The following is a 72089-nucleotide window of genomic DNA, read 5'->3' as shown; positions in this document are numbered from 1 at the left end:
GAAAGCTAAGTGTGGCATATTTGGTAGTACCAACAAGTTAGGAAGTGTCCATAAAACAATGTGGGCAATGTCAAAGGGACACGAGAGCTAAACTAATGGAAGTTCCAATGACAAAGCTGGAATAATTTACACAATAAAACAATAGCAGGGTATTGGTTCATAACATAAGATATAAACTAAATATACATGATGCCTCAGCCTGTGTGGTATGCTACAACAAAATACCATAGGCTGGGCAGCGTATAAGCAAGAGGAACTTATTTCTAGAACTTGGAGAGCCTGGAAGACTAAGATCAAGACAACAGCACAGTCATGCTTTTGTGAGGACTCCCTTTCTAGTTTATAGCCCGCACCTTCTTGCTGTATCTTCAAATGGTAGAAGGGGCTGGGAATCTCCCTGGAGTCTCTTTTTAAGGCACTAATCCCATTCATGAAAACTCCATTCTCATGACCTAAGCACCTCCCACCACACTTCATAATACCATCATTTTGGGGGGTTACAATTTCGACATATGAATTAGGGGAAATACAAACATTTAGATCACAACACATAAATTCATATTGACATAAATACGTGATTGCACAAATAAATAAATGGGACAAAAGAGACAAATCTTCCTTATAGAATAATTCCAAAGATACGTAGAAATAATTCCTCCAGAAGGCAGCGCTTTATCTACCCCACCTTTTGAGTGTGGACTGAACTTAGTGACTGTAGGTGAAAGGGAAAAATAGTAACTTTGCAGTGGAGAAATCTGGCAGACACTTCATAACCAATTGATCAGGGTTAATATCAATGATATCATGCACATCTGATATGATATAATAAGAAGAGCACTTCACCCCTGTAGTATCCTTTTCAAAACCTAGAACCCATGCCTAATCGTGAGAGAAAGATGAGGTAAACTCCATTTGAGGGATATTCTACAAAACACCAGTACTCCACAAATCTGCCAAGATCATGAGGAATACAGAAAGACTGTCAAATTGTCACAGACTGGGGAAACTAAGGACACACAACAACTAAATGTGGTATCCTGGATTGATTCTTGGAACAGAAGAAGGACGTTACTGGAAAAGTTGGTGAAATCTAAATAAAGTTCACAGTTTAGTTAATAGCAGTGTGCTACTGTTGGTTTCTTAGTTTTGACAAATATATCAAGATAATGTAAGATGATAACATTAAGGAAAATTTAAACAGGTGAGGGACTATGGGAACTCCCTGTACTCTCTTTGCAACTTTTCAGTATATCTAAAATCATTTCAAAATAAAGTTAATTTTTTAAATGTCACACTCAAATGTCAACTTTTTGCCCCCAAAAAGTTAAAAATTGTCACATTTTAGAGTACCTCCCTGGCAATCATATATTTATTAAGGTGGTGATAGGAGGGGGGTACTTACATGTTCCCAGAAAAATAGAGGAGAGATCTTGGGTTTTTAGTCCATTGGAACTGCCATTACATTGCTCATTTAAATGTGGGTGCATCATGTCATGTTCACTTAGATACCTCCCACCCAACCCAGTTTACACCCTCTGTAGGGATCCCATCACTTCCCCAGGTGCTATGAGAAAAGACAGTAGCACAATTTAGACACACATGGCTCCATTGCCCTATCAATCCATTCTAGGAAAAGCCAAACAGACGTCTTTCCTTTGGGACAAGTCAGTTCCACTCTATGCCTGGCAACTTTCATTAGAGTCCTGAAAAACAAGTTTTTATCAAACCCTTGACAAAAGGAAGGGTGGACTCGAAGGCTTCTATGCATGTGGGAAGGGGCCACATTATCCCTCCACCCCCTTAGACACACACACACACACACACACACACACACACACACCCTCTCGTTTTTTGTTTCTTGTAGCTGGAAGATCATAATAAGAGAATGTTTCAAGACATTGATCTGACATTCTTTTTTAAACCCATTATATTACTTGTTTATTTCTCCCCGTAAACCCAGAACCTAGTACAGTGCCCAACAAATAGTAAGTCATCAGAAAAAAAATTGTCAAATATGTAAGTATGAGCTTAATGGCTCCAAGACCTCAGTCTCTCTAATTTGGCTTTATCAACGGAGCCACATGTTAGAAACACTGGGCAAATTCTGGGGCTCACTGATTACCATTGAACTAAAAGCCAGCTGAATTTCTGCAGGTAATAGGGTACCAAAGTACTGGAGTCTCTCTATGTCTTCCTGACTAGCACTATCTTCATAATACCAGTGATGCTGACTAGATCAGGATCCCAGAGGCCAACATCCTTTTGGTAGAGATGGTCATCTCCCTCATGCCCAGCACGATGCAAATTTTCTTTCCAAGATACATTTATGGATGACTGCATGAGATTCACTCTGCTAACTCATGCCAAGAGTTCTCTCTGGAAACCTCAGTGAGCCAGCTTGGAGTTGCCGGCAGAAAGTTATGCTGCATCTGATAAAAACTGTCAGCACTGTGGCTGAGGTTTTCCATTCGGCTGAGGGTGCAGTATGAGCGTAACTTTGCTAGAGCCTGATAATCTCTCAGCAGCCAGCAGCTAAGATTCTCAAATTGAACACTAAGGTTAATGTAATTTAGTATATTTGCTCAGTGTGCCATTTTACCCCTGGGTTAACACGGGAAAATGAAGAAAGAGCTAATTGCACTATTATCACTTCAACATAATGGGCCAGTGCCCCAGAGCAGCTGCTGTTCTTATTACATGGTGTCACCAGGGGGAAATACTATTTTCTCTCTCCCAGGGTTCAACTTCTTTTGTTCAGTAACTGTGTTTACAGGCACACTTGTCTGGCTTGCCACTTTACGTCTGGTGATATAGTTATACCCTCTCTCTAGCTTTCTTTCTCCCAAACCCTTGATATCAAGTTTGTATCTCTAAATAAACAACTTTGATTTTGAAGGTAATGCATCTCTGGAAATCATTTAGAAGGGAGGGAATAAAGAATACTTCTATGGGTTCTGAGCCCTATTCCTGCCAATTACTAACTGCAGGTCCCTGGGCAAGTTACAGAATTCTCCCTGAACCTCAGTTTCTTTACCTGTAAATTGGGGATGCTACCCCTGAGGGTTGTGAAGAACAAATGGAACAAGTGAGTTGCTTAGGCCTGTGTATATGGTGAGCATGCCATTGCTACATGTAATTATGATTATTAATTTTAAATACATTCTATATGTCATGCAAAATGATTGAAAACAATGGCAAAAGGCGTTAAAGGAAAATTACGAAACATAAAGTAGGGGTGCCTTAGCAGCATTCTCTAAGTAAAGCAATAAAATGAGAAGTAGCAAAGAATATGGGTGATCTCTTTATTTCCCTTCTCATTTATGTTATAGCAGATTGCGTTTTTATTGTCTTTGCTCTATGTGTGGGGATGATGGTAGCCACAAAGACAATCAAGAGAAACAAGATACTCTGGTGTAATAAAATGACTAATATTTGGATGGTATAACAGAGTTTTCAATTATTTCCTCAAGTAATTCACCGAGAGTTAGATAATGCATGAAGTATGAATAAAGGAACACAAGATTTGGGGTTGGAAGACACGTCTTCAAGGCTCAGCTGTGCCCTATATGAATTATATAAACTGAGGCAAGAAACTCATCTTTTCTGTCTTTCCCAATATGAAACACAGGTATGATGTGACTTTATTTACCCTCAAACATTTTGAAAATGAAAATAAAAAAAATTAATAGAAATGTTTCTAATCCTTAAATGCCACACAAACACTTACATGTGAGTGTTTACAGTGGCTTCATTCTAAATCTCAAAAAACCAGAATCAACCAATGTGTCCTTTAATAAGTGAATGGATTAAAAAAACTGGTACAGATCTTGTTTTCTGATACCACCTCCAATCAAAAGAAGGAGGGCTCACTGAAGAAATGCCAAATCCTAAGACTGAGGCAGGAAATATACAAGGTAAGTGTGGAGCATCTTGTACTGCCAGAAAGTAAGAAAATGTTAAAAGAAGGGAAGACCCAAACAGACAAGTCCAGAATGATTGGGATATACCAACGGATCATAACAGCCAACCTATGACCGAGGCTGAGACAATCTGAGTATCAAAATAAAATGGTATTGGATTATAATTCAAAATATAAAATAAATATCCATGAGACCATACAGACATAAATAAACGACTGAATAAATAAATACAAGAGAAGAGACAAACCTCCCATGCAGAAAAATTTCAAATGCCTTATGTAAATATTCTGTCTTCAAGGAGGCGGGGAGGGGGCGGGTATCTTTATAGAGAAGAAACCTGACAAACACCCTCCGCCAGGTGATCAGGGGCAAAACCAACCATCATAAATCATGTTGCTGGTATGTAGCCTGAATACGATGTGATAAAAATGCCATTTTATGTCTGTCACCTTTCTCCAAAAATCTCACAGCCATTGCCTAATCATGAGAAAAGCAACAGACAAATTCCAGTAGATGGGCACCCTATCATACATCTGACCGTACTCTTCAAAACTCTCAAGGTTATAGTAAATGCGGAAAGTCTGAGAAATGTTCACAGCCAAGAGGAGCCTGTGAACACATGACATACTAAATGTCATGTGACATCCTACGTGGAATTCTGGAGCAGATAAAAGACATTAGGTAAAACCTAAGAAAATGTGAATAAAGTATGAACTTTAGTTAACAATAATCCACAAATATTCATTCATTAATTCTAACGAATCTACCATACTAAAAAAACAAATGAACAAACAAACTAAAAACAGACTCTTAGGGGCACCTGGGTGGCGCAGTCGGTTAAGCGCCCAACTCTTGGTTTCAGCTCAGGTCATGATCTCAGGGTCATGAGATGAAGCCCAGAGTTGGCTCCATGGTCAGCGGGCAGTCTGCTTGAGATCCTCTCTCTCTCCCTCTGCTCCTCCCGCTCATGCTCATTTGCTCACTTGCTCTCTCTCTCTCTCTCTCTCAAATAAATAAATAAATATTTTTAAAAATAAAGAAATAAAACCAAACTCTTAAATACAGAGAACAAACTGGTGGTTGCCAGAGGGGAGGTGGGTGGGAGATAGGTGAAATAGGTGAAGGGGATTCAGAGTACACATATCATGATGAGCGCTGACTGTTCAATCATTATATTGTACACCTGAAACTAATATAACACTGTATGTTCATTATACATCAACAGATATATCTATGGTCTTGGAGTAAAGTCACTGTGATAGCTTTTCTCAACTCTCCCAGTCATCAAGGTGAAACCTTACTTTCTTCTGTCCCCTTCCCAGACAGAAGGAAGAGGGAGAAGAGGTTGTAGTGGCTAAGGCACTGGCAGATATAGGATCCGCCTGAGAAAATGTCACTGCAGGTACTTACTGCTTTCTACGTCAAAAGGACTACACGTTTGCAGAGTATACAGCTGTAGAAAGTACCTTCTCTCTCAGACCATCTCACTTGCCAGCTTAAAATGCTCCTGTAGCTTCCTGTCATACTAACAAAACCCAACTTCATCAGCATAGCCTCTGTGATCTTATAGGATTTGGTCCCTGTGTCCCTCTTTGAACGTCTTTCCTAATACTCCTTGGCTCTCTCACCCCATCCCAGCTACGTGTCCTCCTCCCTGTTTTCTGAATATGCCAAGCATATCCCTGCCTTATAGCCTTTGCACTTGATGTTCTCCCTTCCTGAAATGCTCTTCCTCTAGATCTCAGCTCAGCTCTCTCCTCCTTTAACCGGCATTGTTTGACACACGCTGAAATTACCAATTGCTCCCCTGAGTTAGCCCCTTGGTCCTCCAAGAAACAAGCCCCAAGAGATATGAGCCATGCATGGGATGTACTGGGAGGCATGCCTGTGGGGCGCTGGGGGAGCTGTCACACTGTGATATTAAGTCTGACCCCTGTAAAAGGAAAGAAAAGAGGGTTGGCTAAGAATCATCTCTGACTGTGGAACAGTTCTGATAAAGTTTTGGCAAAGCTGATGCCAAGTACTCAAGCCAGACTCACCACTGGAGGAATCCTGCATCCCACAGCAGTGAGCTGGCCTTAGCAGCCCCACCAGGCTGAGTCACTGGCTGGGAGCTGCCCTTGCTAAAGGTGATCTCAGCATGGGCATGGCAATGTGGTCAGGGCACAACTGCTGAGGCCATCAGTCAATGATTTCCCATAGTAGGAGATGTTCATGGCCGCACCCCCCCCCACTACAGCCATGCTTTATCACATCCCTTTGTTTGTTTCTTCATAGCACTTATCAATATTTGATAGCATCCTATTAATGTGTTTATTGTCTCCTCCACTCCTACATCATGACTGGTTAAGAATACAGTTTAAGCTGTTTCATTCATCTCTGGAACCTAGTACCCAGAACACTTCCTGGCATATAGTAGGTGCCCAAGAAAAGGTATGAAATGAATCTCTAGGTTTTTGGCAAGGGAAAAAGGAAAGGAGGACTATTCCATATTTCTTCTTTTTACTGGTACATTCTAATAGATGCGACTCTGCTGTAAAAATCAATCAACTTCATATACATTAAAAAAGAAACCTGCTGAACTCTAGGTCTGTCTTCTCTGATTCCTACTTAACTAGGTTATCCATTATCACCATACCTTTCCCTGATCTTGTCTACATTTTCCTAGGAGGAGATATTCTATTTAATCCATATTCAAATGAGAAAATTATAATAATACAGTATGGTTGATAGTATTTTATATTCTTAGTTTACAAAGCACATCCATGTTCATCATCTCATTAAATTCTCTCAGTAGCCCTACATGGTACTTGTTATTATCCTCATATTCTAGAGGGAAAAACTGAACATAAACACAAAGGAAACCGAAAGAAGCAAAGTGGACACATTAGGATGCCCCCATGAATCCTCTCAATAGAAGGAAGCAGTAGTACATCCAGTCCAGGTGGAATCGTTCAATTATTCTTCCAGAGGTCCAGTCTAAGTCAATGCAGCAATTCTTCGTAAGATCAGAAAAGGAGTTTGAAAACAAAATTGTTTGACCCATTTCCCTTTGAAGTATTTTTTGCTTTCCTGACTCTAGTTTCTTAACAAATTGATGCACAATTCTAATTTTCTGGGCATCCACTCATCTGTGCTAAGAGATTCCTGCCCTGATCTCTCAAAGGTATGTTGGCTAACAAGCAAACTCTTGGTATCAACATTTCCTGATGAGGCTCAGCAAAGAACTCATTTATTTCTCTCGTAAGGTTATTTTTCTCTTTTACAGTCTATAGTATATGTTTTATATGTGTATATATATTTATGTTTATATATGTCTATGTATACACACACACACACACACACACACACACTATTTATTTCCTATGTTATAGCTAGTGATTCATCTATTGGTTGATCCAATTATTATTTGTTGATGACCAACCATGTGTATATTTCCATGTAAGACGCCATGGGACCTATAAAGGAAAGCTAACTATGGTCTCTAAGAGATTCATGGAAAGGCTGGGACATGAACTAGATCATGAAAAAGAGAGATCAAGAAAAAGGTTTCAAATATAAGAAAGAGAAGACAAAAAATCTTAGAATAAGAAAAAGAAGAAGATTCAAGCCAGGTGTTTAATTCTATCATGGTATACACGTTTCTAACAGATACCAATTTCAGCTAGGCTCTTTTTCACAGTTTTGGCCCGAGGACCTTCCAATTGCTCCAAAGACACACACAACAAACAAAATACCATAAGCTCTGTATCCAGCCCCACTCTGTACATGTATCCTCTCAAATAGGTGGGTGTCATGTTCAGGTCAGGCTGCTTGTGGGCCACGTGCTGCTATCCCCGTTCCCAGCTGCATGCCAGGCATAGCTAACAGATCCCAGCACTTATAGTTAGACCCTGAGATTTCTTCACATTGGACAACCCCTACAATGGACTGGAATTGGTCCTACAGATGAAACCAACCTTCCAGGCCAGACCTGGCCCTGCTCAGGGAAGAAGATGGTTAAGTGAATCTTGTCACTTTCCTCTTTTTGATTCAACCCCAACTGACCATCTGAATAATAATTCACAATAAAAGTTAAAGTGACTTAAAGTCACATTTATTTGCAATCTCTTTGTACATGGCTACTAAAAATAACATCACTAAGATAGCTCATAAGTGTACAAACCTCATTTGACTTCTATGAGAGCCACAAGACATTCCTGGAGTACTTGACATATGAAAAAACTGAGACCAGAAATGAGTTAAAATGACACTTAAAAGGTTACACAGTGATTTTCTGCAAACCTAGGTCTCCTCGTTCCTATCGTTCCTACTTTAGTCCCTTGATTAGCTACCAAATAACAAGCTTTTGAATACATGTGTTCTATGATTTGGGAGATTACAGATTTTCTAAATATTAATCCTGGAATGATTCATGCATGCAATTAGTTTTAGGTATTCTAGTTGTGTTCTGGGAAACACTGCTTTGGAAACACTGGTCTCATTCAGCCTCCTCCCATTTTATTGATGAGAAAGCTGAGACCCAAGAGGTTATGACTTCATTATAATGAAATATAGAGAAAGACAGAATCAGAACTAAAAGTCAGTTCTCTTCATAACTACTCTTCTTTTACACTTCACTTTTAGGCTTCCTAATAGTGTCTTAAAAAGCAGCATGGGGATCTATTAAGACATCTGACATAGGATACACTGAACAAAGGGTTAATAATATAGCCCTTGGGTAAAGTGATTAGAAAATTGGACTCTCAATCTAAGTAAGGCTTTATCACAAATATGTACGAATTTGTTTATAAGCATGGCAGACTCTAGGATTCCAGAGCCTTCTTCAGAAACTGTAGTATCACTCTGCATCCCATTTTTACAGGTATGCAGCATAAATTGAAAATAAATTCCAAAGAAGCTCTAAGGGGAAGACTGCGGTAATTTCAGCCTAGATGAGTTGAAAAAAACCACCTTTGAGCTAGACCATAAATCCCGGCTATTTTATAGCTTCCCCTGTTCTATTCTTGTACTTGTTCAAAAAAAAAAAAATTCAATTTCTTCAGTGAAACTGTATTAAAAAAAAGTACAGACTGCAAAGTAGATCTTAAAGTCAGAGCTTCTATCAAGACAAAGCTATCTATATGGATAAAAACCTGTATGGATAACTCTTGAGCTTTTAGATAACCTGCCAGGAGTACCCCAGGTGGTCATGCAGCATAAAACTTGGGCAAATCTTGAGGCCACTACTTTCCTAAAGAAAGCCGCAGTGCTGGAGCCACGGATGGTGGCCTTGGCCCAGGTATTTTGCTTACTGCCATCACATAAGGAATATTTCACCTCAACCAAGCCAACAGCCTCTTACGGGGGACTAGGAAATGGTTTAGCTAGGGTTCTGCTCACCACTTTGAGGTACAAAGAGAGGTCATCCCACTAGACAGTAACTGAGGGATTATAGAAACCTAGTCAAGAGATGATGAAAGTATAGATTTAATATTCACTTTCTGTGTATGAGCAAACTAGATGTTTTAAATCTTATAGTACAGGCCTTGCATTTACATGAAACACTGGCCCAACTTCATTTTGCTTTTTTCCAGCTGCAGAGATTTTTCCTTTGTTCAGCCATGCATCTAAATCTTCCTGCCTGAGTCCCCATCCGGTTATTACACACACTCAACATTACAGAATTTTCTTAAAATGCTGGTGAGTCAAGCCTAAAGCAGACTACAAAATTTCCAGTCAGGTGGCCGTTTACTTTCATCCATGTGTCCTAAGACTATTTAGAGCTGCCAAGGACCCTTGTAGAGGTGGTTTTCTAAAGAGATTTTTGAGCAAATAGAGGCAAAGACCAGGACAGTTTGGGTGCAAAAATACATTTTTTTAAAATTGTGTTTATACAATTATGATGTATAAAGCACTTTTCCAAATTATTTAGTGGTTCTTAAGCCAAAATGCACATTAGAAGCACTTGAAACATGTTGACTCTGATATCCCACTGCCAGAAATTCTGAATAGAAAGATCTAGAGCACGGCCCAGGAACCTGCATTTCTATCAAACACCTGCAGGGGAGCCTGATGCAGGTGGCCTACAGACCAAGCTTATAAAAACTCTGACTTATATAAGCTTGACCGTGGCTGGGTCAGCTAAGTATTACATTTTGATCATTTTAGAGATGCCAAAGATAAAGAAACTAATCCTCAGAGAGGTGTAGATATTTGCCTAAGATCTTACACATTATGTGAGAGCTAGATTTCAAATACCACACGTTTGATCCCAAATTCAAAGACATTCCCATTAAAAGCTCATTATGCATGAATTAAAACATGAGTATAAAAGAAAACATGGCTGTATTAGAGAAAGCAACTGTGTGTATGGGTGAAACCAAAGGGATAAAGAAAGCATTTGTGAGAAAGAAGGATGAAAAAGAAGTTTTATTCCTTAGCAGCACAATTTCCAATGGTCCCTCCTCAGACTTTCTCAAGGGGTCACAGTCTCTATCCCTGCCCTCTTGGCTGTGACCTGGCCAGTCTAGAAATACTGTATCCTCACTGCCATCAGAAGACAAACTGATCCTGTGTGAAGAGCAAATGAGAATTTTTACTTCATGTTTAACTCTATACATTCTCTTTCCATTGTTTCCTTCTCAAATTCCCAGTTCCTCTCTTTATTTCACTATAGGATTACAACTGTAAACAAGAGAGAAAAAAATCTTTATTCACTAATCTTTTGGATCATTCATAAACTGGAGTCAGACAGAATGCTAATGTTAAATCGAACCTCTATCACTAATTTAATGCATAATCTTGGGCAAGTTGCTTAACCTGCCTGGGCTTTGCAAAATAAAGTGGTCAGCTTAGACTTCCTCTAAGGGCACTTTCAACTGTGAAATGGTGAGATGCAAATTCTTTATAATGAGCACTGAATACGTGTAAGGCTCTGTGCTGGACTCAGAGGATAATAATCAGTCATGGACCCTCAGCATAGAGCTCACCACTTAACCAGGCAGGATGCAATAGGTAGGGAATTTAATGAATTATAGGAATAAATATTAAGATGAGAGGGGATTCATGAGATGAAGAGTAAATATGAAGCTGAGGGACAGAGTATTTCTATCATGTCTTGCCTGTTAGCATAAAATCATCTACTACTGTCCCTTCCAATTTATCTATACACTGCAGTCTGAGTGATCTCAAAATGCAAATCTGATCACCATCCCAACATCAAACCCTTTGAGGTCTTTCCCTTGAACTACAATCCAAATTCCTCCATGTGACCAAAAAGGAAGGGCCCATGCTTGTTTTGTTCGGTCTTGTATCTGCTCTCAGGGCCTAATACAGAGTAGGTAACACTTGTTGAAGAAATAAATGAGAGTGAATGAAATGAGTGAAAATATGACTTGGAACTTGGCTGGCCCTTAAAAGAAAACACAACAGGCTGGAACAGGACTGTAAAGGGAGAGGGACGATGTTACATGGATGACACAGAGAAGCAGGATGAGGGTTCACACTCCCTGCAAGCCAGCAGAACAGCAGACCATGTTTTAATGCACAGAAAATCCTCCTTTTCCACCCCAAAAAGACAACTGAGATGCAGAGCGGGAGCCTGTAAACATGGGGTACGTGTGTCCTCTCTTCAAGGGATTAAAATTCTCAGAGCTGTTAGTATGGTTGGCCCAAGAAGGCACTGAATAGTTTAGTCACTGACACTGATGGACAATTCTGCTGCTTTCAGAGTCAAGGGACTTGTGTGGAAGACCTAGGAATCAACTCTATTATCTTGCAGACAGTTTTCACATCAGAAGCTCATTTCCCCTCATTAGATTCCATGCCTTCCTCCTTCTTTTAATTATTTCTTTATTTCTGTTACTTTGTCAGTCTGGCCACTTAGAGCTGGTATAGGTCTGGGCTTCAGGCTCATTTGAGCAAGAAAATTGATAAGCAGTGTTTCCTGTTCACAAAGCTTCTCTTATCTGATGAGATCTCCTAGGAAAAGTGGGGCACACCAATTCAGAGTGGTCACGAACCTGTATTAGCCAAACAGAGACACTGTGAATTGAGCGCCGTGCTGAGTGCTTTGCAGCTGTTACCTACTGGCAATTACAGCCAGGTTGTTGGGAGTGTAGGCTGCAGATTCAGACACTGAGCTTTCTCTCCTGGGTCCACCTACCAGCTAGGTGACACTGGGCATGTTCATTTAACCTCTATGTGCTGTTGAGGGAAGAGAAGGCAAGCAGAGGACAAAGCAGAAGCTGACACCCCCGCCCCCCCATGGGATACATGTGACAGTCCTCAGGCACTCCTGGCTGCCTTAAAGCTAAAGAAAGGAAAAACAAATAGTTAACTAATAGAGATCACAATCCTGCAAAACCCGAGTCTCCCTCGGTTTACACACACCCTGGTGATTTCCTGAAGCCCTAACATCACCCTCCCCTCCATAAAATTGAGGGAGGCTGAGGCAGAAGGAAACATAAACCTGCAGCCCATTGATAAGGAAGTGTGATAGGCGGAATATAACATTCCTCCAGGAAGCTCCCAACTGTCTTACTGTTAATGCCTTACTGGAGGGTAAACAACCTTAACTTGACAATGGCAAGGCCTCTGGTATCCTGTGAGTCTTCTTTACCATATGAAGTTCTTTCTTGAAACCTCCCTTTTTCCTTACCTCCCCCAAGCCCATAATATATAATCAGCCACCCCTTCACAACCCTGGGACAGCAGCTCTTTCTGCCCATGGGTCCTGTCCCCGTGCTTTAGTAAACCACCATTTTGCACCAAAGACATCTCAAGAATTCTTTCTTGGTCGTCGGCTCCGGACTCCACCCCACTGAAGCTCATCGCTCTTCCAAAACTACATCACGTGCCTCTTTTACCTTGCTTGCAAAATAGAAATAATACCAGCATCTACCTCAGAAGTTGGATTAAATGAGTTTATATATGTCAAGTCCTTGGAACAACTCTTGGCTTATAATAAGTATATCACATAACTGTTAGATGCTGCTGCTCTAACAGAGAACAGATGATGCTCTATTTCTCATTTGGGGCTAAAAGGATGGGGAATGAATGAATGAATGAATGATGTCACTGACGTCGTCCAACTGTGCAGGTATCAGCTGAACTGCCCAGCCACAGTTTTTTAATCTGCAAAATGAGGACAAGTGCAGTTCATAAACTAAATCAAGACAGTGAACACATATCTGAACCACCACTCTGAACCAAATTATACTTAGAAAAAACACTATATAGAGGAATCACACAGCAAAATTCTTTTATCACCCATTGCTACAAGAGATAAAAGTTGAGAAAAAAAAGAATGAAAAATTCTACTAGACTAAGTTCTATGAGGTGAGGGGTTGAATCCTTTGTTCACAAGTACAATGGTTGGTACCCAGGAGGTAATCCATAAAGGCTCTGAACGGAATGAGTAAGCACAGTGCCTGGAATACAGATACGAACGGTACCAACAAGTTCTAGATTTTATATCTTGTGGGAAATTCGAGCATTCAGTAGATTATATAATTGTAAGCATATGCTGTGTTATGAAAGAGAATTTAGGGTGCTGTGGATGCACAGAACAGGGGGGACCTGACCTTGTCTGGGCATGAGGGAAGGTCTTTTCAGGAAAGTGATATGTGACCTAAAACCCGAAGAATACGTAGGAGTAACCGGGTTAATGGATGTCAGCAAGACTGAGTCTGATTTATAATGGTCGCTCCCAAAAAGGTTACACAATAATAGCATGGAAAAATGAGAACATTTGTTCTTTGCTGATCAAGAGAAAAGAACAAAGCAAGGAAAAGTTGAGGTTGAGATAAGGAAAAGACTTTGAAACACAGAGCTGACCTGAAGGATGTCTGTTGTGATTTCATGTTCAACAAGACCTTACCGCAGACAAAGGGGAAAGAGCCCAATGGCTCCTATTGTTACAGAGAGGGTGCCTTCATCAAACAAGGGTTGAAGGCTACACTCCAAATTCTTTCCAGCCCTGAGCCTCTGTAATTCTAATTAGAATTAGGGTTGCCTTGTTTCTCAGCAGCAATCCCAGCATGGGCTCAAAACCAAACCAGAAAAGGCATATTAGTCTCCATAACCAGCCCTCCCAGCCCAGGGAAGTTGGTTTTTCAAGGCTTTTCTCTCTTTTCTAATTGGCCACACCTCCCACATGGCTGTGTTCTTCATGCTGTTCTGATTGCTCCTCTTGTGGGGAGAATGATAGGAGAAACAAAGGAATTCATATTTATGTAATAATGACTCTGTGTAATTCTTCCAGGCATATCTGATGGTGACGGAGTGGCAGAATGGTTGAGAGCATAATTCTAGTATCAGAGAGATCTGGATTGAATCCCAGTCCCACCAGTCATCAGCTGTGTGATCTCGGCCATCACTTGGAGCCTCATTTTCCCATGCGTAATGTGGGAATAATTGTACATATGCTGTGTGGACATACCTCATACGCTTGTCACGAGGGATAAGGGAGACGATGAGCAGAAAGTGCTGTTTGTTTTGCCTGGCAGAGTACAATCCCTCAATCCTAGTGCTTAGTACGGCAATGAAATCCTAGTCCAAAATTTGTTATTAATGCACTGATAGTCTGAAATCAAGGCTCAGAGGGATTAAGTAATTTGCCCAAAGACATTCAGTTAGAAAGTAATGGAGCTTTAATTTGAACATAGGCAATTCTGACATCAGAGTCCAGGCCCTTATGCGTTTTCTATTAGTTCTAGCCACACCAGCTGTAAAACAAACCCACCGGCTTCAAACAAGGCAATATTTTACAGCAGCTACGTGTGGAGTCAGGCCTCCTGGTTCACGTTCTATGCCTTCCACCTACTAGCTCTCTGAGCTATCGTCCACAGTTTATTTAACCTTATTTAGCCCTGGTTTCCTCATCTGTAAAATGGGAGACATAACAACTGCTCTTGCTTCTTGGATTTTCATGAGAATGAAATTGCTTTCTTAGCTGAAGACCTAGCCCATGATAACTAGTAACATTTAAAAGCTGATACTTTGAGAGCTAGGAAAACCTAAGAAAAAAAAAAAAACCTCTCATTCCTGATTTTTAAATTAAGATAAAGCTAGAGACCAGGAAGTAAAGAGACTTGCCCAAAGTCACTAAATCATTAGGAGTTGCTGTGCGAACTCCTCCGTTGCTCCTTAGTGGCAGGAACTGACTCTACCTCATCTTGCAATCTCTCACGTGCCTCCTGCTCTAGGGGTGCAGGAAGGAATGAAGGAAAGGCTGAAAGGAGGGAGTAAAGGAGGGAGAACCCAAGGCAAGAAGAGAGGCTACCGCAGAGGATCCCGTGGTCTACTTGGAGCAACTGCAATCACACTGAAGGCCCAGTCTTGCTCTAACCTCAGGATTAATGATTCTCTCTGATAGCACTCTCCTCTGGGCCGCAGCCAATTTCTTTCCTACTCTTTCCTCTTGTCTGCTGCCATCTAGCCTCCCAGCAGAAGTTTGGAGATGGGGAGAATCAGATGCAGGAAGCTTCAGTTGGGATCTGGCAAACAAGGGAAGGCTGTAACTGCAGTCAAAACCTGCTGCATAGAACAGTCTACCTCCTTCACTTCACTGCCCTTGTTCAAACTTTGTCACTAAAATACCTCTGCACACAGATGCCCTATGTGCCATTAAGTGTGCAGGGATAACACCGCCAATGAATCCATGTGCCAAAAGGATAATCTGCATGGTGACACAAGGTCTGTTCTGGCTCTGTGCTCATCAGGAGGAACAGTGATTTTCCATTATCCTTCAATTTCTTAAGCATTGAATGTTCTACGTGACGGCTTTAAAAGCATCACCATTGCACTCTGGGTAATGTCTCTGACTATAAGCCCTTTACATATTTCATTTTCTTTAAGTGATCAACCAAGTTAATATGTTTCCAGAGAATGAATAATACTGGTTCAGTCACTTTTTTCTGTATCCAAATTTCTATCAGATCCTAAGTTTTATGATAAGAATGAGCTAACAAAGAGAGTGAAAACGATGACTACACACAGCTGTGTTTCAATCTGTCACACACCACAGCTCTCATGGCCTTCTCCACCATGACAGTCATTTCGCACTTCCCAACAGGGTCTCACAATATTCACTGCTACCTGGTCTAGAACTAAATATGGCAGGGGCCAACACATCTCAATTAAATTGACATTTTAGCATTCAGATTGATGTTGCTTGTGGTCCAGCTTTTCTGTCTGCATAATTATGATCTAATAAGCATGGCGAGTTGTCCTGAAGCAGAATCTTTTTCAGCTTGCTTTACTCGCCTGTGGTCTGGGTGAGTTTTGACTTTCTAAATTCCTGATTTGCCTCTTATTCTAAGGTTCCAAACTGTGTGTATTGTGGTCTCATCTGCTTGGTCCTCTGAACTTTTGGTGTGTGATAATGTCATCTATACAAGAACATTTTTCCTCAGTGATCTAAGGATCCCCCAAGGCGCTGGATCAGTGCTGCTTTCCAGTGAGGATGAGCTGACCATGTTTGCCTAGGGTGCTATTTATATCTGTATCAAACCACCTTAGTAAGTCAGAATAATGCAATGGCTAACATTTATTGAGCTTCTTTATATGCCAAGCACTGTGCAGAGCATTTAACTTGGATTATCCCATAGAAACTTACAACAACCATATGGGGGCAGACACTATTATTTTGCCCAAGAAGCTAAAACTAAGAGAGGTTGAATAGACCAGCAAGTGATAGAGGTGGATGTTTAAGTCATGAGGATAGAGACCTCATGATTGGGACTAGTGCTCTTATAAAAGAGACCCCACAGAGCTCCCTAGCCAGCAATATGCAACTTGGAAGAGAGCCTTCACCAGAAACTAACCATACCATGATTTTGAACTTCAGTCTTCAGAACTGTGAGAAATAAATTTCTATAGTTTGCAAGCCACTCAGTCTATGGTATTTTATTATAACAGCCTGAAAAGACTTAGACAGTAGTTATCTAGAGAAAGCTAGAGAACAAGGATCTAAAAATAGGCAAGAGGCACCATGACCCCCACAGGCATGGTCTCTTTGGGACACCGACACTGTCAAAAACCCGTACTGGACACTTGCCAAATTGTACTTGTGTCTCTGCTTTACTCTTTCAAAATTTCTAAGTAGCAATCAGGAGCATTAAGCTAGCAATCCTAAATTATACGCCTGTACTTGGAGAGTAGGGAGCAATTCCAACACCTTTAGGAAGAAATGCGTCCTGCTTCTCACCAACAAACCCCACTGGGGAATTCCCCTATAATATGAAGAGTATTCAAAGGCTGAGTAGCATAAATGTATGCATAACTGTACATCAGTTGAGTGTTTGTGTCTCTGAGTGGATTGTGAACCTCATGAGAACATGAACTGGGGCTCTCTTGGTCCCCGAAGAGACCTAACTCCTAGCCTAAGGTTTGCAGCACAAAAAGTACCCTATAAATGCATGTTTAATGAACAAATGAAAGAAATGTTTTGGAGGTAGTTCCTAGAAAGGGGTAGAATTATCAGGATAGGATAAGGGAAGGCCTTCCACCTAGGGGGATTACCATGAAGAGAGAGACAGGGAGGCAGGAACCATCTGACCTTACAGGGAAGAGGATGAACAAAATGGTCTCAGTGGAGAAGGTTCAGTAATAGATGAGACTGGTCAATAGGATGGGGACAAATTATGAAAAGCCTTTAGGCTCAGAGGATAGGGAAGGCAATGAAGGTGGGAGTCACCACGTTCTTTTTTTGTTGACAGCTTATTTGTGGTACAATTGACCTACGATAAATTCCACAGCTTAAAGTGTACAATTTGATAAGATTGACAAATGTGTACACCTATGAAACCATTACTATGATCAGTGCAATCAAGATAATGAACATATACATTCCCCTAAAAATTTCCCCATGTCCCTTTGTAATTTCTCTTTTCTGCCTTTCCCCACTGTCTTTCCACCCATCCCCAGGCAACCACTGATTTGCTTCTGGTCACTACAGTTCAGATTTTCTCAGTTTTTATGTAAATGGAATATACGGTGAGTGCTTTTTTGGTTGGTTCATTCATTCAGCATGATTATGTTGCAATTCATCTCTATTGTTGTGTGTGACGGTAATTAAACTGTTTTTGCTGCCGAGTGATATTTCATGGTATGAATGCACCACAATTTGTCCATTTAACGTTGATGGAAATTTGGGTTTGTTTCCAGCATTTGGTTGTTATAAATGAACATATGAATATCTTTACATGAAGCACTATATGGACATATGCTTTATTTCTCTTGGGTAAACATCAAGGAGAAGCATGGTTAGGTCATGTGGTAGTGTGGTTTGTTTAGCTTTCTAAGTAACTCGTGTGATAGTGGTATATTTAGCTTTTTAAGAAACTGTCAAATTCTTTTCTAAAGTGGTTTTACAATTTTCCAGTGCCACCAGCAGTGTATGGGGAACTCCAGTTCCTCCACGTCCTCAGCAACATTCGCTACAGTCAATAGTGTTGGTGTGGGTACTACAATTTTAGCCATTCTTTTTTTTTAATTTATCAAATCTTTGATTTCTAAATATTTTCACCCATCCATGACTTGATGTCTCATTCCCGCAATGGTATCTGTCAAAGAGCAAAAGTTCTTATTTTTAATGAAGTTGAATTTATCATATTTTTCCTAGATAGATCATGCTTTGGTGTTGTATTTGAGAAATTTTTGGCTATCCTTAAGTTCACTTAAATTTTCTTACGTTGTCTTTTGGAAATCTTACAGAGTTAGGTTTTACATTTTAGTTTCTAATCAATTTGCTTTGATATCTGAACATTTTACAAGGTCCAGGTTGTAGTTTAGTTATTTGTGTATGTGTATCCAAGTAGTCTTGCACTTTTTATTGAAGACATTATCCTTTGTCCATTGAAAGGACTGCACATTTGGCAATTCTGATAGATGTAAAGCGATAGCTCTCTGTGGTTTTGATTTGCATTTCCCTAGTGAATAATAATGCTGAACATCTTTTCACATGCTTGTTTTTCATCAGCATACCTTACTTAAAAAAGTGTGTGTTCTCATCTTTTGCCCGCTTTAATTGGTTGTCTGTTTTTTTTTACAGTTAAATTTAGAGTTCTTGATTCTGAATTCAGGCCCTTTATCCAGATGTTTATACAGTAGTAATACCAACAGCAACAAACACTAACACTTACTTGGGGCTAACTGTGTGCTGCTTGCTTCATGCACCATGTCTCAATACTTAGAGCAATCCTATAAACAAGATACTATAATTATCTCAGTCCTATAGGTTAGAAACCTTACAGGTGAGGCTTACAGAGATTAAGTAGCTTGGTTAGGATCTCAAGGCTGATAGGAGGTGGTGCCAGAACTTGAACTGGAAAATCCATTCTTTTTTATGTCCTCTCCAGAGACCTAGGAAAATCAGTCCTCACTAAATAAAGCAAACCCTCCAAGAATTTTTTTACATAGAACTATTTTTACTGTCAGAGAATAAACTGTCTTTGTAAAAATATTTCCCCATATAGGAACTCACCTAAGAAGTCTTTGAAGAAGTTTTGACCTGAGTCCCATAACACATTTTGGAACAGCGAGTTCTGTCCCAGAACAAAATAAATGGGGAAGGTTAATCATAGCCTGGCCGTGCGTAATGCTCTCCTCTTGGCTGAGTGCACCAGCATGAATCTACCATCAATCAACAGCAACGTGAAAGGTATAATCTCAAAAGGAAGATGGCGTAAGGAATCATGGTGAGGGCACTTTAAAATTTGTTAAGGGAACAAGAATGGACACCTTAACATTTCCTGGTAAAAGTGACAGAATCATCATTAGAAAGAATTCATTCCACAGAGTTTGGAAATTACTTTCACTTTTCATTCACTGTGCCCCAGGGCAGATGTTCAGATATTCTACCCACCTCGTTATATCAAATCTTTAATTCAACAACTATTTCCTGTCCATTTTTCTGCTACTGTTGTATAAAGACAGGGAATAAATAATAATAATAAAACATAATATTCAGTGTTTATATTAAAAATATTTAACCAGCAGCATGGCATGGGCACCAATCAATCAGAATGCCAGAATGTCATACTGATATATACCAGAGAAATGCCGGCCCTATAATAAGTATGATCATATCGTTGTATTGTCTTACAAGACATTTTTATATCAAGTGTCTCATTTGAATTTCATAGCATTGGCAGCTAGGCATGATTATCCCCACTTCACATATAAAAATGATCAGAAAGGTAAATGATTTTTTCCACTGCTTTCGATAGCTAGTTAATCGTAGAAATGGGAATTAAAATTAGGTGTTATGACTCATGATCCAATAATGTTCCACCATTCCCCTCAGTCTCTGGCTCCAAAGAGTGAATGATCCTGTTGGAATCATGCATGCACATCTCTGAAACAAAGACAATATGTTTAGTGGAAATATATATTAAACACAGACGCTTCAGATTCAGAGAAGGAACGAGGTATAAAAACTGATCTTCCAAAAATGGTGGCAACCATTAAATATTCCTGGAACAAAGGAAGCTCCAGAATGCCAAATGTTCTGCATCAAGTGCATATTTGGTATCCCACCTCCAAGCTCAACTATGACACTAGTCCAAGCCTATAGAGCCTTGCCCCTCAAAGTGTGATCCTTAAATCAGCAGTATCTGCATTACCTTGAAGCACACTAGAAATGCAGAACCTTGGGGCGCCTGGGTGGCTCAGTTGGTTAAGGATCCGACTCTTGATTTTGGCTCAGGTCAGGATCTCAGGGTCCTGGGATGGAGCTCTGCATTGGACTCCACACTCAGCAGGGAGTCTGCTTGACGATTGCCTCTCCCCCTCTTCTTCTCCCTACCCCCACTCACTTGCTCACTCTCTCTTTAAAATAAATAAATCTTTTTAAAAATTTTAAATTAAAAAAAAAGAAATGCAGAACCTCAGCCCTGTGCCCCTCTCCCCACAAGACCTATTGAATCTGAATTTTCACAAGATCCCAAGATCCCAAGGGGAATTGTATGTATATTAAAGTTTGAGAAGTACTACTCTACATCACCTATCACGACTCAGATGAGCTTTGTGCATCCTCTAAAATGATTTCATAGCTATTATTATTTTTTATTTCATAGGTATTATTAACCACCATCACCCATCTCAGCTCTTCTGCTGGATACTCTAGAACTTAACGGTCTATACCAGAAAAATCCTCTTTATCCTCAAACTTGGTTTTAGCTCCTCCATCACATGATGAGTTGTGTGTTGATTATGAAACCTGCTTCCTTTGCAGGCCTTTCAAGTGAAGATCATTTTTACCTTCCACACCCCACATTGCAAGGAATGTGGAGGTGAAGCTAAGTGCGCTCCTTTATCCTTGCAATCACTTGTAGTCAATCATTTCCTCCTTCTTCCTTCCAAAATCCTGCTGTTTTTGAAGCACAGACCATCAAGCTCAACCACCCATTATCATGCCTTGTTGCAGTCACCTGCTATTCTCTTTAGCTTCCTTAATCACTGATGACTTAGTCTCAAAATTACTGTCATACTCTTTACCCCTTCTACACTACTATCTTTTCCTCCTCTACTCTACAACTATGTCAGCATTCCGGACTACTTCCATACCAATGCCATGGTCATCATCCAACCCCGATTCTTTTCAGCCCTTTACTACCTCAATTTTCTCCTTCACCTCACCTCAGGCACCCACTACCATGGCCATACACTAGACCTTGTTATTGCTAATAACTGCATTGCTTGTGAAATATGTTTTCAAACATCTGCTCTTATTTTTGCAACTAAGTTAATTTTATAATCTCCCATATATTTCCGTACAATTTCTCTAACTACCATTAACCTCCAATACACCAGGCCCACCACTTTTCATTGCCCATTACCTGTCTTTTGCCTTCTGTTCCTCTCTTCTGCTTCTCAGATGCCATGGTCAACCTCTATGTCCACCCCTTTCATTTACCCCCCCAAACCCTGGATCCTCTTCCCTCCTTTGGTCCCATTTGGCAAAACCCCTACTATAGTTTGACTCAGTCCTCCACCTATTTTGCAATTATATTCAAGCATCTGAAAGGGGCTGGAGGAAAACTCACTATAGGTCTAACTTGTGTCTCTTTAAATCTACGACCATCAAACTCAAGAGGGCCTCTAGTACTACCCAATAATTTCACTCTATTCCCCAACTAATTCACTCTTCCATTTTCCAAGGTGACTGTTCACACACCTTCATCTCCTCTAAAATCCTCAACACTCTCTCCCTTCTCCTCACTCTCAGCTCTTGACTTACTTTTTTATTTCACTGAGAAAATGACTTTGCTCTTATGACCAGCATCTCTTTCTCCTCTTTATCAATTTCTCCCTAAATATTGGACCATTCCCAATAGCATACAAATACACTACAATTTCATGTATATATTCAAAAGATCCCTCCAGTGGCCTCATGTCTCTCTCCAACTATTTTATTTATCGACCCACGTTCAGAAAAAAAAAAAAATTCTTGGCAATATGAAGATTCTTTCACTCTTTCATCTTGTACTCTCTGTTTAACCCACTTTGGGCAGGTTTTTCTCCCCCCATCATGCAGAAGCCACTGTTAACCAGAATCACTAACAAACCCCATCCTGCCAAATCATGGTTAGTTCTCTACTACAATCTGTACTCTGCACTCCTTCCCTCCTTTTCTGGTCCCTCTTGCACCACAGGCATTTTTTGCTGGGTCCTGTTCTAAATAACAACCACTTCTCAATTAATATAGGAAGTATTAATTACTTCCAATTTAACATGCTCCTTATCCTAGAGAGATGCAAACTTAGTAACAGGCTCTTATTAAAAAACAAAAAGAAATAATCAAAAAGCAGTGAGACTCTGAGGAATAAATTCCTGTAATGGGATTTCAGGTATTATGACAGAAAGCTTCATCATTTATGAGCTGTGGAGTCATAAAGCAAGTCATGTCATCTCTCGGGACCTCCATCTCTCATCTTGTAAAATGAGGAGGTTAGAGTCAGAGAAAGTCTAAGATAGTTTAATTAGGTATGAGAGAGAAACTCCAGGCATCCTTAGAATGAGATGTATTATTGGTCAGTAGCTGAAGCCAGAACCAGTAATAAGTGAAGATTAAAGAACTAGTTACATCATTGCTGCAAGAGGAGGCACCGTAATTCTCTCATCTGTCAACTATGAGAAAATAGCAACCACACAAATTTAAGGGCTGTTTGTTCCAGTTCTTTGAAAAATGTCATTGGTATTTTGATTGGGATGGCACTGAAAGTGTAGATTGCTCTGGGTAGCATAGACATTTTAACTATGTTTATTCTTCCGATCCATGAGCATGGAATATTTTTCCATCTTTTTGTGTCTTCTTCAATGTCTTTCAAGAGTGATTTGTAGTTTCTATAATATAGATCCTTTATGTCTCTGGTTAAGTTAATTCTGAGATAACATATGATTTTTGGTGCTATTGTAAATGGAATGGATTCCCTAATTTCTCTTTCTTCAGTCTCATTGTTCGTGTATAGAAATGCAGCTGATTTCTGAGCATTGATTTTTATCATGCCACATTACTGAATTGCTCTATAAGTTCTAGTAGTTTGGGGGTGGAGTCTTTTGAGTTTTCCATATAGAGTATCATGTCATCTGTGAAGAGAGACAGTTTGACTTCTTCTTTGCCAATTTGAATACCTTTTATCCCTTTTTGATGTCTGATTGCTGTTGCAAGGACTTCTAGTACTATATTGAATAATAATGGCAAGAGTGGGCATCTAATCTTTGACAAAGCAGGAAAAAACATCCAGTGGAAAAAAGACAGTCTGTTCAGTAAATGGTGCTGGGGAAATTGGACAGCTACATGCAAAAGAATGAAACTTGACCACTCTCTCACACCATACACAAAGACAAACGCCAAATGGATGAAAGACCTCGATGTGAGGCAGGAATCCATTCAAATCCTAGAGGAGAACATAGGCTGCAACCTCTTTGACATCGGCCACAGCAACTTTTTTCATGACACATCTCCAAAGACAAGATAAACAAAAGAAAAAATGAACTTGTGGGACTTTATCAAGATAAAAAGCTTCTGCACAGCCAAGGAAACAGTCAGAAAAACTAAGAGGCAGCCCACAGAATGGGAGAAGGTATTTGCAAATGACACTACAGATAAAAGACTAGTATCCAAGATCTACAAAGAACTTCTCAAACTCAATACATGTGAAACAAATAATCAAATCAAAAAATGGGCAGAAGATATGAACAGACACTTTTCCAATGAAGACATACAAATGGCTAACAGACACATGAAAAAATGTTCAAAATCATTAGTCATCAGGGAAATTCAAATCAAAACCACCTTGAGATACCACCTTATGCCAGTTAGAATTGCAAAAATGGACAAGGCAGGAAACAACAAATGTTGGAGAGGATGTGGAGAAAGGGGATCCCTCCTACATTGTTGGTGGGAATGCAAATTCGTACAACCACTTTGGAAAACAGTGTGGAGAACCCTTAAAAAGTTAAAAATTGAGCTACCCTATGATCCAGCAATTGTACTACTGGGTATTTACCCCAAAGGTACGGACGTAGTGAAGAGAAGGGCCATATGCACCCCAATGTTCATAGCAGCATTGTCCACAATAGCTAAATTGTGGAAAGAACTGAGATGCCCTTCAACAGATGACTGGATTAAGAAGATGTGGTCCATATATACAATGGAATGTCACTCAGCCATCAGAAAGAATATACGCAAAGAATGAATCATGAAACATTACATCAAAAACTGGGGATGTACTGTATGGTGACTAATATAACAAAATAAAAATTATTAAAAAAAAAAGAAAGAAAGAAAGAAAATAGCAACTACCAATCTGGCACTCTATCAGGGCCTGGGAAAGCTTGTTCCAATCACAGAACTTGGTTGAAATATGCCTCCTCCCTGCTTCTCAGAGCATGAAATTATTTAATAGGAGGAAACAAGAGCTTTCGTTTTACAGTCAGAGATAAGACATATAATTCAGGGATTCAGGAAAGTAGGGGGATGGGAAAGGAGAGCATAAGAAAAAGGTTAGGATGCCAGGAAAGACATTTCAGGAACGATGAAGACTGGGAAGATCTGGATTTCCCAAAAATGTCACCTACGGCACAGTTTTACCGCGTACCCACTTTCTGGCTTGTATGTTCTAACTGACAAACTCATTGATATTTTTATATAATACATGGTGATTAATATGCAAGAGTTCTTAGATGATTTAGAAAAACTAAAATGTCTATTATTTATCCTCCCATAATGCCAAATTTGCCTTATTCCTATTCATTCTAGTATTTCAGAGCGGGAAGGGATCTTAAAGATCATAGTCCAAATAGCAGCTTTTCAAATGATGACACAAAAAATTAACATACTGGACATAGGGAAAACAAATAGCACCTCCTGGCCTAGATTGGAATACTCCAGTTTTTACTCAAGTAATAAAAGAAAGTAAAACAACAAGTAATGCATGCTGACTGCTTTCCATGAGCCAGGGATATGCTAAGTATTTTACATTATTATTTCACTCAACCCTGTCAACAACTTCTGAGTTTGCTACTATTATTATGCTTCTCTCATAGACAAGGAAACTCATCTTATATTGATTAAGTCATTATCACAAGTCTCATTGAATTCAAATCCAGGCTTCTGGTTCCATAGCTTAATCTCTTAATCAGAAGACTATACTCTTGTTTTGCTGTTGGACACGGGATAATGAATACTAAACATTGAATATACGTCAAACATTTCCCAAACTGGCTCTAAGTATGGATCTTCCTTGCCAGGGCTGAGATGTGTATAATCTGGGATGAAATGGGAAATTTGGAGGAGTCGTGCTGGGAAAATTCTGGCAGACCTACAAAATATGGCAGATGGAGAACAACATGAGGACATAACACTGTTCCCTCCTGTTTTGCCAGCACTCTTGGCTCCCAGTATACTGCAGCCAGCATGCATCAAGGGCATAGAGTATTTTGTTCATTGGCAAGATGTTTTGAGACTTGGTTTCTCCTCAGGGATTGTAAAATTTATAGCATGAATATAAATTAATTAATGGACTTCTATTTTTAGGCAATATACCCAAACATGAATCCAGATGACCATTGCTATTTTAAAAGCAATTGCCTTATAAGGCTGTCCAGGTTAATTGATGGAAGGGAAACAAACTATCTAAGTTAGACAATAGTCCAGGTGGAAAAGATCTCTTTGGCTCATCTGTTCCAACTTCCTCATTGTAAGCATAGAAGAAATTGAAGTCCAAATGTAGGCATCTAACCAGTCCAAAATCATACTGTGAACAGAATCATATCTAAGTCTAGAACTTGGATCACCTGATTTCCAAACCAGTGTTCTCACCACTACAACATTTAGTTTAGTAAATTCTATATATAGCTCAAGCAAGTGGAGAAGAAAAATGTAAAAGAAAAAACAAAGGAGAAAAAAAAAAAAGTCTAATGGAGACCAGGAAATGATTACCCCAAAAGGAAAGAGTCACATATCCTTTCATATTTGTAGTTTAGAGAATACATAAAATAGGTACTGTTACAGCATATTTCATGTATGATGAACTAGACACTCAGAAAGTGACATATCTATTCATACATTTGTTCATGTAGCTAATGTTCTTGAGTGCCTGCCGGGTGCTGGAAACACAGCCATAAGTGAAATAGATTTGGTCCTTATTTTCATGAAGCTTACATTCCAGAAGAGTAAACAAACCACATGAGATAAATCAAGTAACTACTCATGAAGAAAATATTACAAATTGAGATTGCTATGAAGGTAACAAACTAAAGACTGTAATAAAAAATCATAGAGTATACTTGCTTTACATAGGGTGTTCAGGAAAAGTCTCTGAGCAAGTGACATTTAAGCTGAGAAATGAACTATGAGAAAGAAGCAGTTCTGCAAAGTCCCAGGAGAAGGAGCATTACAGGCTGAAGTAGCTACATATGCAAAGCCTGAGGCAGGAAAGGAAGGTAAGTCGAGGAACCAAGTGAAGTCTTCTGTTGCTGAAATGCAGTGGGTAAGAGTCAGAATGGAAAAGGATGAAGTGGAAGTGAGGACTGGCCAAATGGTGTAGGACCTTGCAGAACAGAGTAAAGATGTTGGGAATTATTTGAACAGAAGAGGGAAGCTAATGGAGGATTTTAAGTGGGGTAATGACATGATCTTTTTGTATTTTATGAAGATAATTTCCTCAAGATCAGATGGGCTCCATTAAAACCCAACAAGGACTAAAACTCAGGAATCCCAACTCTGTGCATGGTAATCTTGAACAAGTCAATTTTCTCTCCCATGCTCACTCACATTGTCAGTGGTGATGGCAAGGGAGTTGATGTATATAAAATCCTTCTGGGGGCACCTGGGTGGCTCAGTTGGTTAAGCGTCTGCCTTTGGCTCAGGTCATGGTCCCAAGGTCCTGGGATCGAGCCCACCCCGTGCTTAGCAAGGAGCCTGCTTCTTGCTCTCCTCCCCAGATCATGCTCTCTCTCGCTATCTGTCTCTTTCTCTCTCTCTCTCTCAAATAATTAAATACAAACTTAAAAAAATAAAATAAATAACACAAAATCCCTCTGAAGAAGCAAGCAGAGGCAAACTAACCCCAAGAGTAAGGAGTGTCCCAGGACACACAGGGTGCTCAGTAAAGGCTGGAGAAGGTAACAGCTCTTACCCAGTTCTCTTGCATTTTCTCCCCTTTCCCTCACAACAATGCCGACAGGATATATAATTCTCAGCCTGATTTATATGCAAAAGAACTAAAGCTGAGAGGGGTTAAAATAGTCCTTTTAACTTCTCCATCAATAAGAAGTCAGAATCTGTTTCTAAGACTCTTGGTGTCTAGCCCAAATCTCAATTAACTATAGTTCTTATTAAATCTCTTCCCCAACAAGAAGCTCTTAAGACCTTCAGCCTTTGACAGTGGGTAAAATAGCAGTACAAGTTCCAAACCACCCTTTCTATTAAGAAAATTTATAGACATTTCTGCCAAGATTCACCAATGTCTCCAGGGAACCCACATAGCTTAGTTCAATTTACACCTAACTCAGTGTTACAATTATCCTCTGATATCATCCTATGATATGAAGTCACCAATACCCATTGTAAATAGTACTTGAGCTCTAGAAAGGACAGATAGAAATATGTCATAGAAATATGTCAAATGATGCCTCATACTAATGGGTCTAGAGACCAAGAAAGCAAAGACAGGGTAAGATAAGAGGTCGTGCTAATAGCTAGACTGGACACGTGCTAAGAAGTCAGCTCTGAGCACTATTACTGTTTATCTCCTAAAGGTTCCAGGTCCATTCATAATACCCCCCAAAGTGAGCCAGGCTTTATTAGGAGGTTCAGGTCAGTGGCTTTAAATGACTAAATCAAGTTTAATATTTGGGGTGGGGAGTCTTCTGGATTTATTTTCATTTCCATCAACTTCCTTCTGCTGAAAAAGATAGTTTGTTCTCTGAAAGCCTTTGGAAGCAGAATTTAGCAGAATGTATCAGACAGATAGGAAAAAAATGATGCTTCTCATTCCAGCTCAGTCTACCTGCCTCTTGGTTACTGGGTCCCTAATAGGGTCTCTCCCATCCCTAGGATTTCCTCATCTCTAAGTGGAAAAGTCAGCTTAGATGATTTCTTAAGGGTTCTTTAGCTCTAATAATCCATAATTTTGTATACAAACACCCACATCAACTACTTTCAATAGGTCATGAATCTGAGCTTTTCTAGAGACAATAGAGGGTTTACAGGAAGGCATGCATGTGGTTCCCAGTGGTCTCCACTAGCACTGCTGCGTATTTGTACACACGTGCATACTGTATGTCTATGACTGTGCAGAGAAAAAAGCAAACAAGACTGTCAGTTCTTTGACTGGGCTACGTCTTTGCTAACCTGGGAAGCTTCATGAATATGTTTATGAGAAACAATATAATTATAATCAAATAAAATATAGCTATGTGAGGACCTGCATCCATCCCCTTTACTTCTCAGGGCTCATCTCCATGAACTCCAATACCCCTTCCTTAAAGAAATATATACATAAGGAAGAAAGGAGATGGGTTTATGACCCCTGACTGCTCCACTGCCTATAACTTGGGATAAGTTCATGTTGGTCTGTGTTCAGGCCTATATTCCAGCATCACCATGGCAACACTTTCCCATCAGTAAAAAACGGCATGGTAATGAAGACAGCTGCTGTATAATGAGCTGGGCCTAAACAAGGGCAGAGCCTTGGAAGGATAGAGGGGAAGGAACAAGTGCTCGCATACCGGGCCTTATCAGAAGGGTTTCCCTGGGAGAGGTAAATGGATTAGACACAGTTCTTATGTCAAGACTTGGGAGTTGAATGTTACACACATTTTTGCTGATAATTTGTGACATTCTCATCTGGCTTGGCCCCTGTGATCTACTATAAATTGCATCTTGATCATCCAAATGTGTGTTTCGCACTCACATGCCAAGTGTGCCAGTATGGGGGAACTCATTTGATGGTTGCAGACCTCTGACCGGAGTTTTATTTTTCTGCAGGGTCCAAGGCTGTCTTTTCTTCATTTGCAGCAACTAAGAAGGAATCAAAGAGCTGGAACTCTTTAGTGTTGTCAGAAATGGTATCATTTGGGAAAACCCAATGGTCTTACTTCATCTTTCTATTGCCACCATGAAGCATGAAGTCTTGCACTTGGTAGGAACTGGTGCCTGGAGAGAAGCTTACATCATCCACCACCCCTGTCACTAATAAGTAGGCTCCTCTTACTCACTAACCTACCTTGAGTGCCAGAACAATGCCTGGCTCAATATATGCGTGTTGACTGACTTACTGGCCAGCCTAACGTGGGCCTTTATCACCTCCAGTAATCTTACAATTTTTTCTTATTAACTCATTTTCCTACTTGCCGATAAGCCTAATTGAGTCATCTCCACTCTCTTCAAATTCCCAGCCCTACCTCTGACCTTTGCTCCATCCCAACTCCCTCTCCCTGTCACCTCTTTGATGACTCTCAGCAGAAACCATGGCCTTGTACTTTACAAAGAAACTGGAAATCACCAAAGGCCAGAGTCCCTCCACTTCCTGCCAAAATCTAGAAACCATCTTCCCATCTCTCACAATAAAGAAGATGTCTTCCTCTCATCTGAGTCCAGCTCTACCAGCTGAGATGTGCAGACTCCCTTTCCCTCTTCTCAGGACTCTTACACACGGTATTCCCTCACTCTGTCATATGCACTCATCCATCCCCATGACTTTCCTCTCTTCCCCCGTTCTCTCCCTCTCTCCCATCTTTCTTCCCTCTTCCTCTCTCTTTCAGAGGAATACTTTCTGCTCTTAAATGAATCTCTTTCATTAAAAAATCACAATTTCCCCTCAATTCAAAATTAACTTCCAGTCACAATGTCTCTTCTTCCCCTTCTCAGCCAAACTTCTCAAAGTAATTTCTACAATCTTATTAATAAATCCTCCATTTCCTCACTTTTTTCTAACTCCCCAGATCAGTGCAATCTGCATGCCCCCATCATTGTAATTATATACCTTTCATAAAGTCACGAGGGATTTTGTCTTGACTTGACCTTGTCTTGGTTTTACTCTTCTTTTCTCATGCTCTTTGGGGAGGTTCTATCTTGCTACTAAATGGTGAAATTTCTCAAGGTTCCAGTCTGAATTTCTCATCTGCACTCTTTCCCTAGTCAACCTCACCCATGCCAACAGCTTTAATTATCTTCCATAAGCAAAGTTTCACACATTTCTATCAGTAGTCAAGGTCTCCCTATGAGTTCTAGACACCTATACCAAAAAATCCTCTGAACTTTTACATATAGCCATTACAAAGGCATATCAAAGTCAGCACATGTCTAAAATTAAACTCATGATCTTTCCCCCTCAACTCAGGCCTATAGTGATGCTTAGGTCAATGTGGACAGACCTAGGTTTTGACTGGTATGATTGAATGTATAAACATCTATTCAATAAATGATTCAATGGGTGGGTAATCCATTCAGTTATACCAGCTAAAACCTAGGAATCATGGTTGTCACTTTCCTCTCCTACCCTTTCTATATCCAATCCAACATCAAGTTTGTTTTACTTCTTTAAATAGACTCAAATCTGTCTGGTTCTCTTTACCTCTACTCCATAACACCAGTGTAAAATTAAACTCAGGTCTGCCTGACCGTGACCACAGAACCTTAGTTCTTCTCACTAAACCATTAACTCAACATTACTAAAAAGCAAAACCTGTGAAAGAAACATCAGCCCAGGTGACCAGAAAGAGACTGTAGGAAGCCTGATCATTACAAACAAGACTCTAATATCATACAAGCAGCAAACTTGCCTTTCCATTTTTCTCCCCTCCTCCTTCTTTCCTTCACGTATATATATATATACCCATCCATTTAGCACAACTTGATTGAGTACTCTTTATGCTTCGCATGCAGCAGCACTATGCTGGCCACGCAAATGGAACAGTGAATAAGTAAAACCGCACCCTGTCTGCCATAATTAATCTTGACACCTCTATTGGGAAGAGTGATGATTTAAACAAGAAGCCACAAACATCTCTTGGAAACTACAAAGTATTATTGCAACTCAAAATACCTGATAAGTGAAATAGGAATAATCCACATTTTTATGCATAAGGCTACTGAAGTATGGACATATAAAATAACTTGCCCAAGGACCCATTAGACCAAACATAGTCTTCTTAGATGGTAGAACTGGGGTTTATATGCGTCTCCTGACTGCTGACATCGGGTCTTCCACTCATGGCTCCTCTATTTTCCCCCGTTGTCTTCTCTGGCTTAAATCATGACACTAGCCTTTTTACTGAAATAACCGATGTCAAACCTCAGCTGGAGAGTCTGAGGAAGAACTAATGAAGAGCATATATCACTCTGAAGAGTGTTGGCATTCGTAGTTTATACTCTTTTCAACTTCAACTGCTGTTTATATTTCCCTTCACGGCCTGCTTTCCTACTCCTGGAAAAGACCCTTCTGAGATATTACATTTCCTCCTCTCCTTGATTTTGGTGTTTAGCCCCAAGGACAGCTACCAGACTAATTTAAAAACAGGTTTTGTAAATTAAGAAGTGCATAGATGTGTGTGCGTGCGTGTGTGTGTGTCTGTGTGTGTGTGTCTGTGTGTCTGAAGTGCCAAGGGGAGAAGGAGAGGGAAAGAGATAGCAAGCTAGGGAAAGAACAAACCTGGTTAGAAATTAATGTATAAAGAAGTTATCAATTTTTATTTTAACCTGGGACAAGTCACTGCAATCGGAATCCCTGGGTTTCTTCTAGCTCAGAGAGTCAATAGCTCAAAATTCACTCTGTATGAAGCAATACCTACTTCTTCCAGTGTCACCCCAGGTATCGCTGTGAACTTGATGCAGGAATGGCTGGAGTAGTTTGAAAAACCTTAAAAGGCTTGCCAACTCATCCAGCATCTCCCCCCAGGGTCCTCATACCATGCCTGGTTCTCTCCACTTGCGATCACTTCTAGACTTGCAGGATCATACTGATTAAGAGAGAACTAGAGAGGACAGCTAGTCCAGTGATTTTCATACTTTAATGTACAAACAAATCTCCTGGGAGTCCTCTTAAAATGCACACTCTGATTCAGGAGGCCTGGCTGGGCCCCAAATTTTGCATTTCTAATAAGTTCCCACATGATACTGATGCTGCTGGTCTGTGGGGAACACTGAGTAGTGAGAAGCTCATTCATCTTTGTCTGACTTATAATCCTTTCCAGCAGCTCTGAAAGGTCTCCAGTCTCCCTAAATATCTTCCCTGAGAAGGGGTCTCTACCTCTCACAAAGCTTCCTTTATTTTTATTCACAGAATTCAAAGAACCATTAGAAATCTCATCCTTATTTTAACTCAATATTCACCTGTTTGTAGCATCTTTACTTGGCTCAAAGAAGCAACATGGAAAACATTTAATCCATCTTCCACATCATAATCTCGTAGAGATGTGCAAACTGCTCTAATCCTTGTACCCTATTGAAGTGTTCCCTCCCCAAGGCCAAATCTTTCCTGGGGTTTTGTGCTATCGTTTTTATGATTTCTAATCTCCTTATTGCCTTCATCTGACTCTGCAAAAATTCCAACAATTTACTGGGGTGTCATCTTTTAGTGTCTGTTTCTGTGCTATTTACAAAAGTCTAGTCTGCTGTTTATTACTTAATTAGGCAAACTGTGAAATGGCATTTCAAAGAAAAAAAGTAGAAAATGACCATTAAACATCAAAAAATAGTCAAGCTTAAACCCAATTAAAACAATACTGTACCCCCAAAAGGAAACTTTGCAAATGTCTAATGTTGGCAAGGTTTTGGGGGCATGTGCATGCTCAGTCACCACAGAGGAACTGTAAATTTAAATAGCCTTTTTGGAAAACTAGAAAGTAAAAGATGAATTTAACTTTTTTTAGGTCTCTAACACAGGCCTAAAAAGGGGAGTTACAAAAAAAAAGCATATTCAAGGTTAACTCTTTTTAATCATATCTCTTCGACCCAGGACCTCTACTTATGTGAATCTAGTTATTGGAAATATTTTCACCTTTGTCAATTCTCCCTTATCCTAAATTTGACAGCACTGCCATGACTACTAAGAGGACTTCCTCCACTAAAAATACCAATAATAGCTATCACTCAGTGAGCACTTACCATACACTGGGTACACAGGTTAACTCATAGATCCTTGAAGTATATACTGCTATTGTTTCAATTTTTATGGAGGTAGAAACGGTGACTCAGCGAGGTCCAGCATCTTCTCAAGGTCACATAGTCAGGAAGTGACGGGCCTGGGCACTCAGTAGTCCTGTTGACCATATCTCCTACCTCTATCTCCTCCCATCATCTCCACTGCCACAATTTAAGCCCAAGTGACCATCACCTCTTACTTGGATTAAAGAAATAGCCTGTATCCTCTCATCTTCTCCACCTCCAACCATTTCTTCACTGTAGCCAAAAAGGATCTTTCTGAGGATTGTGTCCTGCTTAGAATGTATGTTTCATTGGCATTTTTTAAAGAGCAAAAGGAACAAACGAAGCCCTCAGTGTGGCCTACAGGTCCCTGCATGGTCCACATCTCACAATATGCCCCCCACACCTCCTCCTCATGGGTACTAGACTCCCCCTGCCCCACCACCGCAAGGCATTTGCACATGTTCTCTGCTTTGCTTGGAATGCTTTCCTCCCAATCTCCATTCCTAAAACTTCATGTTCGTTTCTTCTTATCTCTCAGATCTCAGAACTAAATCACATCTTGTAGCTTTATTTATAAAGTACTTCTTTTGTGTAACCCTGTTATGATTTTATATCATTTATGTTATTAGTTAATTAGTCTGTCTCTCCAACTGGACCACAAAAAAACCTCTGATTATTTTTATTCAAAATACCTTCTATAGTGGCTGGCATGCTGAATGGTGTCATCTACAAGTAACCCTTTATATAAATAGCACTAATATGGCATATTGCCACTTACTTTATTCTGTGAACTAATTTATACCAGAACAATATGGTTGTGCTTCTATGTAAAAGCATTTTGACAGGTTCTATTAACTTGGGTGCATAAAATTTTATTTTTTAACTTAAATAAAAAGTCCCTTAAAACACAATTCCCAGAATTGAGTGCATGCGTGTCAGCTATGAACTGACCTTTGGGTGAATATATTGTGTCCACAGGAACACTCTATTTAAAAGTAGATATCCCTGAAATACTAGGCTCAGTAATTCATATGAGAATAAAATAGAATTTGTTATATGGTAATTCTGAGTCATGATTCAGGGCAAAGGCTTTGCACTCAGATAGCAAAGGGTCAAGTGTGCTTGGATCCAAACGGTATCCAAACAGGATCCAAACAGGGTGAATATATTGTGTCTACAGGAACACTCTATTTAAAAGTAGATACGCCTGAAATACAAGGCTCAGTAATTCATATGAGAATAAAATAGAATTTGTTACATGGTAATTCTGAGTCATGATTCAAGGCAAATGCCTTGCACTCAGAGAGCAAAGGGTCAAGTCTGCTTGGATCCAAACAGGATCCAAACAGGATCGTTTGGATCCTGGACCTGATAATATTTAACTATGTGAGTTTGTGAGGCATCTAACCTTTCTAAATCCTGGATTTTCTCATCTATAAAAGAGGAATAATAAAAATACTGCCTCAATGGGTTTTTTCAAGGACTGTACTAAAGAATTCAAATAAAGTGCTATTGGAAGAGGTTGTCCAGAGGATGTGACCCCCAGTTGACCCAGGAACTAGACCCAGGCAATTAGAGGCTCCCTACCTCCTCTCCTGTCCTTGGAATATATGTTCTGCCCACCATCTCCACACTGACACCTGTTCCAAGAACACAGCACTGATTGCAGAAGACATTGCTGAGACCATCCAGACAGTATATGTGACTAACTAAGGCCAGTGAAGGCCTCTCTATAACTTTTAAGATTCCGGCAGGCAGGTGCAGAAATCTACTTGTCTTGTGGCCACCCACAACAAGACTTGTACATACATTCCATCTACCGATCTGGAATGATCTGCCTCATTCTTCAGTCTCACCTCACTCTCCATACATGGAAACCAGTGTGCAAACCAACAATCACTTACACGGCTCCTGGCACACAGTTCACACTTGATCATGGAAGGTGGCACTGCTGCCACCGCTGAAGATGATGATGATGATATTTTGCCCTCACAGAGGAGAAAAGCTTAAAGGAGTAAGATTTTAAACATCCTTGGGCCAGGACTTTTAGCCAATGGCGACGTTTATCGCCCTTGAAAACATGCCATATTGTCAGGTACTGGCTTTCACTGAGTCACATTCTGATCTGCAGAGGAACCATCTATTCCGGATGCTGCTTGGGTTCTACTTTCCTAAGGATGTAATTACTAAAGTCTCCACCTGTTGGTGGTTTAAATACCATTAGTCATTCTCTGTTTCCAGTCAATGTAAGTCATTGAGACTGGAGTGGAAACTGATTTTATTTCCATCAGAGACCTTGGAAAGAAATCAACGGCCACCATGATCATCTTCCTGGATACGTGACATCTCCTGCCACAGAACTCCCCACTGAGTTTCTGGGAAATTGTGAATCCAGAGAGGTGCTGTGAAAATTAGTGTAATCAAGGACCTCTTCTCCTTTCTCTTTTATAAATCTGCCAAAGTGCACACCGCTGGGCTTTGTTTCCTCGCCAGTATCGCAAAGATGAAAAGAGAACCTACCTCACAGAATTATTGTAAAGATTACATATGCTAACACATATAAGATGCTTAAAGCAATGCCTGGGAAGAATAATTGCTCAACAAATATCAGCTATTTTTTTTTATTTTATAGATTTTAGTAGATGCTACTGGTACCTTCATACCATATCCCCTTAGCCCACCTGCTTAAGGTGCAGCTATGAAGAGTAGCCCTGTGCATGCCCAGACTTAACCTCTACTGATAGAGTTGTGCCATAAGTTCATGCTACATTTCTATTTTTCTATCCTGTAACCTTCTCTGACAACGCAGAAGCTTGTTCAACCCACGAGCGAGAACAAGCTAGAGATGTAGGGGAGTTACTGCCCCCAGGAGCAATCTTCAAACAACGGGGGACAGGAACTGGTGGATGAAGACGTGAGCTTCTTTTCATTCAGGTGAACAACTCTAAGAGCTTTTCTGTTTGATTATTGGGATATTCCAGTGGAATTGACACCCTATCATGGCTTCCTTGGGGTTTCTACACATGAGCTTCCCCTTCTTTCCTTAGGTGTCATCCAAACATATTGTCAAATATTTGGAGGTGACCCTCATATCCCACTTCACTCTTCTGAATCTTCTTTAGCCAAAACATTCCCAACCTGCCTCAAACATTGCCTTCAGGATACTGAGTGAGATGGCTCACTGTCTTCACAGAGCTAGACAGTGCCGACCCAGACCCAGGTGATCTGGGGAATAGATATGCATATACCTCCTTATCAGCTACTTTGACTTGCTCTCCTGTACTGATAGTTCTTTAAACCTGAGAAGTCCTTTTCACGTGAACACTCCCAACCACATCTCCCAGTTTTCAAATCTTGCAAGAGTCTTTTTGACCCCAATAAAAATATACTTCTATTATTGAATTATTATTTTATTACACATCTTACTATTAAATCCTTATTTAAAATACTGTACCATTTTAAATAATATGTCTCGAACATTTCATCAGAAGCTATTTCACTCTACTAACAATCTCATAAGGCAGTACTGCTAATTTACTCATTTTGCTGATGGGATAACCGAGACTCACAGAGGTTAAATAAGTTCCTCGTGGTTACACAGCGAGTAAGAGGGACGCCCAGGATGTGAACCCCACACCTGCACTAGAATCCACGCCTTTATCACTTCTACATCATCACCCTGCACCAAGCCTGTTACTGCATCCCTTACTAGACACTGTTCTAGTTGATTAACCTCCCCTGTCACAATAGAGAGATGCCTTTGAATCTTTAACTTGTTGTACCATATGTTGTGTATCTCTCCCAGCCTCGAGTTCACATCTGCTACTGTCCACCCTTATAATTTTAATGGCCCTCCACCTCGATGAGGTACTGCATCCCAATACTTACACTTAATCAGAAATATATATTAAAGTTTGTTAATAGTGATCGCAGCATCGAAGCTCATCATGAACGAGAGGCTCCAATTCTGGCTCTGTCATGACTTTCTATGTATGTCATTGTTAAGGCTGTTCAGCAAATTTTCCTGGTTCTCCATCTTCTGTGAGTGTGGCAAGAGAGCACTCCCTGCTCCTGTTGTGTTTGAGTGGACACACATGATCAGCCCTGGACAAAGAGCTGGGAGCTCTGAGCAAAGGTGGCAGGTATTACTTAGTTCTGGGCTGGAGTTTATGATTACCTACCTGAGACCTTCCAGAGCTCACTTTCTATCGCAATGATCAGCAAAGTCCCAGATAGTGACCACACCACCAGCCTGGATCCTAGAGTGAGTACAGCACAGGACAGACCCTCCTGCTGGCCAATGATAAATCTGTAGTGTGAGTGAGAAATAAATCCTTACTCTTTTAAACCACTGAGATATCATTTCTTACAGCAGCATTAACTGCCCCATCTTGACCAACAGATTATTCCTGGACTCAACCTCTTGACCTCTTTAGTCTCCATTTTATCATTCAATTTAACAAATAAAGGGGAAAAACTATTAACATCTCTTAAGTGTAAGATGCTTTAATGTAAGTACTCTCATTTAATCTTCTCAACAACCATATAAGGTACCATCCCTTGCAAAAATATTCCCAAACTCAGATATCTCCCAAATCTACTGCTACCATAGTAATCCAAGCCATAATACAAGGCATTACTATTTCTTAGAATACTGCACCAGCCTCCTGGCTATATCCTGTTAAAACTTCACCCTTCTTAATTCTGCTCAAAACTTTCCAAAGATTTCTCTCTGCAGTCTGAATCAGACTGAAACTCTGTATCATCCTAGAAAAATTTACATGGTCTGGTCCCCACCTGTCACTTCAAGCTCATCACTCATACTCTCCTGTCTACTCATTAAGTCCCATCTACATTTGCCTTCTTGATGTTTCTGAGGTACATCGGGCTTGTGACTACCTCAGGACTTGTGGACTTGCTATTACTTTTGCTGGGAATGCACTTCCCTTAGCTCTTTTATGACTGATTTTTCATCATTCAGAATTCAGCCCAAATAACATCTCCTGAGATAAGTTTTCTTTGACTACCCTTGATAAGAGAACACCTCCAGCCTTATGTTTGTATCGCCCCATATCCTTTTTCCTCACAACACAAATCATTATCTTTAATCATATTATTCATTTACTAGCTTGCTTGTATATTTTCAGAATTCCCTGCTTTAAGAAAAGCTCCATGTGACAGAGATTTTTGTCTTACTTGTTCACTGATGCTTCTACAAAGCCTAGAACATTGCCCGGTACATGGTGAGTCCTCAGGAAGTATTTGTTGAATGAAATAGAGAGAATGAATCTACAATTTATAGATAATGAAATGAGGCTGCCAGACTTGGAGTAATGTTCCCAGTGTCTTACAGGATTTCTATGGATGTGCCTGATTCTAAACCCCAGTGCCTTTTGGGACAGCAAGGCACTGCCAAAAGACACTGAACCGACAAACAGCAAGCAGGGCTAGGTGATGGGCAAGTGTTCTTTCAGATTTTGTATTCTATTGTGGATGCAATCGAACCAAAAAAGAAAAAAAGGCACATTGATCATGCTTTCCCCAGAGAGCCCTGAATTTCCAATGGAACAAGATAACTTGAGAAATCTATTGATCTCCCATTTTTGTCATGCTGTGCAGGTGACAAGGATCAATGGAAATGTGTACTCTCCTGCCCAAGACCCTGCAACTTTAATTTGTATTTCCACCCCGATTCCCACAACTCTGCAAAATGCACTGCTCAAAGTGCCCACAGCTTATTTAAGGTAGAGTATCACTGTTCCTGTCAGCTTTTTCCAGCTCCTTCCAATTCAGAGAAATGTCTCCTCCTCCTCTCCAGCTCCCTGCTTCAAAGCCAGCTCTCCGACCCAGCGGTCCTCTGTCTGAGAGTCTGACACACACTCATTGGGCCACAGCCTGTGGAGGGGCGGGGCCTCTATCTCTTCAATAGGGATCGGGGTCTGAACAGCCCAACCTTATTGAAGTACTCACACTCTCCCACCCTCTTTCTCTGAGTCTGTGCTTTCCTGCCTGCTTTCTCTTTCTTTTCTGGCTCAGCCTGGGACACACGCTCCTATCAGAAGAGTCTCGGGTCTTGCATTTTAATGTCAGTGATGGAAAAACACAAGAATGATTCCTGGATCCACCAGCAGGAACTGGAAGATCCGTCTGAGAAATACCTGAACAGCACCGAGGACTACCTGGCCTTCCTCTATGGACCTCCCCGCAGCCACTTCTTCTTCCCAGTGACTGCAGTGTATGCACTGATTTTTGTAGTGGGGGTCGTTGGCAACTTCCTGGTGTGCCTGGTGATTCTTCGGCACCAGACTATGAAGACACCCACCAACTACTACCTCTTCAGCTTGGCCGTCTCCGACCTCTTGGTCCTGCTCCTTGGGATGCCCCTGGAAGTCTACGAGATGTGGCGCAACTACCCCTTCCTGTTTGGGCTCGTGGGCTGCTACTTCAAGACGGCCCTCTTTGAGACCGTGTGCTTTGCCTCCATCCTCAGCGTCACCACGGTGAGCGTGGAGCGCTACGTGGCCGTCCTCCACCCGTTACGCGCCAAGCTGAAGTGCACCCGGCGGCGGGCTCTCAGGATCCTCGGCATCGTCTGGAGCTTTTCTGTTCTCTTCTCTCTGCCCAACACCAGCATTCATGGCATCAAGGTCCACTACTTCCCCAATGGGTCCCTGGTCCCGGGCTCTGCCACCTGTGCGGTCATCAAGCCCATTTGGATCTACAATTTCGTCATCCAGGTCACTTCCTTCCTCTTCTACATCCTCCCCATGATTGTCATCAGTGTCCTCTACTACCTCATGGGGCTCAAAGTGAGTATCCAAGCTCGCTGGCTTAGGGCAGCATCCTTCTTCTCTCACTGACTCAGAGTTCAGAGGAAAAATTTAAAATTGCAGAAATTCATAATTGGAAGGAAGTATAGAGAAAAACAGAATGAGCTTACAGGGGAAACAGAAGTTAAAGGACTAGCCACAAAATTGGGCAAATACTAACCACAAGTATAAACCACTTCCTTCAATTCACCTTCCTTCATTCTTTCCCTATGCCTGTGGCTTTCAAACCTAGGAGTTCCTACAAATCACCTAGAAATCTTACTATGTGTATCAGTGGGAATCTCCCCTGGAGATTCCCATTCAGTAGGTCTGAGGTGGGGCCTCATTTTAAACAGTGCAAGGTGGCCACCCCTGGAGGGACCCTTCCACATCCTGTTGTCTCCTGCCCCCATCTACTGCCTGCACTGAAATTTTCCTCTGGACCAACTTGGTCAGAGTATAACATAAGCTCTCTCTGCCTATCTTCTACTTCAAGACATACAATTTTAAGGTCAGACTGTCCCTTATGGTAGCTTTGACCCTTTGATTGAAATATCAGGCTAAAATGCAAAAATATGGCTTAAGTGGGACCAACTTGGATTTCTCTTGATCAGGTGGAAATTGAGGGGCAAGGAAGTGAACAGAGCACATAAGACGTTAGAAGTAGAAGAAAGTGGGAATAAATGACAGCTGAGATGAATTAAAAACTATCACTTGGTTTGCAACATACCTAGTAATTAAAGTTTCCTTTCCTGTACTCATGGTGGTAAACTGACCCCCCCCCCCTTTTTAGGATCTAAATTAGCTGAGAGAAACTACTTTTGGTGAGGGTAGAAGTGAGTCTATATAATTCCTCTCCTGGTATATTCTGCATCCAAATTCATAGAGATGAAATCTAACTGTGACAGCTTTATGCCCATTTAAGGAGGCAGCTTGTGTAGGAAACAGTCTTGGGAAAAGCTCACATAAAATACACTTTTAGGCAAGCCACACAATTCTCCCCTGGAGTGAGTTTTCACATTTATAAAATGAAAAGGTTACATTAGATCATATCCAAGGCTCCTGATAGCTCTAACGGTCTGTGATAACTTAAAAAAAGGAGAAAAAAAAATATGTGAGCAGGAGCAATGTGAATTATAAATGAAGGGAAAACAAAGCAAACATCACATTCACATCATCTACTTCAAGATGGCTCTGCCACCACGTATTCTGTACTCCCATTTCAGTGCATCTCTGAGAAAGGTGCCTTCTTTTCCATATCTGTTGTGCCTAAGGTGAGCAGCAGAGTCCAAGTAGGAAGAACAAGTTCCAAGAACCACAGATGTCTGGACATAGGAGTAAATTTAATCAGGCAAGAGTTTTGCCAATCTCCTCTTAGAGGGCTGGCCCCTCTACACCGAGAGACACATGTCACCCCAGACTAGCTTGCAGTGTCTTAGGATACTCTGTGTAGATCACTGGAGGGAAAGGACTTCTGCATGATTCCAAATATCATGAGCCCTATGAGAAATCTTCACCCCAAACTGACCAATACCATTCTGTCCAACACCAAACAATCATTTATCTTGTGTTAATTTGGATAAAGTATTTAACTTTGAGTAGGAAACACACATCCCCTACACCCAACCCATTACTTTGTGTTTCACTTTGTTTTATTGTCATGAACCTATAGCCACCTTGTATCAAGAGCTAAGTGACAGCTCAGAGAACAGTTTAGAAACTACCTAGTTTGCTTTGTGTGTATAGTGCAACTTATAACATTCTTATTCTCAGGAAGGATGAACTGTTATCCAAAGGACACCAGGGAAGGAACTATCTGATTAGTAAGTCACTGCTAGAGGAATTTATAGATCTGTAGACTAAGAGGCAGGAGAAATAGGTCCTAGTCTATGGCATTGGCCTCAGGGCCTTTGCACATGCTGTACCTTTTGCTGTATCATTGCCTGAAATGTTCCTACTGTTGAACATCACCATCCCTTTTGCTTTTCTAACTCTAGCTTATCCTTTAAATCATACTTCACTCACACTTTCTCAGGGAAGCTCTCCCTGACTCTCTAGCTGCACCTGGTCCCTGTATATGTGGTATGATTTTCCTGGTGATTTTCCTTCATTGCATTTATTACAGTTTGTAATTCTATACTTGTGGGTTCCTTAATTTATGTCTCTCCAACTAGACTGTAAGCTGAATGAATGAATGAATGAACAAATGAATGAAGTTAAATTATTTCACTCATTGCTGGACTTCAGCTTTTCTACCTTCGAAAGCAAGAGAGTTGGAAACATTATTTCAAAGAGGTTTTTGATCTAAGAGATTTAAAAGAGACTAAGCAACTCCAGTGATTATTAAGTATTGACTCCCTTGGCAAATCTAAAGTTATGATTGACTTTGGCACTCACTGCCTTTGGAAGGCAAAAAAAAAAAAAAGCCTAAGACTGATGAAATCCCAGGACCAAGGAAGAAGGAGGGGAGCCCATATATATGCTCAAAGCTGAGCATTCAGGGCTGCTTCACCATTTCAGGATGAGGGTATCCCCTGAGCTGCTCTCCAAGGTTAGAACATGTTAGAGATGGATAACAGACAACCCCAGGGCAAGTTTTTTTCCCTCTGTGAGGAAGTTCTTTTGGAGCTCCCACCTAGTACTTGTAAATTGTGCATGCGGCATTGACACTTGAATTGAAGAAGATGGATTATGAATTATAGGAGAAATCAGCCATGCCAAACAGAATTGCACTAATTTTTTCAAATAAACAGATTTTGTTCAGATTGTAGAAATATTTACACAAAAGCTAGGATGATATTTTGGTATTCTGAAGCTTAGTCTCCACACACTATATAAATGAACATCTGCTGGAATGATTATAATCATATAAACAACTGATCAGCAGAATAACAAAACAACTGAATCAGCCCCAGTGACCTCCCCCTCACCTTTTATCTTACACAGCTAAGAAGAGTGGGGTAGGAAGGCCTCTGAGCTTCCTATACAGTAACCACAATTTTTTACTCTTTTTGTATCATCACTATTTTTTTAAAGATTTTATTTTATTCATTTGAGAGAGAGAGAGAGAGCACAAGCAGGAGGAGAGGCAGAGGGGGAGGGAGAAGCAGACTCCCCACTGAGCTGGGAGCCTGATGTGGGGCTCCATCCCAGGACCTAGAGATCATGACCTGAGCTGAAGGCAGAGGCTTAACCATCGAAGCCACCCGGGTGCCCCTGTATTTTCACTTTTAAAATAGAAGTTCAGAAGTGGATAGAATACCTAATGGTTGAATATTGACTTTGCTAAACATCCGAAGGGAAATAAAAGTATTCAAACATAAAGCAGGATTTAATATTGGCTAGACAAATTGTTTGGATTCTATCCTACTATATCACCTCCTTCAGATTCTGTTGAAACAATGTATACAATGCATAAATATTCAGTTTTTCACTCTTCCCCTCTTCGGCTAGTTGTATCACTAAAACCTACAGAAGCTGAAAAGTAAGCGATGATTACTACACTTATAATTTTCTTTTCATTGCAAACTATACTGTACAGAAAGCCTGTTCCTGAAAGAACGGTATGAACTGTTTGCTTTATGTTTAAGGAAATTGTTTCTTGAAGTAGAGAAATTACCAATTAAAACTGTTAAACCCACCCACAGAAGGGACTAAGAAATCTCAATAGTTTTTCATTGTTTTTAATTCTGGATTGAAATCAAATACTGGGATAACGATCTTGTAACAATGACACCTTTTTAAAAATGGTATGAAATAATTAGAAACTTTAGTAGATTTAATTGACATTGAGTTAGTAAGATTTGCAGTTTGATTTATTACTCTTATGTTAAACATCAAGGTTTTTTGTCTCTGTATCTGACTGCTTCTTTGTCTCAACACAAGCACTGCTTATGGGTGAGCAAGTACCATAAGAAGGAGAATTTCTGGAAGGGACTCAGTAATCCACATGAGTGGGCCTACAGACATAAATAAATAACCCTGTTTCATCGAAATTCAGTTTTATGATGTCTTTCGAGTAAAAGGAGGACAATAATCAGAATGACAATAGTAGTATATAACTTATTATCACATGCCAGGCACTGAGATGAATGCTTCACCCGCATCATTTTGTTTTACCACTACATTTATAACCTCTTACCCTCAGCCTCCTCCCATCTATTCCTAATAACTGCACAGTATTTTCCCTTCTTTCTTTCCAAGTTCTAGGTGACCTCTGAAGGGTCAAATCTCACAGGAACTTTAATCCCTCACTTTGTGAAGACACAGGTGTATGTCGAGAGAACCAGTATATTCAGAGACAAGTGGTCAGGTTTGTTAATCATCCAAGTGGGTGCTTCAGGACTTGTGTGGTCCTGAGAGCTACCTGACTTCTAGGAGCTTACATGTTTGTTAGAGAGACAGGATATGCCTTTGTGGAACTTTGGAGGCAACTTTTAATGACCCTCCCGTCTAAGTCTTATTTGATTTTAAATAACTTCTCTAAAGTATTCTGTAAAAATGCCATTCAGCCCAGGAAGCTCATGGATTCTTAGAGCAGTTTGCTCCACCATTGCACATAACCACACCAATTTCTTTTTTTTTTTTAATCTTGAATTGGAATGTATCTTCCAATAAATTGATCCTCTCTACCCAAGACTATATAGAGTATGTTGAACTCTCCTTCCACCTGATGCCCTTGATCAGTGTGTCAGAGCTTTCTACAGTGTTAATGAAGGAACCCCAACTCAATCTGGCAAAATATGAAGGGAAGTCAAGAGATAGAGCTGGCTCTTGATGAAGATCAATCCCATAAAACACATAATGTTCTCAAAGACCTAGCTTTATTTCTATTTCTTTGCTCTTCTTTCTACACCATTGATTTTAACCTCAAGATCCCCACAGCAGGCCATTGGTGGCTCCAAGCACTTTCTTCATGGTGGGGAGAAAAAAAAAATAGCTCTTGTATTCCAGAACTCACATGCAGAGAATAAGAAGGTTCCCAATGGAAGAGGAATAAAAGTTCCATTCCTAGAAGTATAAGCAAGTATCTGAAATCACTTCGATTCCAATTATGCAGTCATTGTGGCTGATGCATAGTAGCTACATTATTCAAGGACTGAACCTGGAACTGGAGATGGGATCATTCCCATCCAAAGTAATGACTAACAATGCGGAAGGACTAAATTCCCTAAAGGAAAATCAGGGTACCACTGGTAGGAGAAGAAGAGAATAAATGCTAGAGAATCAATCACAAATACATACTGTACTATCTTCTAGATACTTGATGGTAGCTTATCATGAGTCCTTAAAGCTTTCTTTATCTGGTTGTATATCCCCACAAACTAAAAATATGTGAATTAAAGAGAAGAAAGTTCTACAAATAGGTGAATGATGCAGATCTTCAGTGCTATGGGAGTCCAGAGGAAGGAGAGGAGAGGGGGCTCCAGTGGCCACGAGAGTTTTCTAGAGTGGATGGGACTTGAACAGGGTAGGGAAAATTGCATGCATGGGTAGGGTTACTATTTGATATTTTTAGATACTTCTTCAAGAACCACCACATCTTGCAACATCTAAACTCAGAAACACATGCACTCTTATCAGTAATATTAGTAACAGAGATTTTCCCAAATTGTGCTCCTCAAGATATACTAGGTATTGCACTGAAAAGGGTTGGGTCGGAGAGGATATTGTTGAGTCAAAGAAGCATTATCTCCCTTGAGGCTGGGAGATGTGGGGTGTGGAAGGTGGGGAAGGGGGAAGGTTGGTACACAAACCCCCATGAAGATGTTCGTGATGTCCATCATGCACATCAAGGCTCTGAGAAGACCCACAATAAAGATGATAAACTTTAGGAAGCAGAAACAATATCCATTTTGTTTTCTACTGCCTACCCACACTGTAGCAAAGGGATTCCATTCAAATAATTACTGATTGAATGAATGAATGAATGAATGAATGAATGAATGAATGATTGAATGAAAAATCCTATCTAACTTTTCTTTTTTACTTTATATTTCACACTGTTCATGGAATACCTATTAATATACTGCATAACTAGTGTTCTACAGAATAGCATATGATACATGGTAGCTTTGCAATGTAGCCACAACCATCAATCCAGTGGAGTTAGGTGACTTGGGTCCAACTTCACCTCCAATTTATTGTTAAACATCTGACAAATTCTTACAGTTCTTTGAGTCCTGGATTTTTGTCTGCAAAATGAGTGTTAGAGTTACAATTCTGGGATCTTGACAGAAGGAAACAATGTTTCCTTCCCTTAGTATCTTTTTCCACTTACCTTGCAGCTAAAGAAAGACCAACTCCTTGGGGCAGATGAAGTGACTGCAAATATTCAAAGACCTGCCAGAAAATCAGTCACCAAAATGCTGTGTAAGTCCTACACTTCGTTCAGGTTTGTTTGTTTGTGAAAGCAAAGGAATTGCATTTAGTACTGAGAAAATGCTGCTGGTATCAGAATCAAAATTCTCCTGAAACACATCGAAACCTTGGTTTTCTCAAGCTCCTAGAACGTGTCTGTTTTGTTTCTATTTTAGTTTTTAACCCTTAAACAGTGCACTAAATTGCATCATTGTAATACACTCTGTGTTGTATTTGGTAAATCTCACTCTCTGAGATTTTGAGCATTTCTTTTCCTCTCTAAAATGAGCAGGTGAGGGATGCCTGGGTGGCTCAGTCCATTCAGTGTCCGACTCTTGGTCTCAGCTTAGGTCATGAGATGGAGCCTGGAGTCAGCTCCATGCTCAGCAAGGAGTCTGCTTAAGATCCTCTTTCCCTCTCCTTCTGCTCTTCCCCCACTTCTCTCTCTAAAATAAATGAGTAAGTCTTAAAAAATAAAATAAAATGAGCAGGTGACTTTAACCTATTTTGAGTTATGAGTTGTTTTTTTTTTTTTTTTAAATATGATGAAAGCTGTGAACTCTACACTCAGAAAATGTACAAATACACATACACAAAACATTTTATAATCCATTTCAGGGGATCATGCACCTCCTGACACCCATCACTGGACTCCCTGGGACCTTTTAATTCCAGATTAAGAACATCTGGCCAAGAGCAACTCTAAGCAGTCCTCCCACCTATAACATTGTCTCATTTTACATCAAACAGTACACTCTTTTGCATAGATAAGATGTTAAAAAACCCCAGACACTGATCTACACTCTCCCAAAAGAATATTATTAAAATATATGATCCTACACTACGGTATGAGAGATATTGATGAGAAAGGAGATTTATAATAAACTTCCCAAGTCAAAACCTAAGGTTTGGAAGAAACAAATCCTTCAGGCTAATATGCATATAAAGCACTCACTATAACTATGTGGTGTTTATGAACAAAAAAACTGTGAAGTCACTAAAGTTTGTCTAATAGTCATCTTCTTGGAAATTGTTTATTCCCTGTTGGCATCTGAATTTCCCTATTAAGAAATCTCGTGTCTTCATTATCTCCCTCTTCCCTTTTTCCTTTATCATAATCTGCTCTCGCAAAAAGACTTGAAGTGCACTCACATTAAAGTCACAGTGATAAAATACAGAGTAAAATGTTTATTTGATTTGGGGGGTAGAGTGTTCAATTTTAATAGTAACTACATTTTTTTTTAAAGATTTATTTATTTATTTGAGAGAGAGAGGGTGCATTGGGGAGGGGTTGGGGGAGGGGAGGGGTGGAGAGAGAGAGAATCTGGAGCAGACTCTCCGCTGAGTGATGAGGGGCTCCCTTGACCTCCTGACCCTGAGATCATTACCTGAGCTGAAATCAAGAGTTGGACATTTAACCTACTGAGCTCACCCAGGCGGCCCAACACTAATTAAATTTTTAACTAAAGGGAATAGTAGGCAGTAGTGAGCAGATTAGGGACTTTTCCTTGGGGGGGGGGGGTAAATTCAAAAGAATCTTTCAGGTATTCTTGAAACTACACCACACAGGCAGACCACTTACTCTGAATATGTTTACTGACAACAGGAAATATATGTCCGTTTACTATGGAAACTTCAAATGTGCTCACAAGTTCAGAGAATTGTAAAATAAACACCCATGTATGTACCCATCACCCAGCTTCAAACATCAACTCATAACTAATCTTGTTTCATCTATATTCCTATCTCTCCCTTAGCCCCTACAAGATTGCTCTGAGGCAAATCTCAAGCATCATGTCTTGGGAAATAAAAGTATTTTATAACTTCAGAGGAGAAAAAAAAATACATATTTAAATTGGTGAAGATCGAATGCCCCAAGGAGAAACTATGGTAGCACTAATCTCTGTCTTAGGAGCTGAGAATAAACAAAACAAAACAAAACAAAAAACAATCAAACAAAAAAACCAAAACAAAACAACTGGGCAATAGTATATTTCTGTGAATCTATAATTATTTCAAAAGAAAAAAGAAAAAGAAATTGGAAGGAAATCTTACTCTAGAAAGGTATAATATGATAGACACCTCCCCATCCCAATCAAAAGATGCTTATAAAGCAATATTATTATGCTCATGATTCTTCTCTTTCTGTCCCTCCCACCCAGAATGACTGAATTCGCAGAAGTTTATAATTATTTCTAGAGTAACAAGATAAATTCATACAACATTTATACTACATCCTACATTAACAGTTTGTTATTAATCTATGACTTTAAAAAACACCAATTGCTTGAACCCAGTCACTTTATTTCTATAAGCAGCTTATGCGGTTCCAACAACTTTCTTGCAACATATTTTCCATAATAGAATGTCTTTAGAACTTTGAATAAAGTCAATACTATTTAAAGTGTTCCAAAGTAAACTTAAATTATATAAGAAATTTCGTACAATCATATGAAAAACTGATCCTATACAATCATTCTCATGTGTAAATATTCTATGTACAGTCTCCTTAAGATCTAGATGGTCCATTACAATGATAGCTTAAGAAAGATGGGGGGAGGATGTTAGAAGGAACGGATGGACTCAGGGTGGGCATTGCATACCTATCCTTGCTTTGATTGTCTTTTGCTCTCTCATTCATCACCCTTTTCCAGTTGTCTTGGTCTTAGTGTTTGCTCTCTGTTGGGCCCCATTCCACATTGACCGGCTCTTCTTCAGCTTTGTGGAGGAGTGGACCGAATCCCTGGCTGCTGCGTTCAATCTCATCCATGTGGTGTCAGGTAAAATTTTGGCTCGTTTGGTTGTATCACAAGTGTTCAGGTAATTGCAGCTGCTTCATCTTGCTTAGACTAGTAGGTTCTATTGGATATACTATGATTATGGGGACCCACCATACATATAATAAAGAACACATTTGATTTTTATTTTATTCACATATTGATTAGGTATGTGATGGATCCAAAAGAAATATACCAGATCAGTATTTTAGATGCTACTTTATTGAAGACCTCAACTCTAAGCATGATGATTACAGCAGGAAAATGGTCTAAGAGGTGATTTCTTTGTTTTGCTTCTAATGACTGCATGATTGAATTGGTTGTTATTAATTAAACATCCATGTTTAATCCCTGAAATCTCATATTATCTTCAGCAAGTGTTAGATCCTCATGAAGGCCAACAAAAGTCTATTCATGAGGCATCAAAGTCTGCTTTAGGCTACTTTAATGCTGCTTGTAAAGGATACCATGGAATTTGGTGGAAAGGTCATTAAGTCAGAGGACATGGATTTGCATCTCACTCCCATCATTAATATTCAGGGTGATCTGAAGAATATGGCTTCCGTCATATCAAAGTGTCCTCAACTCTAAAATGGCAATAATGCCTGCCCTATACAACCCATGGCCTGATGGTAAGAAGTAAATGAAATAATAGCTTGTAAGCTGTACAATACTACATATCTTTCTATAATCATCACAACAAGTAGATGCTTTCATCACCATTTTACAGCGGAAAGCGCCATTCCACAAGAAAAGAACTCACGTGCCCAAAGTCACTTGGCTGGCAAATGGTAACAACAGCGTTCCAGCCCAAGTCACCAACTTCAACTTCAGGGTTCTTTACTCCAAAGTGGAGCAGAGAACGGTTGCTCACATCCATCTTTCTGAGCTAGTGTGACTGCTAGACTTAGCTGCAGACCGCCTTGTCCCTTTACCTCGGCGAGTCACTGGCTGGTTCTGTGGGCTCTTTAGATTATCAAAGACATCACTAGAGAAGGGAGAGAAGAGCGGCTTGTGCGCGGTAAGCCCCTCGTGTGCATAAAGCAAAGCCCACATTGTTCACGGGAGTATTGACTGCCATGTATATTATGTGTTTTCAAACACCCTCTCTTTTGTATTCAGCAGGCCTTGTGAACAGTTTATACCTGGACGTTAGTACTTTCCTCCATGTTAAATTAATTACGAATTCTGGGTGAAATCTCAAAAATATTTATAGTTCTTAGCTTATCTTTGTGATTAAGCAGAGAAAAATGAAAGTGATAAAATAAATTGGAAAACACCATGAGATCATATGAGACTTGACTACTTGACTCTGCATCTCCAGACGCATCAAGACAACCGTTTTAAGATTTCCAAATTACAGCATTTATATTAACATTTTCGGTTAAAATATCATCTCTCTCTTCCCCACATTGCCAACCAGAAGTCTAAACCTCTTAAGTGCTACCAAAAAACCTGTCTCCACTTGCCTTTTAATCAAGTTATGTATTTCCATTCATAAACCATACATTTGTCAAACTGGTTAATTAGAGAGTTCTGCACATTCTGCATTATTCCTGCCCAATATAACCATTCCTGCCTCTGCACATTTGTGCAGGCTATGCCTTCTACCTACAGTATTCTCTCCTCTCTTCCCCAACTCTCTCCTGCCTGCTTCAGGGGCTGGCTAGTATTCAATCACTAGCCACCATTAAATCCTTCGTGAACATCATAGTCCTTGTGTTTATGCTATCATGTGAATTTCCATAGGATGACCGTTAGTATCAGACATTTTGCTCTTAACAGATATAGTTTAGTATTGTTCTTTTGTCAACTGCTAAAGTTAGGCATAGATTTTGCCTCTGTAATACTGTCCCATGTCCTTGGATAACAAATTCTAAATCTACTACCTACCCAGGTGTCTCAAAGTTTCTGGCACAAAATAAGAATTTATTGAATGAATTAACATCCATGGCAATATTCTTCTTCTATATTCCTCCCTGCCCAGTTCTGTGCATAGGGCATATGGCACTCTGTATGTCCTGAACAAGGTAGATGAGGACAACCATGAATATGCTGATGACAGTACCTATCACTTGTTTTATATTCTTAGCCACTCTCATCCCCTCTGTGGATAGCATCTCAACTTTATCCTCACAGTAATTCAGGGAGGTGGGTTAGCATGATATTCTCATTCCCATTTTCCAGAGAAAAGAATTGTAGTGCCAGTTCCATTAAGGTCACAGAACAAGCAAGGGCCAAGATCAGAAACAAAGTCTTCTGATTCTCAACCTTAGGCCCATCTTGGGGCTTGGGGAAATAAAACAGGATATAGTAATAAGAGATGTGTGTATACCAAAGAGGAAAATGGCAGTGTGCAAGGCATTTGGTGGAGGAAACAAATGGCAAAATAAAATTATTTAATGAAGTTGGAAGGTGGGAAGAACCATCAAGGGGAAAGGCTAGGTAGGAAAGGGGCATTGGGGAATATTTTTTTGAAGAGATAGTTAGCATTATAAGAAATATCATCAGGAACTACGCCTTAACTGATTTACCATTCTTCTATTACTTGCAGTTTCAAATTATAGATTTAAGCAAAGCTCCAGTGAGATAAAAACGTCTCTCCTTCCTCTGATACTTAAGCATCTCTCGTTAATGCTATGAGAGCATGTTCTTTAATTAAACAAGTGGGGATCAAAGGAAATTGCCAAGCATCTCAGAGAGATCCCATGCCAGCCTAAATTTTTCCAAGACTCTTTAATCTTTCTGTGTTTGATTCCTAAATACACAGGTGGTAGATCTGTTCAGAGCATTTTGTATTCTCAATTAGAGTCTGGCATATATTATTACTTCCAGAAGAGCCAGTCGCAGGGATTTGAGGCCTTTGTTAAATATTTATTCTTCTCTCTATCATGCCTCTCACTCAATTTCTCCTCAGCGTGTCTCTTTTTTTAATCTCCTGTGTTCCAGGTGTCTTCTTCTACCTGAGCTCAGCCGTCAACCCCATTATCTATAACCTACTCTCTCGCCGCTTCCGGGCAGCGTTCTGGAATGTGATCTCTCCTTGCAAACAGGGGCACTCCCAGCACCACCCACAGGGGCCACCTGCCCAGCGGAACATCTTCCTGACAGAATGTCACCTGGTGGACCTGACTGAAGATGCAGGTCCCCAGTTCCCTTGTCAGCTGTCCATCAGCAGCTCTCACCTCCCCGCAAACCTCCGTGCTAGACAGGCACCATAAAAGGAATGCTCAAAGAGTTGACATTCTTCTATGCTGCTATACTGTAGGGCAGGACTCCCGTAATTTATGGCTTCTTACATGATCGTAGGGAGGTAAAATGAGTCTTAGAACTTATATACCCATTTCTAATTTGTATGGGTTTTCTTTTTTAAACAAATTGCTACTAAAACTGGATCTAAAACCCAGAACCTCCTGATTTTTAGTTACCTTTCCGTTCTCCTGACTCATGCCCCTTCACTAGTTCACGCAAAGAAAAAATCATGACCAGTAAAGTATGACACTTATACTTTGAGTAATTTTCACTTCGGGAAATAATTTGTCCTGAGTCATCCACACTCTAAGGTAGGCTGTAACTCTCACAACCAATGGCCCCTGTGCAACATAACAGGGAGACATGTAGATGCTATGCTACTTTACATGTATGAGTGATCCAGGTCAGTGTCCTTCCACAGCAAAGTATTTATCCTATTGTCATATTTTGTCATTATACTATGATTCATTAGGGTTTTGAAGCCTGTTACTTGAAGAGTCCTCCTGATAATATGGGGATGCTTCTTAGAACTATTATTCTCACCTTCCTGATCCTCAAGTCATTCTCAGTCATTCCTCACCAGGAATGGGATCAGAGCCAAGTCCTACTTAGAGAGGAATAGGAAGAGGGAGAAGGCTATGGTGGAGGGTCAAAAGAGGCAAAAAATATTTCAAACACAAACTTAGCTGTTTTCATAGTTTGCTCTAGAAATGGATTTCTAAAGTCTTTCTCCATAAACAGATAGAGGTATGGTCTACTATCATGGGAAAAAAACCAAGTCAAATAGTAACTACTGGTCTCAAACCCCTGACTTTTACTTACTAAATCTTTCATTACCTATATAACAGTCTTCACACACATGGGAAAAATCAACTTTCCAGACTCATCTTCTATTATATCATCACATGTAATGTATATTCTATTCAAAATGGATTACTTGCTCTTGTGAAAATATGCCCCAGTTGTCCCAGCTGCACATATTTGCTTAGAAAATGCCCTCTTGATCTTCAGGCTCCATCTGTTGCTCTCCTACCCATCCCTCAATGTCCACCTCAGTGTTGTACCTCCATAAAAACCTACTTGATTTATTCCAATAGATGTGGTATCTGACCTCTCTGTCAGTCTCTCTCCTGAGCTTTTTCCTCACTCTGCTTTGTAGTTCAGGGATTTATATTCTTGTTTTGTCAGAATGTAAATTTGTCAAAGGCATGAAGTATCTTGTGTTCGTTTTTGCTGTTGCTGGAATCCCTGCAATATATCTGTCACAATGGTAGATGTTCAATAAATATGTGGTAAGTGAGTTGACTTCACATTCCAATGTGCTGAGCCAAAGAACAGCTCCAAATGGAACCACGTTAAGAGCCAAAAGACAAAGATTCTGTTTCTCACGGGGATATCTGACCTTCAGTTGGCCATTTAATCAGTTATGATTATAACAGCATGTCTCCAGTGCCTGCAATGCAAGAAGGCTCTTCCCAGTCCCAGATTCTTACTGATGCTGAAACATACAAGGTCCAGCTTTCAGTCTCTGAATTTTCCCTAAACCGAATGAACCATCCTATTGATCAATGGGGGTATTGGTCCCTGACATCATTATTTCCTAACTGAACTATCATCTTAACGGTAATTAAATATATATATTTTTAAATCTCCTTGCTAATTATAAGCCAACTTGAATGAATCAGAATCCTCCAGTGATGGTTTATGTTGATGTGCATAATCCTCGGGTCATTTGAGGATTAAGTAGAAAAGACTCAGCAAAACAAAACCTCAGAAATAGAGGAGAAATGAATTTCCTTCTCACCTTTTAGAGGCATTCTCGAATGAAGATCTACTAAGGACATCAGCCTTAACATCAACTCCTAGTGGCCAGAACTAAATAAGCCACTGCTGTAGGTGGACAGATAGAAAAAGAAATGACACTAAAGTTGAAGCTAGTAATTTTGCTGCTTGATTATAACTTTGATCTCTTTTTTTGTTTTCTCCTTATTTACCTTTTTTCTCTTCAAAATATATATAAAAATTATCATTTACTCATTAATTATTTCTTTCAACAAATCACTTAGTACCCATTAAGTGATGTGTATTATGCCAGGTTATGACTTTTTCTGGCCTTGAGAACTTACATCTAATAGAAGAAATGATTTTTTGTGTGTGAAGTGTGCTACAAAATACACATACAAGTGCTATAGGACTATATAAAAAAAGGTGTTTGGTCAAGTCAGGGGCAATAGACTTAATTAAGCCTATCATTTAAGAAGGGGAAAAAAAAGAGTGAGTGCTGAGATTTTGTCTATATACATATCCATATACACAGGCATATATATATATATATATATATATATATATATATATATATATTCATTCAATATATATATATTCATTTTGAAATAAAAGTTTATATATATATATATATATATATAATAAATATATATATATATAAATGTCCCAAGTCTTAGCATTAGCTGATATAATGGTTCACACACAATTAGTAGAACAAAGGGAAAAACTAAAACTAAAACTAAATAGCTCAATGCTACTCAATAGTTGACCTCATCATGTCCTTGTGAAATCCGTGTGATCTCTGCATTTTGGAATAATGACAGAAGAGGCCAGGTAGTAAACATGATTAATAAAGTACTGGTAATTTAACTCTTTTGCAATTAAACAGCGACTTTTGAGCCCTCTGGTAATTCATAAATTTAGTGCACTGAAGGAATGATGTTCAGAATGATGCTTGCCAAATTAATTGTCCAGCCCATAAAGAAAGCAGAGATTCTTAATCTGAGACCCATGAACAAGTGTCAGGAAGTCCAAGAATCTCCTGAAATTGTATTCATAATTCTTTTTTTAAAGATTTTATTTGTTTTTTATCTATTTGACAGAAAGAGAGAGAGAGAAAAAAAGAGCAAGCACAAGTAGGGGGAGTGGCAGAGACAGGGGGGAAGCAGACTCCTCACAGAGCAGGGAGCCCAATGTGGGGCTCAATCTCAGGACCCTGGGTTCATGACCTGAGCCAAAGGCAGACGCTTAACCAACTGAGCCACCCAGGTGCCCCTGTACTCATAATTCTTAGCGTGTACTTTTTTGTAGAGAAGGTTTATAGCTTTGATTAGCTGCTCAAAGTAGTCTATGACTTAAATTATTATAATTACTATTGTAAAGTACACTTAACAGTCTTACATAAAGACACTCTCTTAGTGAATGAGCTATAGTTGAATTAAGGCATTGTAGGAGAATTTAAAAGTCTCATTATTCTAACATAAGAATCTAGTGTTTATAAGTTAGCAGTTCAGTGGTGTGCTGGTGTTAGCTCAGACTGGCTTGCAAAAGTTTATGATTACATATTTAGGAATTTTGAGAGGCTGGTGTTATATGATTGGTAAGGTGAAATTGGCCACAGTGGGAATATTTACACCATAGAAATTGGCAAATATTTTACCTCGGGGCTCTTTTTCCCCCCAGAGAACCATCTTATCAGCACACCACTAACCATCAATATGCTGGCAGTCTGCCATCCTACCGTAATATACATGATTTGTTTGTAGAATAGATGCCCAATAACACCATTATAATTACAGACCACTTAAAGTTGTGGTTAATTCATTGAAAAAAAAATTGTCGATGGACCAGATTTTGACCCAGAGGTATGAGATAAAATAAGCTAAAGCATGCTAATTATGACATGAAAGCCTCATCAGCATTTTATAATTAACCTAGAATGGAGGAATTATCCTTGGATGCTGTCCATTAATATCAGTGCAGAAAATAGTAACAGTTCTACATGTTATCTTCCCTATACATCTGTTTTTAAACATCTCACAGGATTCATTGTAAAAAGATGCAAGATTTCCACATTCTCTTTACTTGGCTGGAGACCTACCTCTTTTTTTTTTTTTTTCTTTTAAAGAGAGAGAGCACACAAGTGAGTGAGGCCGCACGAGCTGGGTGGGTGGGCAGAGGGAGACAGAGAATCTTAAGCAGGCTCCATGCTCAGTGCAGAGACCCATGAGGGGCTCAATCTCACAACCCCTGAGATCATGATCTGAGCTGAAATCAAGAGCTGGATACTTAACCAACTGAGCCACCCAGGGGCCCTGACCTCATTTTTTTAAATATATAGAAGTGTACCATATAAACGTTATAAAGAAGCTTGAGGTCATACTAACTTATGTAAGCCAAGCAAATATAAACAATCTATTCCTTTCCTTTATTCATCCCCTTTAAAACATTAAATCACATTTGAACTCTACATTAGACATATGTGTATGTTATACTTTGGAAACATTTTCTAGGTAATGTCAATGTTTGGAAGTTTTAACTAATCTATACATGGCCCAGAAATTGTTGCATATATCCAAATGATACCATTGCCAGTGAAATATATACATTGTGAAAAATATATACTGTGAATTTAGTAGGCTGGAATGGTTAGACTGAGCTGGTAAACAAAATACTATTTAAAAAGAAAAGCAATTCATTATTTTCAAAGACAAAAAGTAATGTATGTTAAGAAGCCTATGTTAATGCATAGGTTAAGAATGATTTGTAAGTATATAGATATTTTGAAATTAGGTCTTAACCAGGTTTGGGTAAAGCTTGTTTATTTGAATATTATACCAGCAGGAGGAATATCTTATCATAATTCCATGCTTCCCTTTGTAAATGTTAAAAATTGTATTATTGATTCTAACTGTATTACTAATTCTTTAACAATAGAAACTAAGTTTTACATCATGCACACTATTATCTCACAAAGTTCTCACAACTTCGCTAAGAGGGAGTTATCATCCTCCCACTTTACAGTTGACAGAATAAGACTTGTCCTCTTTTACAGGGAAAATAGACAAGCAAGCACAAAGTCTGAGTGAGACACCCAGCAATATTTACACCTTACTGGTATCCCTGCAGGTTAGCTGGGGCAACTCCACTCCACGCAGGCTGGGGCACTCACAGGAAACACAGTGGCCACGTGCAGTATGTGCTTCCCGTGCTAAGCAAGTCACATGGCCAATCCCAAAGCTGGGGGCCCTGGAAGTACACCTCCCTCACCATGAGGCCATGGCCCAACCAGCGGTGAGATGTATAGTACTACCAGAGGTAATGGAGTATTGAGACTAAAGACACATCTAGTGACTGGTACAGCGAGTTTGAAGCCAGAACTATCTGACTCCAAAGTCTGAGCGTCCCCATTTGACTCCATGGAATCTACATGGGACTCTTATCTCATTGACACACTAAAAAAAGCCTTTGGTTTAATGCCATCCCCCAATATTACCTCTTCACTTATTTCCCACCAAATCATTAATACAGATTGGAGAGCAAGCACAGCAGTCAAGAACAAGGACACTAGAGCTCGACGCCCAGGTTCAAATCCTGGCTATACCATAATTAACTGTGTGACCTTGGACAAGTTACCTAATCTCTCTGTAGTTGTTTTGCCAACTGTGTAATGGACATAATGGCAGTATGTATCTGTATCACAGTGGTTACATGAAGATTAAATACGTGGCTATACTATTTGTAACACTCTAGCATAGTGCCTGACACCTAGAGAGTACAATAAGTGTTGGTGGGAAAATGATAAATACGAGTGGAGGCATTTATTGCTTCACGAAGGTAGATTTTTTTAATACCATTTCACTTTGTTTACAGTTTTTAGAGAATGTTACTCTCTCTGGCAGCATTCAAATGTAAGATAATTTAAATGAGTTCTGTACCAGGAAATGTGTCAGGAGTTTTTTGTAGTCATTTCCACCAGATGAACAAGCTGCCCAAGATTCCATCACCAACTGGTAGGATTTCATTAATAATGAAGGCACGAATATGTATTAAAGATTGTTTATCTGTTACATGAAAGATTAATCAATATTATGATAGGACAGTCACCAAAGCCACAGGCTCCCAGGCTGCTAGGGACGACCAAACATATTAATTGTTTTAAAAGGCCTTTGGCATGTCTTCATCTGGGGAATTAAATGTCTGATTTTTGGCTCTCAGAAGTAGAAGACAGAGGCTAAGGATCCAAGTAAAGGGATCATTCTAGCATAAATACCAAACTCAGAGAGGAACAACAAAGAGACAAGCCTCAGGGTTACTGACAGTTACATTGTCTCCAGCACATGTAGAAATGAATGTTTAGCTATATTCTGTGCCTGAAACTCAATATTAAATTTAGATCATATATGGCTATTTATTAAACACTTACATGAGGCAGATAGTGGGCCATGTGCTTGACATTTTCCTCAAGTAAAGCTTGTAACAATTCCCCTTTGACAAATGAGATAATTGAAGCTTGAGGAGATAACTGAGTTGCCATTTATACAAATAAGTAAGTGAGAGGACTAGGGATCAAGGCAAGAAGTCTGACCTGGAACCTGTTCTTAATTCCTCCACGTGCTATATTCTATCCACTCTCCTTCCCAGTAAATACTATATATATAAAATCTATCCCAATTGGCAGACATTGATCTAGATCTAAAAACACAGACAATAACAAGCATGTCCTTATTCTCTGTCTGTTGAATCCATGGGTATTCAGATTTACGAACTAAAAGGAAATTCATATTCATTCTTTCATTACCTATTCTTAACTCTGGCCCTGACTGAATGGAGATGTGTAGCCTATTTAGAATGCCTATGTAACTTACAAATTTATAGAAATTTACAAACTGCGGGCTTCAGAGGGGAGGGAGGTGGGGGAATGGGATAGGCTGGTGATGGGTAGTAAGGAGGACACGTATTGCATGGTGCACTGGGTGTTATACGCAACTAATGAATCATCGAACTTTACATCAAAAACCAGGGATGTACTGTATGGTGACTAACATAATATAATAAAAAAAATATTATTATAATAAAAAAATAAATTTAGAAAATGAAGAAGTCTTCAAGATCATCTAGCCTAATGTGCCTCTCAGCTATCAATAATTATTGAGACTTTTCCAGCTACTGTACTAAGGGTTTTACATTTATCATCTGATTTAACCTTCCCAAGAACTTCCCAAGAGATGGGCACTATTGTAATCCTCACTGCAGAGAAGAAAAATACATTGAAACAGAAAAGTTAAGTAACTTGCCCAAGGTCACGCAGCTAAGAAATGTTGAAGATGAGGTTTAACTTAGTTCTAAGTTTAGACCTCCAGCTCTTAGCTACAAATCTATACCACCAGGCTAAAGCACAAAAAGGACATGTGGCTTGTCCAAGATAAAACCATGAGTGGCAGTGTTGATATTTGAACTGATTTCTCCTGACTCCCATATTGCTTCCTATATCTCACTACATTTGAATGAATGAAGAGAACTGACAATCTGGATAATTCAGAAAATGAAGCATAATCTAAAAACAGCATAATTCTTAAACACATAATATTGGCCTTTGGGCCTCACTAAAGAGGACTTCATCAATAGGTTTTTATCTACTTTATTAGCTATAAAATTAATATTCCCTCCATACAGAACAATTCTTGACAGGAAGGGCTAGCTTTAAAACATACCAAGGTTGGGGCACCTGGGTGGCTCAGTTGGTTAAGCGTCAGACCCTTGATTTTCAGCTCAGGTCATGATCTCAGGGTCATGAGATCGAGCCCCACATGGTGATCCATGCTTAGTACAGAGTCTGCTTGGGATCCTCTCCTTCTTCCCCTCCCCCCACTCATGCTCTCTCTCTCTCTAAAATAAATAAAATCTTAAAAAAAAAAAAAACCTAGGTAAGTGTTACATAGTTCATGCTGAGTAGAAAAAGAATTTTAAATCATACTTTGACTCAAACTGAGGAAATGTCTAAGAATCTAGTCATAATCTGTCCCCTGTGATTTTTATTTACTGAAGCTGTCATTGCATTATGGTATAAAGTAAAACAAAAATTGCACCAGACACTAGTTAAAAATGGTAAGGATGACTTTACTCAAGACCCTTGTAATAAGGGACAGACTACAGTAATAGGGGAGAGAGATTGAACTCAACTCTAATATAACAGGACCCAGAGGGGATTTATGGCCAGTGGTCAGGGTGAGGGCGTGGATGCAAAATTACTGAGAGGAACTTGGTTGGGTATCAAGGGTCAGGGAGGGGAAGCAGAACTTGATTAGATAAAGGACAGAGGAAAATAACTTGATTGGATGTCCATGGGAAGAAGGATGTTCTATAAACTGGGTTGGCAGGATGCTCTGCTAAAACTAGACTCAAACAGGCCAAATATGGGGGCCAAGGAAAGGCCTTATCACAAAGAAGGCTCGAAGGAGCCTGACTAAAGTTTGGTCAAGGAGAGACCCCTTGTCAGTGGTGCTTAGGAGTTCAAGGATGGCAGTAGGAGGAACCTGTGGTAAAAAGAGAAACTTCCCAAGTGTTACATAGTACTGGGGCCTGGAATAAATGCTTAGAAAAGTTGTGACTTGTCTGAAATTCTCCCTTCCATCCTCTTTTCAAGTCTTTTCCCGGAAGTCTTCCCCTGACCATCTTTTCTCTTATTATAAATTCCCCAGGACTTGAATTAGTTAGGATTCTCCAGAGAAACAGAACCGGTAAGATGGACACACAAAGACACACAGATTAAGAGAGAGAGAGAGAGAGAGAGAGAGAGAGAGAGATTTATCATACGGAATTGCTCATGTTGTTATGAAGACTGAGCAGCTAAGGATCTGTGGTAAGCAAGCTGGAGACCCAAGAGAGCTGGTAGTGTAGCTGCAGTCTAAGTCTGAAGGCCTGCGAACAAGGAGAGGCAAGCCAATGGCATAATTTCCAGTCCAAGGGCTGAAGACCAGGGGCCCAGCTCAATCAGTCAAGTAGGCAAAATTCCTCTTACTCAGCCTTTTTGGTCTACTCAGGTCTTCAGCGGATTGGATGAGGCCAACCCACATGAGAGAGGGCAATTTCCTTTCCTCACTCTGCTCATTCAAATGGATCCAAACGTCAATCTCATCCAGAAATACCCTCATAGACAATACCCAGAATGTTTGGCCAAACGTTTGGGCACTGAATGGCCGGTCAATTTGACACGTAAAATTAGCCATCACAGGACTCATGAGCACTTTCTCACAATCACCTCTGTGGTTTCTGGAAATTATTCCCTAGTAGTTTCATTTTTTCTGTAGAATAAGTATGATTCACGCTTAGCATGAATAGTGTCCTCCCCCTGTCCTCTACCCACCCTTTTACACAGTCACCAGAAACACCTTATCTCTAGGTCTTAAATTTCTACCGCAAAAGATCACTTTTCTTTTAAATTACAAATTTTTGTAAGTTATTAACACCTGTGTATTTATTAATTTGTGTTTTTTTCCTTAAGGGAAAAAATTAAGATATTACAGAAAAGGAAATAATTTTTGTAAGATAAATAAACTATAGCTCTGTTCAGATCTGTGGTCCTCAAAGTCAGAGACATTTTTGATTGTCACAAAAGGGGGTTGCTCCTGCCGTCTAGTGAGTAGAGGCCAGGGTGATGTTGGACGTCCTATACTGTCCTAGACAGCTTTGCCCCTGAATTCTCTGACCCAAGATGTCAAGAGTGCTGAGGCTGAGAAACTCTTGTCTGAAGAAAAGAGAGTTGGACCCCCTTAGAACAGAATTTGATCATTTGCTGGGAAAGAACGTCTAAATGAGAAAGGATCTTAAAGAGTATGATTAAACTGCCTCTTTTCGTGGACAAGGAAACCACAATTCAGGATTTTTTTTAAAAGGTTTTATTTATTCATTTGACAGAGAGACAGCCAGCGAGAGGGAACACAAGCAGGGGGAGTGGGAGAGGAAGAAGCAGGCTCCCAGCGGAGGAGCCCGATGTGGGGCTCGATCCCAGAACGCCGGGATCATGCCCTGAGTCGAAGGCAGACACTTAACAACTGAGCCACCCAGGCGCCCCACAATTCAGGATTTAAACACCTGAGGTGCTACAGCTGGTCTGCACACAGGAAGGACTAGAACCATGTCTACTGACACGCCAGACAGACCCTGGTTACTCCACCCATAAAATAGAAATCTGATTAACTCCCGAATGCTGTTGAGTCACTTTTCAAGAGAAATAATTTAAAATGTGACATCTACCTCTGTGTTAGGCAGCCTATAAAATGGATGCCTACCATGATCCCTATCTTTTGAAACTCATGTCCTATGTATCCCACTCCCTTTGAGTGTGGCCTGGACTTTACTGACTTGCTTCTAACAAATAGAAAATGACAGAAATGACCGGATGTCACTTCCAAGAGGAGGTTACAAAAAGACTCTGGCTTCTCTGCTGGGCATGCTCTTCTTCTCTCTTTGGAGAGCATGCTCTGGAGAAGCCAGCTGCCAGTGAGTTTGGAAGCAGATCCTATCCCAGTCAAGCCTTGAAGGGACTGTAGGCCTGTGGACACCCTGATTGCAGCCTCATGAGAAATCCTGAGCCAGGGGTATCCAGCTGAGCTGCACCCCAGATTCTTGACCCACAGAAACTAGGAGGTAATAAAGATGCATTATTTTAATCCACTCAGCTTTACAGTAAATGGTTATGTTACTGTTATTACAGCGAAAATGTAAAAATCTTGAAATTGTTTAAGAGGAAGAGAATAATTCAAGCGTTAGCATATCTTTGCACCCAGGAATTTTCAAACCATCTTGGGACTATCTTATTGAAATGAATTGAATTGAATTGAACATAATGAAACCACCATTATAGAATTAACTCAAATGACATTCAGCCTCTCGGCATATTTGTTGCTGATAAAACAATTTTAATCTGTATGTTTTTAACTCTCTGCGTATTACAGGGAAAAAAGGAAGTAAAATCTGTGTTTGCTCATAATTCCTATTGTGTATGTTTATACAGTAGAAGACACTGTCATTTACAAATTAAAAGACATAAAACAACATCTAGTTGGTACTGTTCTCACTACATCTAATGTATTTGCAGAGGCAATACTGAAGACTCCCTAGAGATACTGAAAAAATACTTTACTACCCCCAAGTGGACACATACATTATTTTTACAGAAATAAAATATAAAATTGCCATGTTTTCCAACAACAACAAAAAATGACATGCAATGATTATCCATAAGACTCAGGATCTCAGAGTTGATGAGGGCTTTAAAATTTAGAACTTTAAAGTTTAAAGGCCTAGAACTGCTGAGATATTTGAATTCCCTCCACAACCTATCTTACACTTGTGCATTTTAGTTATGTAAGTGTGCTGCCTGCCAAGGCAGCTCATTGTCTTTGCAGACAGCTCCATTTTCGTTGTTCTAGTAAATCTTCATTTCTCTTGTAAACAGTCTGCAAACCAAGCAAACTCTCTTGTGTTGTCTACACTATTGGTAATGTTCTTAATAATTTCCAGAAAAGGAGATGCTATAACTTTCCAGAAAGCATATTCAAAGAACCCAGAGAACTGAATTTTAGGCCTTCTGAGGACTTACCCTCAAAACTCCTCCAAATATTGTGGGTTTTTTTTTTGTTTTGTTTTGTTTTTTTTTTTAAGGAAAATGACTCAACCGTTCCTAACTACAGAGAACCACTGTAGCCTTTAAGACTTTCAAAACTTCCTAGGTCCAATTTGTTAATCCTATCTCTGAGAGTTCAGTTTGCCCAAATTTCAAACTACAAGTCTAGACCAACTGCCTACCTGTGTCAGAGGTTTTCCAATATGATCTTGGATTTTGGAGTAAAATTCAAGCTTAGTCCCCCAGCCTGGAGTTTTACTCCAACCCTCTCTGCTGAGTTGGGTAGGACTACATGTCAGCTTAAGGACTCTCCTTTTGTACCTACTAAGAAAAGTAAAAAAAGAAATATTACTCAGGGGCGCCTGGGTGGCTCAGTTGGTTAAGTGGCTGCCTTCAGCTCAGGTCATGATCCCAGGGCCCAGCATCAGGCTCCCTGCTCAGCGGGGAGCCTGCTTCTCCCTCTTCTCTGCCTGCCAATCCCCCTGCTTGTGTGCACGTGCTCTCTCTCTGTGTCAAATAAATAAATAAAATCTTAAAAAATAAAGAAATATAATTGATATGCTTTAAAAAAACCAAAATGGATCATATAAGATGCTCAATTAAACAAAAGGCAAAAAAAAAAAAAAAAAAAAAGAATGGAAGCCAAAACAGGAGCAAAGAAAAAGGACAAGAAATAGAAAACAATAGGAATATGGTGGATATTAGCCCAACTGTATCAATAATCACATTAAATGTCAATGGTCTAAATGCAATTAAAAGAGATTGTCAGAGTGAATCGGAACACAGGACCCCACTGTATGTGATCTACAAGAAACCCGTGCTAAATGTAAAGACACATGTAAATTAAAAGTAAATGGATGGAGAAAAATACACCATGCTAACACCAATCAAAAGAAAGGAAAAATAACTACATTAATTTCACACAGAACAGACTTCAAAGTTAGGAAAGTTAATCAGGGATAAAGAAGGGTGAAAGTGTACTTGGGTTAATTGTGAATTATATTGCAAACTCTAAGGCAACCACTTAAAAAATAACAAAGTTGAAAAAAAGACTTCTTTCGCTTCTCCAGCCAATGTCAAGACAGTTGTTCCTCAAAATATGGAAGGAAAAGTTAGATAAGATAAAAACAGAGAGGGAGGCAAACCATAAGAGACTTTTTTTTTCTTCTCAAACTTTGATTTTTCTCTTTTTTTAATTTAAATTCAATTAATTAACATCTAATGTATTATTGGTTTCAGAGGCAGAGGTCAGTGATTCATCAGTCTTATATAATACTCAGTGCTCATTACATCATGTGCCCTCCTTAAAGTCTAGCACCCAGTTACCGCATCCCCTCCCGCCCCAGGGTTGCTGGTGGATGATGGGTATAGGAGGGATTTGCTGGGATGAGCACTGGGGGTTATATGTAAGTGATGAATCACTAAATTCTACTCCTGAAACTAACACTACATTATATGTTAACTAACTTGAATTTAAACAAAATCTTGGAAAAAATATATATATGACCAGCAGACTACCTTATTTGGAACCACCTGGGGAGTTTGTTAAGACAATGCAGGTTCCTAAACCTGCTAAAATGGAACTTCTGAGGTGGAATACAGGAATATGAATTATTATTAAGAATCTCCAAGAATTCTTATACCTACTAAAGTCTGAGGACCACTGGCTCAGGCCAACTTTCCTAGAACATTGGTCTCACTATGAATTCTGTAAAATACAAAAAATATGAAAGAAAAGTTAGGGAAAATCAGCAAATTACAGAGAGAGGACACACAACAGCATCCTCTCACCATGCCAAGGCACTTTCAATTGTCCCTCCCAACAGCAAAGAAGGAGGAGTTACATGTAGGGAGGGGTTACATATCAGATAATTCCGAGTGCTGGAATATTGACTGGACCATTGTTATTATCAGACACCAACATCGTGCCTTGAAAGCATAAACGTACAAACAAGATTCCACTCCTGCCCCTACACTTCCATTTACAAACTGCTGCGTCTGTGCAGGCATGGCTGTAATCATACTCTCTTCTTTCCACCTCTTCCAAGCACGTAAGTTAGGCTAGGTCCTGATCGGCAGATCCGCCATATTGCTCCCCACCAATCCCCTTCAACGCCCTTTGTCCATAAGCCTGACATGAGACAGTAATATCCCAAGATTTAAATCAGGGGGAGGATAGGAAGCACTTTATGTACCTCAAGCTATAAATTGGGCGTTTCAACATGACCATTTACAGGACGCCCCTACATTGAGGTATTAGACACTTGAGCACCTATTTTTCTTTGTAGATATTACAAAGAAGTCATTCCATTTTCCTTGTAGATATTACTTGTCCAGGGACCATATGTAAAGAAGAGATATCTTTCAGGCTAGAATTTGGGCATTTTTAGAAATCAAAACCATTATACCATCTTAATTCTCTAGGATTTTATTCTTAAACCTGTCAAGCACATTTTATCCTTTAGAGACTCACATTCATAGTGAAGTATTAAAGGCTCTATAAAGTCCTGCAGTGAAGAAATTAACTTAATGTTGTCCAATTTGGAGTTTCCATTCGTGTATGTTCATCATATCCCACTGAGGTAACGTCACTAAAGGCAAATTTTGGGAAATGTTAGTATAGACCAGGGGATGAGCAATCTTTTTCTGAAAAAAAAAAAAAAAAGCCATATAGCAAATATTTTAGGCTTTGGAACTAAAAAATAGTTTAAACTAACTCTTTTTCACAACTCCCCAACACTGCCATTGTAGAATCAAAGCAACCATAGACAATATGTAAACAGATTAACATGGCTGTGGTCCAATAAAACTTTATTTACAAAAACAATAAGCCAGATTTGGCCCATGAATTATCGTTTGCTGACCCCTGGTAAAGTCTAAAAACAGTCAAAGGATTTTTTCTTTTCTTTTCTTTTCTTTTTTTTTTTTTGGCATCTTCTCCTAGGTCCACAACCTGATACTGTTTTTTTAAAGTCTTATTTCTTTGCTGAGGAAAAATATTGGAGGAAAAAAAACAAAAAGAAATGATTCCTCATTTTAGACTAAATCAATTACAGTTGGTTTTTTTATTTGTTTTTATGGCTTTAATTCTCTCTCCCCCGCCACCACCCCCCTCTCTATCTCTCTCACTTTTTTTTTTTTTTTTAATCTTCAATTAAGAGTTCTGGCCAGGACAACTGACTTTCTGGAAAGTGAAATTCAAAAACACTGGGCAGAAACCCAAAAGGAAAAGATATCATGGCCAGGAAAGGATGGGAATAAGAAGGAGGAATTCTAAAAGGAACAAGAAAGCCTTTGCCTAGGACATAGCTACAGGTTTTCCCTTTACGCTTTCCTCTAGAACCTTTACTATTAGCAAGATGGACTGGCTGGTCCTTAGGGTCCCTTTCATCTCTGACCTATAGGGGAGGTCATTCCCCTTCCTGGGGACAGAGAGAGGAAGCAGAGAGAGAAAACAGTAGAGAGGGAAGGTCTTCTTAAATGGAAGACCTCAAGCTTCCACTTAAGATTAGAGTGAGTGACCAATAATTACAAATAAATCCATTCCCTTCTATCTTTCCTGAGTGTTGGTTTTGAATTTTGATCATTAATCATTTTTATGCAAAGTGTATACTTCCCCTCCATTTATCTGCTCCTCTTTCATAGTAAAATTCCATCACAGTCTATATTCTCTGCCTCCACTCCTCATCTTCCATCTTTTCTTGCAATCACTCTGGTCAGGATTTTCTCTACCCTACTCCAGGGAAACTACATTTATTAAGCCCACCAATGACTCTGGGTGTCAATTATCAAGTGCCTTTTTGCTCAGCCTCTCCAAAGCATTGATTTATTTGGTCCTGTTCCTTACCGAAGCACTTTCTTCACTTGGCTCCCTGGATGCTATACTCACCTTCCAGCCATTTACCAAACATTTCTTCACTATCATTCTAATCCAAGCCATCCTCCCTTATCTGATCTATCAAATAGCTTCTTACCCAGTTTTCCTAGTTCCGCTTTCCTCCCCCACAGACTATTCTCTACACAGAAGATGGAATGATAGTCAATCAGATGCTTTAAAAAAGTCTTGATCTGTTTGTTCAAAATCTACTATGCATGCCAACACCCTTAGAACAGAACCCAAAATACTACCCCAGTCTACAGAAGCCCTGCAAAAAATGTGATCCCAATCCCACTCCACCCACATTATAATAGTCTTCTTCCAGCTCACTCCCATTTCATGGCCTTTGTGCTTGCTGTTCTCCCTGCCTATAGCATACTTCTCACAGATGTTTTGATGGCTTACATCTTCACTTCATGCAGTTCTCTATTCAAATATCATATTTCAGAAAAGCTTTCCCCGACCAACACTCCTTTGCTGTCTATCTCCCTTATTCTGTTTTAATTTTCTTCAAAATGGTTATCACATCTTAATACTGTCATGTGTTTATTTGTTGGTCTGTCTGTCCCAGTAGAAAATAAGTGTCTTGAGGGCAGGGATTCTTGTTATTTACTACTCTATCCCCAGCACCTAGAACACTGCTTAGAACATAGGTATTCAGTAAATATTTGTTAAATGGGCTGGGCATTGGGATAGAAACTACTTATAAGACCTAATGCTTAGCTTTAATAAGGTTCTTAAATCTAATTCGAAGTATGGAATAGGAAATAATGGAGAGTCATGCATACGATTGCAAAGATATAAGTCAGGGTATCTGCTATAAAAAAAAAAAGAAACACATAAAATTTTTTAAGAGCATGGTTAAGTTAGAAATTACCTCTGATTAGGCAAAGGCTTTAGAGAGCAGATGACATTAAGCTGAACATTAGAGAATGCATAGTATTTTGTCTGAAAGAAGAAGAAGAAAGAACAGTATGAAAAATGCTAAGGAGGTGTAAAAAAAAAAAAGCATGTTGATTCATTCATTTATTGATTTTCTATTATGAGCTTGCTAGGTATTGTTCTAAAAGCTGGGGATTCAGTAATGAATGAAACAGAGAGAATACAAATTACAGCCTCCAAAAGTTCATGTTGTAGTGGGAAGAGTTAGTCAATACTCAAATAGGCAAAGAAATATACCAAACAATTTCAGACCATAAAATAAGCAGTGTCAAAACACTTTGGGGGGATGGGATAAAGAGCTTAAAAGGATTGTGCAAGAGATAGAGGTACTGCTTGGGGTGCACTTCTTAACAGAAGTTCTCGCAGGGAAGTCTTGGGAACCAAAGGATGAGAAGGAAACAGCTCTGGACAGAGACGAAGAAAAATCATACCACGCCGAGGGCACATTGGTATGCTTGCTGACCATTTCTGGTTCTCCACTTCCCAGGATTGCACTTCTTTGTTCTTATGTTAGGTGGGGACTTGTGATTAATTCTAACCTCTAAATTGTAAGCAGAGGTAATGTGTGTCACTTAATTACTGATAGATGATCTGCTAGAGTTATGTTTTCCCTCTGGAACAACAACTAACAATTGTTGGTAGGAATGGTGGCTGCTTTGTCATTCTGTCCCTGAACGTACAGCAAGAAGTAGAGCCCCTCTGCTGATCCACAATGAACAGATAAAAACATTTAGGTCCATTTTTTGTGTAGACATATGTTTTCATTTCTCTTGGGTAAATATCTAGGAATAGAACTGCTCACTTATATGGTGACTCAATGTTTAACATTTTACAAAACTTCCCAACTTTTCCAAAGTGATAGTACCATTTTATGTTCCCACCAGCAGTGGGTTACAATTTCTTTGCATCCTCACTGACAGATGTTATTGTCTATCTTTTTCATAACTGCTGGAATGGGTATGCAGGGGTATGTCATTGTGGTTTTGACTTGCATGTCCTTAACGACTAACGAACATACGATTTAATTGGCATTGGGCAAAATGTATGCAAGGAGACCATTGAAGAGCCTCCTTCAAAAGTTCAAATTATAAATGATGGACAAGGTGGTAATAATGAAGAGGGTGTGAAGTATAAACAGCCACACACAAGACTTGAACAAACACTGTGCTAAGAGACTTGACTAAACTTTAGCGTGTACTAGGCCATGTCTCTAAAGGTGACCCTAGCCATAGCACTGAGCATTTGCTAAAAAAATAAAAAATAAAAAATAAAATAAATAAAATAAAAAAAAAGTGCAATGCTGCCAAACCACAAAATGTGCATTGTTCCAGTTCATGCTGCCAAATCATTTGCGGTAATTCTCCACTTACTCTTTTCTGTAATTTTCCATTTCCCACAGCCCCCAGTCCCTTTTTTCCCCCTCATTTTCACTTCCCCATAGTCCCTTCTTGCACCCTGTCTTCCCTTTAGAAATCTGTTCCCTTTGTCTTAATTGGAGTTGAGCTCAGTTTCTACTAGAGTTGACCCCTACTGAATAAAGCCTGAATAAACTCTGTCTTGCCACCTTTAGTAAGTTTTTGGTGCTGTTGCTCTTTGACCAGAAAAAGAAGGTATTTTTCAGAAACAGAATGAAACACCGTGATGAAGCGTTGCAAGTCCGAGTGAAAGTAAGGAACAGATCAAGGCTGACTACTGGGGTTGGGGCCTGAGTGGATTCTGAGTGGGCTTGGGTATGTAAGGGTGCCATTTAATGATATGAGAAAGTCTTGAGGGGCATGGAAGGAGAGGAAGGGAAAAATTCAAAAACTCTGTTTTGAAAATGCTTATTTGACATGACTATCATACATTCAATTATAAATAGTAAGAGTCAGATGGATATATAAATCTGGACCACAGAAAAGAATACCGGATACAGATAAAGATTTGGGAGTCATCTTTAACCATTTGATATTTAAAGCCATGGGGTGGAGGAGATCACTGTAGGAGAATGTGAAGGCAGAGAATGATCCAGGACCAATCAGTAGAGAACTCTAACAATTAGAAGTAGAACTGAAACAAAAAATAGAGATAAAAATAAAAATAAAAATAAAGGAGGATCTATAAAGAGTCAAGAATAATATTATGAGAGGGTGATATCCTAGACACCAAGAGAAGAGTTTCACGAAGGAGAGACTGGCTACAGTAAATGATGAGTAAGAAGTTCAGAGAAGTTTCCATTAGTTTTGGCAACATGATGACCATGGACAGGAATGGTTTTAGAGAAGTAATAATGGTAAAAGCCATTAGTAGATGTAGTAGTGGAGACGAAGAAGTAGTGGGAGATAAGAACCCAGATCTGGTGAGTTTAGACCAATCTTTCAAGATTTACTGTTGAAAAAGAGAGAGAGATGATGATGATGGAAGAAATAGAATTTGGATTGTGAGAGGGTAATGTAAAATGTGAGAAACTAGTGTATTTATATGCAATGGGAATGATTTTGGTAAAAGGAAGAAACTGTGATGCAGGGTTGGGGGCACTACCAAAGGGATGTGCTTGAGGAAGTTAGAGGAGCTGGTACAGAGAGCACAGGAGGAGACTGGCCCTTGACAGAGGAGTCAAATGATAGAAGATAAAGAACTGGGGTCCAAAGAAAGCTGTTCTAGATTTGATAACATATGTATGAGAGTTCCCTCTGCTTCTTCTATTTTTCAGGCAAAAGTATCAGATAAGAGTTAGAGCACAGGTGTGGTTGTCTCAGAGAGGAGAAAACAAAGTCATCAGGATGGGAATTCCAGGCAGTGCAATTGCCCCTTTGAGGTTTGTGGTCTTGAATTTAAACTGCAGTGGATTCGTCATTATACTGTGTGTGTCTTTTCCTTTTAGGTGCAGATGTTTATCTGTTTAGATACAGATACAGACAAGGTAAATAATTAGATTCAATATGCATTGGGTTTAGCCAGGCAAACACATTGCAGGGGTTGGTAAGGCAAGGTTATTGAGAGTTTTTACAAGGGAATGATTACCATGATGGACAAGAAAGTCTGAACTGAGTAAAGAGACAGATAGCATAATAGCATAAGAAACAAAATGGTGATGTCAAACTGAAGACTGAGGTGGT

General features: G+C 39.7%; 1 protein-coding gene across 1 annotated transcript; it reads left to right on the top strand.

Moving 5' to 3' along the window:
* The first annotated feature begins 39647 nt into the window (after window positions 1-39647).
* Window positions 39648-52731, top strand: NMUR2 (neuromedin U receptor 2). The gene is made up of 4 exons (XM_026510830.4): window positions 39648-40373; window positions 46661-46745; window positions 49388-49513; window positions 52460-52731. The coding sequence occupies exons 1-4, from the start codon at window positions 39648-39650 to the stop codon at window positions 52729-52731; spliced, it is 1209 nt and encodes a 402-aa protein (XP_026366615.2).
* Window positions 52732-72089: the final 19358 nt, after the last annotated feature.

The sequence above is a fragment of the Ursus arctos genome, unplaced genomic scaffold (assembly GCF_023065955.2).
Source record: "Ursus arctos isolate Adak ecotype North America unplaced genomic scaffold, UrsArc2.0 scaffold_15, whole genome shotgun sequence".
NCBI lineage: Eukaryota > Metazoa > Chordata > Mammalia > Carnivora > Ursidae > Ursus > Ursus arctos.
The sequence above is the reverse complement of the archived record's forward strand: the minus strand, read 5'-3'. Positions and strand labels throughout refer to the sequence as shown.

What these genes read in the sequence shown, in the direction of transcription:
- NMUR2 (XM_026510830.4), top strand. Translation starts at nt 39,648, where the DNA reads ATGTCAGTGATGGAAAAACACAAGAATGATTCCTGGATCCACCAGCAG. An exon ending in ACTACCTCATGGGGCTCAAA is followed by an intron (nt 40,374 to 46,660) that starts GTGAGTATCCAA and finishes CTTACCTTGCAG; the next exon opens with CTAAAGAAAGACCAACTCCT. An exon ending in ATCAGTCACCAAAATGCTGT is followed by an intron (nt 46,746 to 49,387) that starts GTAAGTCCTACA and finishes ACCCTTTTCCAG; the next exon opens with TTGTCTTGGTCTTAGTGTTT.